The sequence below is a fragment of the Capricornis sumatraensis genome, chromosome 1, assembly GCF_032405125.1.
Source record: "Capricornis sumatraensis isolate serow.1 chromosome 1, serow.2, whole genome shotgun sequence".
Lineage (NCBI taxonomy): Eukaryota > Metazoa > Chordata > Mammalia > Artiodactyla > Bovidae > Capricornis > Capricornis sumatraensis.
Genome location: NC_091069.1, coordinates 238088170 through 238160258, shown reverse-complemented (window position 1 = coordinate 238160258; position 72089 = coordinate 238088170).

Below are 72089 nucleotides of genomic sequence, written 5' to 3'. Positions count from 1 at the left end.
CCCAGGCTGATGGATGGGGCATAAGGAGGTCATTGCAAAAGAGAAATTGTGTGTGTGTGTGTGTGTGTCCCTGTGCGTGCGTGTGTTTCACAAGAATTCCACCCCCCCCATCTCCCTCTTGATCCAGCAAACTCTAATCTTTCATATTGCATTGAGACAAATGTTGCTCCATTTCTCTCCCTCTCTCTGTTTTTCCCTTGAAGGGATATTTGATAGAACCCAGTCCAGGTTTTAATAAAGTGTGGGGGCAAAGGAGAAATTAAAGCAGTGTCATGGTTTGTTAGCAGCCCAGGATCTTCCAGGATGGGCCCAGGCTACAAATTATACTCTGGAATTAATTGGCAGAAGGTAGTTCTCCTGTCCATCATGCTTAATCCAAAGGTGTGGGTGGAATGGGGCTGTGGGGCATCAACAGGAATGTATATACTCTTATCTACTTCCCCTTTGCTTTGTCTAAGTCACTGGTGCCATTAGGTAGCTGTTTCCTGGACCCTCACCCCATGCCTCGTTTAGGTAGGAGTTGTACCATCTCCTGTTACCTCTAAAGTATAGGTGCCATACAATGTTGTGTTAGTTTCTACTGTACAGCAAAATGAAGCAGCCATACATATACATTTATCCCCTCCCTTTTGACTTCCCTCCCATCCAGTCCATCACAGTGCATTAAGTAGAGTTTCCTGTGAGAAACACTAAAACAGAACATTATTATATTTTAAAAAAAGAAATAGATGAATCCATCATAGAAAATTCTTTTCTTTATTTTCCATTAGAGAAATTCAGTTGTGTCACCGAGCAGATGTCAGCAAGAGTTCTGAAGCCCTTTGTCTTCTGAACTGATCCAGAAGGGTCTCATTTTTTTTTCTGGCTATGTCTTTCTCCAAGGCTGCCATAACAGGTGAATGCAGAACATTTAAAGGGTCCAATTATAGTCCTATACTTTTGGGTAGAACTATGATTTGACCTTTTTATCTCACTAACCTCTAAGAGTGGGGCCAAGGGCCTGTAGAAAAGTGGTACTGGAGGGAAAATGGAATGAGGAAGAAGGCAGAGGAAGAACAAGGACAAGCGGGTAAGGAGTAGGAGGGAGGCAAGTGAGAATGAGCATGAAGAGAAAGGGACAGAAGAGGGAGACCAGAAATGAGAAGAGAGGGTGAGCTGGAGATTCAGTTCAGTTCATTTCAGTCGCTCAGTCGTGTTCGACTCTTTATGACCCCATGAACCGCAGCACGCCAGGCTTTCCTGTCCATCACCAACTCCCGGAGTTCACCCAAACCCATGTCCACTGAGTTGGTGATGCCATCTAACCATCTCATCCTCTGTCGTCCCCTTTTCCTCCTGCCCTCAATCTTTCCCGGCATCAGGGTCTTTTCCAATGAGTCAGCTCTTTGCATCAGGTGGCCAAAGTATTGGAGTTTCAGCTTCAACATCAGTCCTTCCAATGAACACCCAGGACTGATTTCCTTTAGGATGGATTGGTTGGATCTCCTTGCAGTCCAAGGGACTCTCAAGAGTCTTCTCCAACACCACAGTTCAAAAGCATCAACTCTTCGTTGCTCAGCTTTCTTTATGGTCCAAATCCCACATCCCTACATGACCACTGGAAAAACCATAGGCTTGACTAGATGGAGCTTTGTTGGCAAAGTAATGTCTCTGCTTTTGAATATGCTATCTAGGTTGGTCATAACTTTCCTTCCAAGGAGTAAGCGTCTTTTAATTTCATGGCTGCAATCACCATCTGCAGTGATTTTGGAGCCCAGAAAAATAAAGTCTGACACTGTTTCCACTGTTTCCCCATCTATTTCCCATGAAGTGATGGGACCGGATGCCATGATCTTCGTTTTCTGGATGTTGATCTTTAAGCCAACTTTTTCACTCTCCTCTTTCACTTTCATCAAGAAGCTCTTTAGTTCCTCTTTACTTTCTGCCATAAGGGTGGTGTCATCTGCATGTCTGAGGTTATTGATATTTCTCCCGGGACCTCCTAAACCCCAATCTGAGGATAGAGGCTGCGTGCCTCCTCTCTTGGTCCTGCCAGGGAGCTTCCATGGTTCCAGGACAGTGCTGCTGTGCCACCTGCAGGCCTGGGGGTTGAACAGAGGCAGGCAATGTCTCTGCTAACATTCCTCTGAACTCTGTGCAGCCCCTACTTAATGTCCAGCCTCTACTGTGGAGGAAAGACCTCCCTCCCTTTTGCCAAGTGTGCCAGAGGGTCTTTTATTGGCTGCTGATGTAGGTGGTACTCTCTGTTTCTCTCAAACACATCAGTATCTCTGAGTTTTTGTTTCACAGAGAATTTTTTTTGGTGACAGGAGAGTGTAAAAAGGAAGAGGAGGGAGTCAGTGGTATGGTGACTGTTCCTGATTCAGCTTGGTGGATGGGGAACCAGACCTGTGGGCTGAATCCCTGGAGGATATGGGTGTCTCTGCTGGCTCCCAGGTTTTGCCAGGTTGCCCAGGCCCAGGGATGAGCTCGGGGTGTTCTAGGAATTGACAGGGCCCTTTGCTGAGACTCTGGGTGCTGACAGTGCTGATTTGGGACCCAGGCGATGAGGAGAGGCACAGAGCTGGGGAGACCATCTCCCCCTTCTGCATGGGGACCAGCACAGTGAGGGCACCTGAGGACGGTGGCTTTGGGAGTGTCTGTCACAGCACCCACTGCACAGCTGGAGGCATTTCCCCATGGGCTGGTGGAGCTGAGGCTCAGGGGATATAGACAAATAAAATGTGGGATCCCGGGGAAGGGAAGGCTGATGCCTGGTTGCAGCTCATAGGCCAGTGGTAAGTCCATGGCAGGCTCCCCTTTGAAGACTTCCAGAATAGCTGGGTGTGCTCTAGGTCTATCGGGGGGCTCTGGAGTCCTTCTGTTTTGTACGGGGAGTTATCAAGCCCATCTGAGGTCATAGTTGACTTTCTAAGTCCTAACTTTATAATTTAGGCCACCTTCCCAAAAGATAGAGAAAAGAAAAGGCTGCTGCTGTGGAGAGCAGGTCACTTGTCAAATTATGGGTCTCCTAACAAGGTCTTCCAGCAGGGGTACTGACACCCTAGCCTTGCCTCAGGACAGGGAGCCTCCTTCTTAAAAGTCCCTTCTCCTTGTGTTCTTGGAATGTTAAAAACCTCACACAAAGCTCTTGAGCACTCAGGTGGGCCTCATTTTATTCTCTGTTGATATTTCTTCCTGCTTCCCCATTCTCTTGCCTGCCATGGGTTTTGGCAACTCTGGACAGGGCCAAGGCCAGCCAATGAGAATTAGAGAAACCTTTGTGTAAACTTTGGACAAGTTATAAAAAAGTGTCCTTTCCTCGGGAGACTAGCCTCATGCAGGGTGCAGAGTGTGATGACTGAATCACAGGCTGAATTTGAGCCCCCACTCACCTCCTTGTCCAGGCGCCCTGTATAAACTGCAAGGGGTCTGGCCTCTTCTATCTTTCTACTTGTCAAGGATACCATTGTCATGTAACCACACTCTTCATATTCAGCATCATTTTCTTATTCCCAGCTGTGAATTTTGTTGATTTCTACCAAAAATTATCTTCCTGTTCTCCTTAAGCACTATCCACTTTTGAAGCATTGCTCCATGAGGATAGGAGTTTGTTACTGGGTTAGCCATGTGGCCTCGGGTTATAATTGAGAAAACAAAGTCACTCTAGTTATTACAACAGGAGGATTTTAATGCAGGAAATTGTTTAAGCAGGTGGTAGAGATGCTGAGAAGGCAAACAGTGGATTGGTAAAACAACCTAGAAATTAGCAGTAGCAGGGAGCTGCTCCCACCCCAGGAGGAAAGCGAGGTGATGGTGTTACTGGGGCAGCCAGTTTACAAGTGAGGCTGCACGCATAAGGCTCAAAAGCCCATAAGCCAAAGATGGGAGCACGGACAGATATACACTCTTGGTTCCTCAGTGGCATCATTAGGCTGCCAAACCATCCCTAGGATCACCCTTTTCCATTTTCTTGTTAGTGTTGCAGCAGTCAATCTGTCGAGAAACCAAGCATCGCACTCCAGACTCAGAGTTGGAGAATTCAGGTTTATTACGCCAGCAGGCCCAGAGGAATTAACACTTCCAGCTATGAGCTCTGAACAAAGGAATTACAGAGTTTTTACAGACAGTGCATGACACCAGACTTTAGCGTGCAGTGGGGACTGAATAGGCTAGTTCAAACTAAGGGTCTCCTATACTCCAGAACAGTGATTAGGATGCAGCCAGGGGTGCCTGACCTTTAGGCAAACAAACATGGTTAAGCAGGATTACAGGGGCTGGGTAAATTGACAAGGGTGAGTAAAGTAAATTTCAGCTCTTAGAATTGTTGCAAGTTTCTGTTTTCCCAGAACTATGTAACTTATGTGATTTTGCAAGGAGCCGGCTGAGTTGCAGAAGCAGGAGCATGAGGTTATTTCTAGCTGGGTGCAAGTTTTTAAATTTTCCTCTTCATTAGCAAATAATAAAGGTCTATATTTGTTTGAATCTGTTAGATTTTCTGTTACTTATAGCTAAACATGTCTGATGTAATCATTGTCCAATGTGAAATAGTCTACTTATGTTAACAAGTGTGTTACATTTTATCACCCTTTGAAGCAACAGTTGGCTGTTTGAGGCCACAGTGAACCCCAGGCCTGTGGGTGCAGTGCCCCTCTACGCCCCACAGTGGCAAACTGTGGGTGCCGATCAGTGATGGAAGCAGAGCCTGGGTTGAAGCATGCTGGGATTCACTTCCAGGGTCTCCCACCGGACACCACCATTGTGTGATTCATTCAACACACCCAGCCACCTGTGTGCCTGCTAGGAGTCCTGGAAGAAGTGTTTTCTACTTCCTTCTGGCCAGCTAAGACTCAGGGCTTCCTGATTGCCCCACATAATATAAACACACAATTATAGTATTTATCCTGGAAGCGCCCCTGAGCCTGGTACTCAACAATGCATGCAAAGATCTCCTCTTCTTTCTCCTGGGTACTCTGATCTCAGGGCAGTGAGTTAATGAAAAAAAAAAAAAATTGCTTGAGGCAAGGCTTCCTTTTCTGTTCCTTTACTGTTATTTTTCAGTCTGAGGTCAGTTTTGCTTCTTTATTGGGAGCGGCAGTGGTCAAGTGTATCTTGTAACTGGGAGAGTACAAACATTTGTCATAAGAATTGTCTACCAGTGGGTTAGTTTTTGCCCAACTGGTGTGCTCAGTTTTGTGGCACACAAGCCAGGCTCAACTACTCCATATGATGGTAGAAATTGGTCTCTGAACAACCAGAGAGTAAACATTTTTGGACGGATTTGCCTTTTCTTTCATCTTTTCGGAGTTATAAAGCTTTTTCTATTTTGTGTTAGAACCACTTTGCAACCACATTTATGTCTTGCTATTACATGGTATAGAAATTCTGAAGTTGATTTAATTCATCATCATCATTCTTGCCTTGATAATCCCATAGACAGAGAAGGCTGGCAGGCCATGGTCCATAGGGTCGTAGAGAGTTAGACATGACTGAAGTGACTAAGCACGCATACACGCATCATTATAGCATAATGCATCAATATATAGGGCTTCCTCTAACCTAAGCATTTTACAAAACCTAACTCATTTTAATCCTCATGACAGCTCTATAAGGTAAGCGTTCAGGGTCATATTGTGTCCTCAGTTCAATCCCAGTGCCTAGAATGTGCCCTTATTTGGAGACAGTGTCTTCACAGAAGATAATCAAGTTAATTGAGGTCATTGTGTGTGTTCAGTAGTTTCCAACTCTCTGTGACTCCATAGGCTGTGGCCTGCCAGCCTCCTCTGTCCAGGGGAGAGTACTAGAGTGGGTTGCCTTTTCTTTCTCCAGGGGATCTTCCCAACCCAGGAACTGAACCCATCTTGCATTTCCTGCAGATGGATTCTATACCACTGCACTGTTTGGGAAGCCCAGTTGAGATCATTAGGGTGGGCACTAATCCACTATGACTAGTGACCTGATAAAATAGGAAAATTTGGACACACAGACATACATCACATAGAGAAGACTATGTGAGACACAGGGCCATCTACAAGCTAAAGAGAGAAGCTTCAAAAGGCACTAGAATTGCCACCACCTTGACTGCAGACTTCCAGTCTTCAGAACTCTGAGATAATATGTTTCTTTTGTTTAAGCCACCTAATTTGAGGTGCATTGTCCTGAGTCCAGGATCTGCACTGTGCCCACAGCAAACACCATATCTACTGGATGCTCATGTCCCTGTGTAAACTGGGGTAGTGCTTTTGGATGCAGAACCAGTGGACATGGGGAGTCCACTCTAGTAAGTATTCTATTATTGTCTAATATCTTCATTGTCTATTGTTGTCTAATATGATTCATTATTATCTTTTATCTTCATTTTCAGAAGAGGAAGCTGAGGCAGAGAGATGTTGCGAACTTCGCTAAGTTCATAAAACTATGTGAAAGGTTGTAGGCCAAGGCCTTTAAGACGAAGGTAGGGGTGGTTCTAGCTTCGCAGGCACCCAAATGTGTTGAAAGTGGTCAAGTGCGGTGGGTGTCTTCAGTCTTGGTGGCCCAGGTATCATTTTGAACAGGACTTCCCTTTTCCCTAAGTCTCATTTATAGTCAGTGGACTTTGTGTGAAAGTGGATCTGATGTTTGCTTAGCAGAGAAATGAGGCTATGTTCATGAACACTTCACAAAAGCTGGGGATATAGCTGTTTGCTGGACTTCAGAAGAAGGTGGGCTCTTCTGGCTGTAGAGATATTCAAGTGCTTTGAGTTACTTCTGCCCTTGGCCCCCCTCAGTAGGAGAGCTAGACACAAGCATGTGTGCCCATGTACACACACCCATCACTTCTTGTATACACACATATTAACTTGCACACATCCTTCACTTATATCCACATTTACAAATAGAAACACACAGACACATATCTGAACACATGTACAGGCAAACACACTTGTCCCTCAGAATGCACATGTGCTCATTCTCCTGTATGCTTACACTGTTGTGCACCAACATGCCTGTCCTCACACTCCCTTCCACATGCATGTGTGCGTGCACACACACACACCTGAGGACATAGATGGTGAAGCAGGCTCAGACCAGTAGCCCTGCGAATCATCAGAGTGTGTGACAAGCTAGTGTTTATTTTAGGTCAAGTTACCTAGAAGCAGATCCTGAGATCAGAGGGAGTGTGCAAGTGACTAATTAGGGGGGTGCTCTGGGGGAGTTCAACATGGGAGTCAGGCAGGCAGGATAGGGGTGGGTGAAGTGATTGTTTGTGAAGTTAGACGTTGCCCTGATCCTCGGTGGTGCTCTGGAGCACCAGTCATCCCTCATGGTGTCTCTCAGAAGGCCAGGAATCTGGCTGTCCTCTTGCACCGGTGAGCCATGCACTGGCTTCAGACAACTTAGTCGGGGCGAGTGGCCGTAAACTCCCGGGCACTTGTGTCTGTAGCTGTGTCTGGGTAAAGGTTCCAGCCACTCAGGGGTCATTTCCTGAAAACTGCAGAGTGAGAGCTCTTGGAAGCAAAGCACAGGGGTAAGGAAGGTAGGGGCGCCTGGCATGGGTACACGGGGTCTCATTGTCTCTGGGCAGGGTACAGTGTATGCATGTGTAAGTGTCTGTGTATATTGAGGGGAGTTCCTGGGGCTCTGAGTGTTCTTTCAAGGAGCAGAAGGATGATCTGGGGGCCTACAGAGCGGGGAGGCCTGTGGATGTTGGTCCTGATCCAGGAAGGCCCCCTGAGCAGAGGCTGGATCAGGTAGCTCAGTGAGGTGGCCCATGGGTAGAGGCTATTTGTCCCTCTAGGGGTCTTTGTGCGTTCTTGGCCAGGATGTGAAAAAGACCAAGGTCAGCCTTGGGGCCAGTTGCAATTCTGTGTCCCCGGGGCAGAGGCAGATCGTAGGGTAAATCTCCCACATTGTCTGTGAGAAGATAGATAACCCGAGATCCTGGGAGAATTCCTACGCCCTCCACATACTTAGCAGCGCTCAGGGGGCTGCTGCAGAGATCTGGTTCTGCTGGTCTATACAGTGGGCTGAAGGAGGGGGGTAAGAGGTTGTCTCTCTTGCTTACCAGCTCCTTTGGCTGATTGGATGTCACTTCCTATATACAGGGTGGCAAAGCCCACCCACCCCCCCGCCACCCTAGGGTGGGGGCTGGGGGCAAAACTAACCTTTTTCTTGGCATCCCCCTGGTAAGTTAATCTCTCCCCATTTTGCAAATAAGGAAAATGAATCAAAAGAGGTAAAGTGAGTTGCTCAAGGTCATATAAGGATATAGTGGTCAAATTGGGGTTCAAACTTATGCTCCTAGCAACTAGATTGGGGCCACTGGGCTAAGGCAGTGATGGCAGCAGGGGCAGAAGCTCAAGTGCAGCGTCCCAACTGGCCAGGCCAGGGAGCACCAGCCAAGCCCATGCAAGCCCTCTTTCCTCAGTGTGAGACCACCAGGCCTGATGTTGCTCCTGGCATGGGCTAGTCTGGCAATTTACTGGGAATAAACACTAAGAGGTAGAGAAAATAGAAATATCTCTCCTAAGCAAGCAATGATTTTCAGAGACTGAACAGTTTAAATTCATATTTTAAAATAATTTATTCGCAAGGCACAGTCCTGCTAAAATATAAACAAAATTTTCATTATTGAACAGAATACTTAACATCCAAAGCCCTGACTGGTTCAGGGATGTATGAAAAAAAAGGGGGTAAGAAATTGCTTTATCTTTGTCTGCATGACTAAAAAGGTCACCGTAAAGGCCCTTCCAAAGGAGAAGGAAGGCCAATCTGAGGACAAATTCCAGCTTAATCTCTAGGATGTAAAATTTAGTAGAGTATCAAAATGAGTTTCCCACTTTCAAATATTAAGCCTCACCTGTAGCAACGGGAAGAAAATGTTGGCAATTTAAAAATATTGATTTTCTCTGCTACAGGTTGTTTACTTGGCAGCTGGTACCCCACTTTCAAGCAAGATTGCTTATGGCTCTTAATAAATATTTGGTAATTTGGTTAAAAACCAGTATTTCTAAACCTGCCTTTGGCCTTAATATAGCAGTGTTTGAAAACTGATTCCTCAAATAATGGGAGGTTGAGGATGAAGATGTCATCTCTTAGCAGCCTGCTGATTCTGAAGAATAGCCACGCTTGAGCTTCTAGAATTCTGTTGAGAGTCAGGGTGTAAATATGGATATTTGTATACTTCAAAGAAAATATCTTACTAAATTTCCATGCACTTTGAAAGTATTTTTTCCAATTAATAATAGATTTTTGTTTTGTTTTGAGATAGTTGTAGATGCACATGCAGTTGTAAGTAATAATACAGAGAAACAGGCATTAAAATATATGTTTTGCAAACAGCAAAGCAGAAATAGAGACACAGATGTAGAGAACGCAAGTATGGACACCAAGGGAAAAGGAGGGGTGGAATGATTTGGGAAATTGTTAGTGATGTATATATACACACTACTATGAATAAAGTAGATAACTAATGAGTTCCCCAGAGGGAACTCTACTTAATGCTCTGTGGTGACCTAAGTAGGAAGGAAATCCCAAAAGGAGGGGATGTATGTATACATATAGCTGTTTCACTTTGCTGTACAGCAGAAACGAACACAACATTAAAAAGCAACTATACTCCAATAAAAATTTAAAATGTGTGTGTGTGTGTGTGTTCATTCCCTTCATCTCACGATGCTTACGGACATCCTTCTACTTGCTCTGTCTGGTGATGAAGGAACCCTGCAGGAGGGTGAGGCATATGGTGGCCTGAACTCTGAGCTGATCTGTACCAACCTACCACACACAGATCTAAAAGACTGTGCATGTTTATCCTCTGTTAAAGTTACAAGGGAAGAATTTAGCTACATATGTCAGAAGTCCAGGCAATAATGAAATGTGCCTCAAGTTTGCACCTTGCAAATGATCATGAAACAGCCATAGAAAAGTCAAAAGAGAAAGAAATAGCATATTTATTTATACAATGGAAGATAAATATGTGATATTTAAAGCAATAGAAGATATCATCAGAAACAAGGTTAGTCGAATCAATTATAAAATAATTTCAACTTTTGGTAGACAAAAAACACTAAATGAAATGAAAAATTAGAAAATTATTTAAATTATTACAAATGAGGCTTAAGGTCCAAAATAGATACAGTTATGCAAATTTTATGGTGAAGACCTGTATTCTGCTTGAGGATTTATCAAAAGATATGAAGATATTGTTTACATATAAAGAATGACAGGTAACATCTTTCATTCATATCACTTTTACCATTTATAATGTTGCAACATCATTGTAGGGAATAGATTTTCTCTAACAAAAATGTCTTGTTTTTGTGTCTTACAGATAATAAACTAACATGAAAAGATGTTCAACGTGAGTAATAATTAAAGAAATACGAGTTTGAACAGCTAAGGAATGCCAACATGAAATTAATAAAAATAAATAAGATCAAGAAAACCAGTTAAATTAGGTTCTGCATGGAAAACCCACACTGTTGTTGGCCACTCTGTAATTTGTTCCTATTTTTCTCAAGTGCGATCTGGGAATTTATAATAAAAACTATGGAGCATTCATATCCTTTGACTTGGTAATCCTACTTTTGGGAAAATACCCTAAGGTAACAATCCAGATGGAAAAAAAGCCATTTATATGAAGATATTTATGGCAGCATGTTCATAATAGGGGAAAATAGAAAGTGACCTAAATGCTCAGTGAGTGGGAATAACTAAGAGAACTATGGTGAATCAGAATTCCCTGTGACCATGAAAACTGAGAAGTATATGAGCTGTGAAAATGTGCACACATCACAAAGCTAAGTGCAAGCAAAACAGAACGCAGAATAGACTAGCCACTCTTACGACTTCACGTAAATGGTGTTTGTGCTCTGATGAGTTTGGGAAAAAAATGTAGGTAGATGTAAATAGCTAGGAGTGTTCAATTCCTCCTTATTTTCCCTATAAAAGTATTTATTTAAATATTTGTCAAAGATTTACTATTTGACAAAACAATGAGATGGTAGTTAAAACTTCATTAGATGTGCAATCCACGCAGACAACTGTTTCCTAATGTGTAGGGTATTTCTAAGTTTCCTTTGGAGGACTGACCTCACTATTTCTGTACTATTACTCCTACTGTAGTCGGGTGATCACCTGAGCCTTCTGCCTGCAGAAAGCCATCACAAGGTTGCTGTGGGTGGCCTGGAGGAAGTGGAGTCCCTTTTCCCTCCTCATTCCAGATACCATCTTCTTACTTGTCCCTGAAGTTAATACGTCCTCTGAGTTTTGGCCAGTGGACCACCAGGGAAGTCTCTGAGTTCCTCTTCCCTCCCATGTTCCTCTTCATCCTGGCAACCGCTAATCTGCTCTCTGTCTTTATAAACTTTGTCTTTTCTCTATATTTCTATAAATTAAACCATAGATTAGAAAACAGTACATCCTCTGAACCTTGAGGAGGAATTAAGTAATGCTCTGCCCCAGGGATCTAAACACAGAGTAAGAGCAGCATTGGGTGGGTGAGGTCTGACCTTTGTCCATGGTCTAGCAATCTTTTCGCCTTTGTCTAGCAATCTTGCCTAGTGGTAAAGAAGTCGCCTGCAAGATAGGAGACCCAGGAGACGTGGGTTTGATCCCAGGGTCGGGAAGATCCTTTGGAGTAGGAAAAGGCAACCCACTCCAGTATTCTTGCCTGGAGAATTCCATGGACAGAGGAGCCTGGAGGGCTACAGTCCATGGGGTCGCAAAGAGTTGGACACGACTGAGCGACTAACACTTTCACTTTTCATTGATTGGATGACACATTCTTACAGAGACATAGGAGGGAGAGAACATCACAGATCATTATTTCCAGCCTTCAGCCTTCAATTAGAGCTGGCTGAAATAGGGGGTCTATAGTACAGTGCATGTTAGGGATACACAAACCTCACAATGTAAGCTTGGCAGACTAAGAGAAAAGACTTAAAGACACTGACATGGGAGTCCCTGGACAAACAGCTCAGTCAGATCACCTGGTTGTGAAGATGATGGTTCATGAACTCTACCACATACTAGGGATTTCTGGTCACTTTTCATTTTTTAAAGTCTTTATTGAATTTGTTTTAATATAATTTCTGGTTTATATTCTGGATTTTTGGCTGAGAGGCATGTGGGATCTTAAGCTTCCTGACTACGGATTGAACCCACACATCCTGCACTGGAAGGCGAAGTCTTAACCACTGGACTGCCAGGAAAGTCTCTGCTGCTGCTGCTGCTGCTGCTGAGTCGCTTCAGTCGTGTCTGACTCTGTGCAACCCCAGAGATGGCAGCCCATCAGGCTCCCTGGTCCCTGGGATTCTCCAGGCAAGAACACTGGAGTGGGTTGCCATTGCCTTCTCTGAGGAAAGTCTCTAGTCACCTTTTAAAAGTCATATTCTTAGGAGACAAAAACAAATAGGTATAAGCATTTTCAAGTAAATAGTTGCTGTAGGAAAAAGTGAAAAACAACTATCCTTAATATTCTCAGAAAGCTTAAAGAAGATATTTCACAAGAAAAGTAAGAAAAACTACTATTGGACCAAGAACTATTAGAAATTAAAAATATGAAAGGGTGAAATGATAAACTCAAGAGAAGAGCTAAAAAATTTGTATGACATCTCTCCAAAGGTAGAAGAAAAAGTCTAGCGATAGAAAATAAGAGGGACACAATTAAAATAAATTAATTTAAAAAAAGAAAATAGGAGGGACAATGTGAGAGAGTTAGAGGACCATGATGTTCACCAACATCCAAATAATGGAAGTCCCTTAAAGAGAGAAGAGAGAGAGCAGAAAAGAATACATCATCAAAGAAGCAGCTCAAAAGGATAAAATTAAAAATGTGAATATTCAGATTGACAGGCATCCCTGAGTGTCAAACACAATGAGAGAAAATCAACCGACTCTAAGATCAATCAAAAAATTGCAGAATACTGGGGCTGAAGTAGATTTTGAAAACCTTCAGAAAGAAAAGTCAGTGAAAAGTCAGTCATTATATAGTGATGATCAGGAATCAAGTCGTCTTGGACTTCTAAACACTGGGAACTCGCCTAAGGTGATAAAGTAACACCATAAAATATCAGATGGAGTGACTCTGATGCTCAGCGGTGTTAGTCAGAATTCTCCAGAGAAACAGAACCAATAGGTCACATATATCCTATTGGTTATATAAATGTTTAATGGAACATATTTGTATAAATATATATAAGGAATATTTCAAGGAATTGGCTCATGTAACTGGGGAAACTAGTGAGTCTGAAATCTGTAGAGCAGGCTGGAGATGCAGGCAGGAGTTAATGTTACTGTCTTGAGGCAGAATTTCTTTTTCCGGAAGCCTCAGTTTTTGCTCTTAATTTCTTTCAACTGATTGGTTGAGAGTCACCTACATTATTGAGGGTAACTCCTTTTATTTAAAATCAACTGATTGTAGATGTTAACCACAGCTATAAAATCCTCTCACAGCAACATCTAGACTAATGTTTAGTTAAGTAATTGGGTACTATGGCCTAGCCAAGCTGATGCATAAAGCTAACCATCACACCACCAAACTATCAATTAAGGATGCCAGGAGAATAAGACATTTTCATGCACAGAACATCTTAAAATGTTTATATTCCATACTTTCTCAGGAAGCTACTGAAGAATGTACTCCAACAAACTGAAGGATTAAACCAAGCAAAAGGAAGACTTGGGTCTCATGGTGGGCTCCCTTGAAGCTGAGACAGGGATTCTTGTGCAAATGATTTACTGAGGACATCTGTAAGGGAGTGGAGGAAGCAGGTCTAGGAAATAGAGAAAGCTCAACAAGGGGTGAGTCTAGGCAGAGTTCAGTCTGATCCTCCAGGAATATGCTGGAGGGCAAGTTACTTTACAGTTGTCCCAACCTGAAACAAAGGAACTGGCTTGGATACTCCCCTCTAGTCCATCAAGAGATACTCCGGGGGATGGCAGATGAGGGGTGAAAATTCCAAGACCCTTGGATCTCCAGGTTCAGGCTGAGTGCCCTCAGTTGTCCAAGGACAGTCCTCCTAAGATGAACTGAAAGTACTGGCTGTTGGAAACAAAAGCACACTGAAGCCAGGAAGTGTGTGTGTGTGTGTGAACATGAAACATGGTGAAATAGGGACAGAGGAAACAGAGACGCCAACTCAGGAGAGAAGAAAAGAAATCCCCAGGATAACGGTGAAGGGCAACCCCAAGAAGACAGCCATGCAAACTGTTCAGACTGCTGGAGTGGATCAGGAGACTGGGAGAAAACTATTCAAAAAATAAAAATGGCAAAATTCCTAACGAGCTTGAATATATCGAGAAGAGACTTACATGCACGAGGAAGAGTTCACAGCTGGATTAATGATAAGAATATAGAAAACTCAGCAAAGGAAATAAAGTAATCATAAACTCCAGGGAAAACAACATGCAGTAGAAATTAACGCCAGTTCATAAGCTTCATGACTCAGTTGTGAATAGCATTTACACGATCACAATAATGTAAACAGTGAGGGTATCGAGTTTAACCAAAATTATAAAGAAATTCCATTGGGAGAATGAGGATAAGGAGAAGGTATGTGGTGGGGCTGGTGACAGTGACAAAAAGTCTTATCTTCTGTACTGGGAGGCCAGAGAATAGTGCAACTGAAAAATCAAGAAGTATCAGTATCAGCATGTTTCTTAGAGATAGGGAGGAAAACATTTAGAATAATCATCTAAAAGGTGAGAGTGGTTTCCTCTGAGTGGTGGTGGAATGGAGCAGTGTGTGCAATTGCCATTTTTCATACAAGGCTTATAAAACAATTTGACTCTTGAAACTGTGTGCACAAGAAATTTTCACTAGAAGTAAAAGAGTAAATTAAAAAAGGAGGAAATGCCTTCAGGCAGAGATGACAGAGATGTGGGAAATGATGAGGAATACGATTCTGATTCAGATATATTTCAGATGGTTTGTGGTCTCCCTGCCCCTGAGTAGGGGCCCAGTATATAGCAGTGCTAGTAGGGAGCCTTTGATCTGTAGACTTGAGAAAAAAAGGCATCTTAGAACCTTGAAAACGTAAATGCATGGAACCATGAAAGTTTGTAATCCTTTTTAAAAGTTAATATTTTATTTATTTATTTATTGGCTGCACTGGGTCTTAGTTGGGGCATGCAGGATCTTCGATCTCTGTTAGGGCATGTGGGCCCTTATGGTTAGGGCACGAGAACTCTTAGCTGTGGCATGAGGGATCTTAGTTCCCTGATCAGGGATCGAACCCAGGCCCCTGCATTGGGAGTGTGGAGTCTTAGCTACTGGACCACCAGAGAAGTCCCAACGTTTGGAATCTTATATTCATAGAATCTCTTTTTAATTCGTTCTCTAAAATGCAACTCAGCTGTCATCTCCTCCAGGAAGCCTTTACAGATTGATCCTCTTTCCATACCCCCAAGATCCCTGCCTTGTCCTGATACCCTAGTATTCATCAGCCTGTAGCATCATGCTGCTTACCTCCCTCCCTCCTCCACTGATGGTAGAACACGAACCCTTAATTATTTCCAAATAGACTCAGTCATTTCTACTTTGAACACAATTGTTCAGGATTCCCACCCCAGCTCCCATCCTCTCCCTGGAGGGACATCCAGTCTGGGGACCTGGAGAGGCCTTGGCTTCATGGAGGCTCCTGGTCTCTGGCTGTGGCAAGAGTCCATGTTGACACCTGGGATGTGTCACTCACCCCTCTGGTTTGGTTTGTGCCATCCTGAACCATGGACACCTCCTGAGGTATCTATGTCACAGGTCTGTGTCTTCCTGGTCTTGCCCACCGCACCCCTTCTTGTCTGCTGTCCCTCCTCAATCATATCCTTGAGTCCCTTGAATGAAACTCTGGAGCTTCTACAATATGCCAGAGGCTCAGGGAAGGCTCTGCACGTCCTGTTTGCTCAGACGTGCCCCGCCTGCCACCGTTTTACCCCACCACGTTTTTACTGAGATGGGGTTGTGAAACTCTCATGGGTCCTGGCAGGACCTCTCTTACCTGGCTGGCCCTTTCCTGGGAGTGACACGCATCCCTTCTCCCACAGATCCCTTAACTAACTTAGACTCATTTTCTGTTGTTGCAAAACAATGTTACCACTAATGCTGAGATTTAAAACAAGACACACATGTCATCTCATGGTTTCTGTGGGTTGGGAGTCTGGCCATGGCTTAGCGGTGACTTTACAGTCAAGGGGCTGCCAGGGCTGAGTGCTTCCCTGAGGCTCAATTGGGGAAAGATCTGCTCCAGGTTCGCATGGTGGTCGGCAGCGTTCTGTTTCTCAGCTGTAGGCCTGGGCCTTGGTTTCTTGCTGGTGTTAGTTGGAGAGCGCTCTCAGCTCCTTGTCATGTGGTCCTCACAGGGGGCTCCCAGCATGGCAGCTGGCTTCTTAGAGTCAGCAAAGGAGGGTGTCTCCACATACGGCAGACACAGAAACTGTGTGTCGTGTGATCATGTACCTATAATCATGGACATGCTGTCACCTGTGCCACGTCTGATGGTTGGAAGCAAGTCACAGGTTCTGCCCACACTGTGGGCAGGGGAGGGGATTAGCAGGGGCGTGAGTACCCAGAGGTAGCGGTAGATCCATCACTGAGGGCCAGCTCAGAGTCTGCTCCCCACAGGGTCTGGCTCCCGGGTCTCGAACAACCAACTAGGGCAGCGGGGCCCCCAATCCTGCATTAATCTCTGATTCCCCCGGTACCTCTCTGTCTCCTCCTGGCCTGTGGAGCCTTGGTTGGGGGAACTGACCCAACTCAAGCATGTCTTCTTAATTTTACTTTTGCAGCATGCTGCCTTTGTGTGCCCAGAAGCCTGGATTTTGATATCTCAAGCAGTTTGCAGTCAGAAATTCCAAAATTCTATTTTAAACTAAAAAGCCAAATTCTAACATACATTAGGTGCAGCCAGATACTGCTTGATTCCACTTATATGAGATACCTAAAGTAGTTGAATTCATAGAGTCAGAAAGTACACTGGTAGGTGCCAGGGGCTGGGGATGGGGGGTGGTGGAGTGGGGAGTTAGTGTCTCATGGGGACAGAGTTTCAGTTTAGGAAGGTGAAAAATTCAGGTGATGGGTGATGGTGAGATTTGTACAATGTGAGTGTACTTAGAGCCACTGAACTGTCCAGCTAAATATGGTTAAAACAGTATGTTTTATATCATGTGACTTCTACCACAAAAAAAAAAAAAAAAACTCTCCCAACCCCCCTCAAAAGCTGAAAACTTATGTCTTTTTTTTCCTCCTTCCTTTTCAATGTAACAAACCCAAACTACCCAAACTCCCCAAACTGCTGCCTCAAAAGTACAGAAAAATGATGGGCAAGAGTGAATGGTAGGGAGTCCCGTCCCTGTGCCCTGCTCCCACATGTGCGAGCTACAGGAGTGCAGACCACACAATGTCAGGGCCTGGGTGCAAACTCCGGCTCTGCCACCTACCTGATTTGTGGCCTCGGGCAAGTCACTTATTTTATGAGCCTCAACTTCCTCCCCTATAAGATCATAGGGCTAATCCTTATGCTGCGAGGATTAATTGGAATAAATCTGGCCAAAACTCCTTTGTAAACTATAAAGCACCATATATGTGTGCATTCTCATTATAGTCACACAAGTGCACAAGAGGCACACAAGTGCACTGATTGTAGGCAACGCCCAATTGTGATACGGTTTCTTTGTTGTTCTGGAGATAGAATTGCAGCCTTTGATTAGATGTGTAAGAGCAGATGCTGACTGCAAGCTTGTAGCTGTGTCTTGGGCAAGGCCTGCTTTGTCTTGAGGTTTTACCAAATCAGTGTCCAATAACCAGAGCATAATATTAAGTGTGTGGATGTTCCTGGTAAATGCCAGATGTGGAATGAAACAACAGTCAGATTCCTAAGCTGGAAGTGTGATTCTAAAATGCCACTTGAGGGACTTCCCTGGTGGTCCAGTGGTTAAGACTTCATCTTTCAATGCAGAGGGTGTGGGTTTGATCCTTGGTTGGGGAGCTAAGATCTCACATGCCTTGTGGCCAAAGAGCCAAAACATAAAGCAGAAGCAATATTGTAACAAATTTAATAAAGACTTTAAAATGATTCTTATCAAAAAATCTTTAAAAAACAACCAAACAAACAAATGCAACACACAAAAAAACAAAACCAAAAAACCAAAATGCCATTCAGACAGAGTTTATTCATTCCTTGCATGGCGTTCTTTCCATCACAGCGGCGTTATGACTCATTGTGTTACGAGGTTGCTATGGTCCCAGGCTGTGTGACGGCAGAGTTATATTATGCAAAGACTTGCAGAAGTGCTTTCTCCTTTTTGGACTTGCTCAAACAATATTAATTTTAATAAGTATTTATGGAGGCTGGCTGCCATCGGATGGTATGGACGACACAAACAGGCCATAAAATTCCTTTAACTTTCTCGAGAAAATCTCATCTTCTGCTGCCTCATAGCTCATCTTTTACTAGAAGAAAGAAATTGATACATCAAACTGCAGACCCAGCTGGAGGTCCATAAAATGAGAAAAGCAACCTGTTACCTGGGTATGAAATGAGGGCCCTTCTGATGGCAGAAGGAACTTCACGAGACTGTCTCATTCTGTCCACAGATGTTTTGCATTTATCTTTCTGCAGTTGATCTGAAGATCTCTACTCTAGTTGGGGCTTTCCACAACATTTCTCTTTAAAGGGACCTTCTTGCTGCTCCAGTGGTTACGAATCTGCCTGCCAATGCAGGGGACACAGGTTCGTCCCTGGTCTGGGAAGATCCTGCATGCCACGGAGCAACTATCCCCATGCATCACAACTACCAAGCCTGTGTACTGCAGCTGCTGATTTCCAAGTGCTTAGAGCCCATGCTCTGCAGCAAGAGAAGCCACAGCAATAAGAAGGCTGCACGCTACAATGAAGAGTAGCCCCTGCTTGCCACAACTAGAGAAAGCCTGAGTGCAGCAACGAAGACCCAGAGCAGTCAAAAGTAAATAAATAAATAAACAAAGATAAGAAAAAAAACAAAGCCAGTTGACTCAAACATGCAATATATAGGCAAACCGCATTATTTATCTAACATTCTTATCAGGGTGATGGTGGGTATACCTCTGGTTTCACATTGACATGGAGAAAAGAGAGGGTGAGTTAATCATCCTAATGGTGGTGTTTTGGGCAGAGAACTCAGAAGTCGGCAAAGGGAAAGCATTAATCCACAGGGGTCAGAGCCGGAAGCCTAGTTTAGCCTGCTCTGCAGAAGAGAGACACAGGGACAGGGAACCACTCAGTGTCTTGGAGGCAGTTCCCGCCTGCAGGATACAGCAAGCAGGGTTAGGCACTGCTCCAGGGTGGAGAGGGTTTGCTCCTTGTGTTATTTCTTTAGGCCCAATGGTGCTAACTCTGGAGGGGTAAAGGCAGACGGATGTTACTAACAGTTTTGTGTCTTATGTGCTGAGCCCAGTGTTAAGGCCTTTATGGATAGGGCCTTATTTAATCACAATAAAAAGTCTATAAAGCAAGTACAATGACCATGACTTTTATACTCACAATAGCCTCAAAGACTCAGATGAGAAGAAATGAAATTTTTAAAATTTCTCTAACATTGAACTTAGAGGCAAATCTTACTGATAGAAGATCTGTAACCTAGCAATAGTTCAAGCCTTTTCAACACAAAATATTAATTTATTTGTCCCTTCTGGTTGAAAAGATATCCATTTCAAGGTCTGTGGCCCCATCTCCCCCAGCTCCGCTCACATTTCATATGTCCTGCATTTTCTCGGTGGGTTTCAGGTCTGCTTTGCCTCATTGATGAGGTATCTCCTGCAGATGCTCTCCTTGCCTCCTTGCATCTTGGTCTGTGCTTAGGCCAGGAGCAGGGTATCTTCCTCTGTTTCCTTGGCCCCACTTCTACCCTTCTGCTGTTGTTGTCACCCTGAGCTCAGCTGCAAAGAGCTTCCTCTGATCCGTCTGGGCCCTCCTACCTAGCCTCAGTGGTGGGGTACACTTGCCTTGTGCTGTGCTTACTTCTAGACTGACTCATGGTGTTCATTCTCAATTAATTTCTGTTTTCCATTCGTGCTCATGGACACCCCTAGGGCTCCTGCAGCCGGCCCATCACCTCTCACTGTCAGCTCTGCAAGGCTGCTGGCTGACTCTCAGAGCTCTCAGAAGGGCAGAGTACAGCCCTGTCCACTCTCAGATGTCCTCTGGCTTGCCTGAGCCTGCCCTGGGATGAGAGGCAGGGATCTGGGTTCTTATGAGGTGTCACCTTCCTCTTTCTCTCAAAACTTTCTTCCTTCTCTTGCATCTTGGAGCTCTTCCGTTTGCTTTGGAGTACAAGACAAGTGTACTTTCTCTGTTGGCATCCCCATTTAAAAATCTTCATGCTTCTCATCCAAAAAGTGACCTCTTTTGATCTCAAAAGATAAAGCATGCAGCCATTTGTTCCCAACAGTGATTGTTGCTAGCTCGATGGATGTCCTTCCTTTCCTTTAATTACAGAGTATGAGTAGGATGGTGACAATACACTAGCATAACTAATGCTTTGAAACACAATTTCACTATATTAGTGAAGGGCTTCCCAGGTGGCGCCCTGCCAATGTAGGAGACATAAGAGACACAGGTTCAATCCCTGGGTCCAGAAGATCCCCTGGAGTAGGAAATGGAAACCTACTCCAGTATTCTTGCCTGGAGAATGCCACAGACAGAGGAGCCTGGTAGGCTATAGTCCATATGGTTGCAAAGAGTTGGACATGACTGAAGCAACTTAGCATGCATACTAATGTTATCTCCATTTCACAATGAGGAAATTGTCTCAAAGAGGTTGAGTATCTGACCAAGCTGGTACAAACCCCAGAGCTGTCTTAAAAAAGATGTTCCCCCTATCCACCTCTTGCACCAATCATGCTACTTTCCAAAGGAAGCCCACGCTCCTTGCCAGTTGCTGAGTGGGTACAAAGAAAACCCTTTCAAAGCAGGAATTGTTGGTCTTAAGGTATAACAGAAGCTAGAGTCCTCATGGGAAGACTGGCTGTGCTAGGTGGGGTTGTAAGAACCATGCCAAGTACACAGACAGATGTTAGCAAACAGGTCCCTGTTGCTTCAGCTAAAGCAGGAAAAAGGAAGAGAGGGTGAGTAAATTCCCACATATGAAAACTGTTCTCTGTGTTCAAGAGGTCAGAAAAACCAGTGAAAACCTCCAAGTGGGTTCTATCCAGTGAGATGACTGAAGAAACAAAGGAGGAAAAGGTAAGGGGATGCACTTGACTTCTGAGAGCTGGTTCACCAGCTGATAGGAACACAGGTTCCAGGGCACACAGGAGGTATATGAACTCCCAGTTCTCCAGAAAGAAACATTGACTGTCACAAATGTAATAGAGTACTCTCAGCTCAATGATTTCTTTTCCCTGCTCAAATCTCACTGAAAAGGCAGAGGACTAAAAAAAGGAATAAACCCACAAGAACAAAGAATACAACAGAGAATGAATCTCCAGACACTGATATTTGGAAACCCCCACACAAATGGCTGGGTTACCACGTGATCTCCTGTTGCAAAGTCTAGAAGCCAACAAGCTCTGCCAAAGCACACAGAGCTTCTGGTCAGCCTTTCAGAACTTCACTTTTAGATGGGCAACCATCGACCATCAGACATTTGTAACAAGCCTTGCATGAGATCAAAAAGGCAAACAGGAAAAGGTAACTGAAGAAACCCAAATGAGAAAGAAAGAAAAATCTTTAAAAAAGCTCCCTATAATTGAATATCCTCAGAGTGATAAGAGGTAATATAATATTAGGTATCCTTAGAGAGATGAGGTGAGGTAATGTGGAAGAGTTCATGGGAATTTAAAATGTGATAAAAGTGATATATTTACTAACTGAGTTGGAAGATAAATTGAGTAAGATAGTGTGGAAGGTAATCCCTCAGAAATAGAATAACAAAATAAAAGAGATGGAAGCTAGAAAAGAAAAGAGAAAGGTGGAGAATCAGGTCAAGATGTCAATATTTGATGAAAAAGAGCCCTAAAGAAAGAATGAAGGAAGTGCATGAGAAGAAACTATCCAGGAAATAATGCAAGAGAAATTTATAGAAATAATATCATTTCCAAGACAAGAACTTCTGGATTTAAACTTTCAGCAAAATGAATGACCAGAGTTTGAATATGAGGTACATCTTCATGTAATTTCAGAACACCTGGGATACAGAGACAAGTCTAAAATCAGGAATTGGAATGGTATGGGATTTATCATGGAAACTCCAGAAGATGGAAGACAATGAGTCATGCTTTCAAAATTCTAGGAAAGATATATTTCAGTCTGGAATGCCATATTCTGCCAAATCATCAGTCAAGATTCACGGCAGAATATTTGCATCTCCTTTGTTCAGATGTTCAGAAAGCTACTGGGTGTGTGTTCCACAGAACGAAACAGCAAACCAAAAAAGAGGAGAATGTCAACTTAAACTGGGAAGAGCCAACACAGGACCGCAGCAAAGGGAATCCTCAGGACAATGGGAGGATAATTTCCAGGACTGCAGCTAGTCTAGGTCCAGAGAGCACCTGTTGAGGTTTGAGAAGGATGGAAATCTCCAGAAGGAATGGCCTCAAGAAATTCCCTAGAGGACTTCCCTGGTCCAGTGATTAGGAATCTGCCTTCCAATACAGGGAACACAGGTTTAATCCCTGGTTGGGTAACTAGAACCCACGCAATGCAGGACAACTAAACCGACACTCCTGCAACTGCTGAGCCCACACTCTAGGGCCCAGGCACAACTGGCGAGAAGCCCATGGACTTCAACGAAGAGCCTGCATGTAACTAAGACCTGACAAATAAACACATATTTAAAAAATCCCCTGGAATTGGTAGCTTATGATGGGTTTGATGCCATTGAGGTTGTCCATATCTTCCACAAGATGAAGTGACATATATAATATAAAATAAAAAGATCATGAGGTAAAGATATATTAATATTATTTAGAAATAAGCAATCAAGAGTAATAGTTTAGAAAGCTAAAAATGGTTGCCTCTGGGTAGTAGGAATCAGGGATGGAGTGGGAGTTATCCTGAGGAATAATGTTTTCATTTAAGTCTGTAGTTCTGTTTAAAAGGATGCATATATATTATTTTGAAATTGGTGATATTTGTCATTTTTGACCTATAAAAATGGTAGTTTCCATGGTCCTACTTAATAAAAATTAAATTATAGCATAAGCGTGAAAGAATCATTAAAACAGTGTTATACACATCAAGATGCATTAGTTCCATAGTATTATAAAAGTAATTTTTCATCAAGATAGAAAAAGGAAAACAAATTATGAGCACTTTGGCATAACTCAGTGGATGAGATAACACTTCGGTTATATCATCTCTGCCCTTCTAGCGTTCTTCATGTCTGTGTATGACTTATGTTTTCATGACAATGTTACATCTGTCTGGTTTCTTTCTTGATAAATGATTATTTGAAGACCATGGCGAAACATTTGTATTTCTTGTTCATCTCTTGGCTTCTCTTGATGCCTATACTAAGTATCTATCTCTTTTTCTGTATCTGTAACTCTCTATTTAATCCCCTTCTCCAAAAGCTTTCTCTTTCCTGACTTGGTTCAGATTTCCTGGCAGAGACTGGACAGACCTCAGACTGTCTAGGGTCAGGAGAGACACAGTGGCCCATTGTCCAATGCTGGTTCTAGACCCTGGAGAGAACACAACACCTCTACCCTGGGAACTGCTCCCAGGAGCTCTGTATGTGAGACAGGCCTGGGACTTGGGACTCTGCTGCAGTGCTTGCACCTGGACACAGCTCTCCTCAAGCTACAAAATACAAAGTAACTATTTGGGGTTAAAAATAACAACATACGTGGGCAGTGAGGGCAAATTCTGGACAAAAGACACAAAGAGACCAAAAGGCCCAACTGCCAGTTCTGAAGAGCCTGGAGCAAAAGCAGGGCAATGTGTCTGCCTTCTGCACACAATCCCTCCTGGAGGTGGTCGGATTACCTAGGCCATCCCTCAGGGACCCTCACCCCAGGTAAAGAACCAGTTTGCCCTCCTCCGGGTGTAAGCAAGGGAACCTGTTACTTGTTTTGGCTCCCTCCTGTGGCAGCAGGGGCCCAAGTAAGGCCTTGCCTGAGTTTCTTGTCTGGTCTCTGATCAATTTCTATTGATGAAGGAGGTAAAACACCCTGATCAGTAACATATGCACTGTAGGCTATCTCCTTAGAGCTAAATGGGACAGAGATGATAATTTACCTGATCAGATTCCCTTCTCCAAGAATCTGGATTTGAACTGGAGAGACAGCCAGATATTTTGTTTCTTTGTGGAGTGGCAGAAGCTGTGGGTCTCTCAGGAGGCGTGGATTATGCAGTTTGTCCTGTGAGCTGAGGATCAGGAAATGCCAGGCTGCAGACACAGGGCAGTGAAGCACATGCTCAGACAGAATCAGAAATGAGAGGTGGAATAGAAATCAGGATGACTCCTAGTTCTAGTTCTTTCCTGAGAAAGCCTTTATTCTTCTCAGATTCTGAAAGAGAGCTTAATGATCTTAAACAAAATCCTCCCCCCTTTCTCTGTTGAAATTAGATCGTGTGTGATTCAGTGATCTGCCACCATAATACTAGTGGTGACATGTTAATTTCGAGAACTCTGTAATGCAGTGAGACACTGGACCGCTTATGTGTTTGAGGATGGGGAGAACTGAAATGTGGGTCCTGGGCAGTGGGGAATTGAGGATAGGGACTGGGAGGGGTTCTGTGTGAGTGAAATTTACTGGGCTTTGTGAATAGGATAAGAAACTCCCCGCTCGGCAGGCATACCTCAGAGAGCACCCGACTAGACTAGCTAAATATTATTTTCCTTCAAGTTTTGGTATTAGTCTTTGAAGCGCAGTGGATAGTTTAAACCTAAATGAGTCCAGCTGTGGTAAGGGGAGACACCCTTTCTGATGAAGATGTTCTCCCTGGCCTTCAGTGTGTGTAGTGTGGAAGTCAGTGTAGAAAGCGCCTGTCTGGATTAATTTCGTCTCACGCTCAGTGTTTTTCTTCCTTCCGCTCTGTCTGACCTGATGTGATGTCATTTGGGCTGTATTAAACATTTTTTTTTTTTTGAAAAAGAGTGAACATTATACATTTCATCCAAAAATTGCTATTTCTGGGTCTACAATTCATCTCTGCCACGGCATTTTCTTGGTTCCTAAAGGACTCTGGTACAGAAGTATCCTCTCCCCCTCCTCCCTTTCACCTTGGATTCAGCACTAAAAAATGTAAAAGACGTTAATAAGGCAGGAGGTGCTTTATGCCACAGGGTATAGATGATACTATTGGAAATGAGGAATCTTCTTCCTGAATGTTGTCAATTTGTTACTTTTCTGAGTCCGCTGGTGGCGGCTCAGCATGGGACCCCCTTATCTCTCGGCCCAAGCAGCTGGCTTTGGGCACAAGTCTGGACTAGGAGAGATTGCTTCGCGGCCCCAGTGGGGCATTTCACAATTTCCTTTTCCTTGAGAAACTTTAAAAAGCCATCTAGGCCTCACTACCTGTGCACTTAATTTAGAGCAACTGTCACGTGACTTGGTTCAGCAAAGGCAGCAGCAGAGTCCCTGCTGTGGAGAAAGCAAAGCATGTCACCCCACAGGGGGCTGGCGCCTGGGACACAGGGCACAGGGGGTCTCGGAGTCAGCCAGTTTGGCTCAACAAGCACTTATTCAATACCTACTGTGTGTAAGCACTGTGCTAAGTCTGGGGGACACAGGTGAGTAAGGGGTGGTCTATGCCGTTGAAGGGACTTCTGAGGTGGTGCGGTGGTAAAGCATCTGCCTATCGTTGCAGGCGACTCAAGAGATGCAGGTTGAATCCCTGGGTCGGAAAGATCTGCTGGAGGAGGAAATGGCCACCCGCTCCAGTATTCTTGCCTAGAGAATCCCACGGACAGAGGAGCCTCGTCTGTCCATGGGGTTGCAAAGAGTTGGGCACAACTGAGTGACTGAGCACATGCCTTCAAAGAACTCACAGTTCAGTGATGGTGATGGAAAAACAAACAAATAATTAATATATAGCAGGTAAAGTGCAGAATGGGAAGGAAATTCAGGGGCAGGCACTGAGAAGTGGTAGATGTGGAAGGGTGAGGGGTGGAATGTGGAAGGAGATGTTCTTCTGATCTGATACTCAACGAGCAGGAGCAGTCAGGAGTGAATTGAGGGAAAAGCATTTGAGGCAGAGGGGACAGCATGAACAAAATATGGAAGCGTGAAACCGAGGGACCCATTTGGGAGATAAATAGAAGGCTAGAGTGTTCAAGAGAAGAGAGGGAGTATATAAAACAGGGCTGGAAAGGGAAGCAGGGCCTGGGCAGTTGTGTACCTTGTTGTGGGAGAGGGGACTGGCCTTCTCCGGTACGGGCTGGGGAGCCATCAAAATAAGGGTGTGTCTTGCATGGATGGGGGGCTGAGTCTGAGGAGCAGCCCAGGGGGTGAGGCTCAGGCCCAGAAGCCCTGGGGATAATCTGGTGGTAGAGTGAAAACTGCAGGGCTGGCAGCAGCAGTGCTGGACACCTTCAAGTGCTGAGTCTGAGCGGGACCGGGACAGTTGGAGACAGACCGGTGCGTAGACAGGCAAGGAAGGATCGATGGATGCACTGGCCTTGAAGGCTGGGATCTGAAGTCTGCACGGTGAGGTTAATCCTGAGGGTCAGAATAAGTCTGAACAGATCAAACTAGACCTCCTGCAGAAGCTGGAGGCTCACCCAGCTGCTGACATAGGATGGGTCAGGAGTTGTGATCCCCACTTCTTCCCCACCCCAACCCTGCTGAGTTAGCTTTAGGTGATCAAAGATTTCCACCCAAGAGTCTGTTTCAATGCTGGAGGTGACAGATCAGAACCAGACCTAGTTATCAGGTTGCTGGTGGGGTACCTGTCAATAGCTGTGGTGGCTTGGGCCAGGTGGTAGCCCTGGAGATAGAGAGAAATGGGCTGATTGAGACATATTTTGTAGGTTGACACAGGACTTGGTGATAGGTTGGATTTAAGGGTGAGGAAGAAGGCATTTCAGGACTGACTCCCAGATTTCTGGCTTTTAGCTACTAGAGGTTGGTGGCAACAAATATTTATGTGGTGTGCTCGGTTGCTAGGGCTGCTCTGACCAAATACCACAGACTGGATGGCTTACACATAGAAATTTATTCTCTCGCAGGTCTAGAGTCTGCATGTCCAAGATCAAGGAGTCGGCCTAGTTGGTTTCTACTGAGGGATGAATTTGTTCTAAGCCTTTCTTTGCTTTACACTGATAGATGGTGGTATTATTCCTATATCTTCACGTTGTTTTTCCTACGTATGTGTTGGTGTCTGAATGATACCAGTCATTAGATTAGTGCCTACTCCAATAACCTCACTTTAACTTAGTTATCTCTTTAAAGACCCCTTACTTCCAAATATAGTCATTTGTGGAAGTACAAGGAGTTAGGATTTTGTGAGGGGGGGCATAGTTCAAGGGCTTAGAATTTTGAGGGGGGCATAGTTCAGTCCATAACAATGGGGAGGAACAGTTTTCTGAAGAATTTAAATAATTTACTCTTGAATATATTAATTTTGAGAGGTCTATCATAAATACAAGTGAAAATATCAGGAAAGCAGTTGTATATATAGGATCTGGGGCTCTAAGGTGAGTTCTGAGCTGAAGATACAAATTTAGGAATTATTGGCAAATATAAATTTTGTTGAAAGCAATGGGAAGTGGCTCTCTGTGTAGGGAGCAAGGGCACTTGTATGTTCTGTGACATACAAGGAACAAAGAGTCCGAGTTGAATCCCATGGATTCACAGAAGTTCTTCCCTCCTGTAAGGCTATGGCCCATGACTTCAGGCCTGCCACAGGTCAGTTCTCAAGGCCAAGTTCAATGTAGAAAGTGAAAAGTGAAAGTGAAACACTCACAGTCGTGTCCGACTCTTGCGATCCCATGGATTATACAGTCCATAGAATTCTCCAGGCCAGAATACTGGAGTGAGTATCATTTCCTTCTCGAGGGGATCTTCCCAACCCAGGGATCAAACCCAGGTCTCCCACATTGCAGGAGGATTCTTTACCAGCTGAGCCATCAGGCCAAGTTCAATGTAGATACTAGCTTGAAAGAAATGTGGAGTACTTTGGAGTACCTGGGACTTTTCCATTGCAAATAGAGACTAATTTTTAAAAAGAATCCTAATTATACCATCACTATAAACATAACACATGTTTATTTTTCAAAACATTTATTTATTTATTTATGTTGGCTGTACCGGGTCTTAGTTGCGGTACACAGGATCTTTAGTTGTGGCATGTGGCTTCTAGTTCCCTGACCAGGGATAGAACCCACCTCCCATGCTCCATTGGGAGCCCAGAGTCTTAGCCACTGGACCAGCAGGGAAGTCCCATCCTCCTCATTTATAAAATGGAGGTAACAGGTATAACTACCATTAAAAGTTATGATGAAGGAAAACGAGAAAACATCACGTCATCTTTTGTTGTTGTGCTTCATCTTCGTCTAGTCTCAGTCCTTTATTGCAGGATCGGCTATGGCAATGGTTTCATGCGGGCTTAACTTCCTTCCTTCGATAGCGCCTTGGCTCCCGCGTGAGTGTCTCTTGCACTTACTCTGGGGCTGCTGTGATACCACGGCAGGGGATATCAGTGCTGGACACTCAGCCATGCACAGCCTTGAAGTGTGACAACCCTCAGCTGATTGGGATGGAAACCAGTGGATAAATACTTCTCCATGTTGATCTTTGGAGGGCACAATTCTAAGACACCTTTTGTGTATTTCCTCAAGAGAACCTGGACAGATGGGTTGTCAGTTGCCCATGGTGATGCTCAATTTGACAGCATCCTTATATTAGCAATTCCTCCTTGCCTGCTTCACTGTCCTTGGTTGCTAGAAATCACTGCCCAAATAAACCAGCTGCTCATCACTCTTTTCTCTGGGAATTTAGGCTAAGATATACCTCTAAACACTCAACCCTGGCATAGTCATTCTCAATGCAAATCCATTCTAGAATATCTCTATGTATATAAGACTGTCAGAAAGTAGAAACAAGTTTATAGAAATAAGATAATGGTTTCCAGCTTTACTGAGGTATAGTTGACATATAACATTGTGGAAGTTTAAGATGTATAATATGATGATCTCACGAACTTGTGTACTGTGAAGTGATGACTATAGTAGGGTTAGTTAATACCTCCACCGCTTCACATAATTACCACTTTTTTTTGTGGTGAGAATATTTCAAATCTACTCTGTTAGCAGATTTCAAGTATATAAAATACAGTCCTGTTAACTATGGTCATCATGCTTCACACTAGACCCTCAGAACTTATTTATCTTATAACTGGAAATCTGTGCCCTTTGACCAGTCTCACTATTTTCCCCACCCTCCGGCCCCTGCTAACCACCGTTCCATTCTGTTTCTGTGAGTTTGGCTTTTTCAGATTCTACATATAAGTGATGTCATGTGGTATTTGTCATTGTCTCTCTGACTTATTTCACTTAGCGTAATGTCCTCAAAGTCCATCCACGTTGTAATAATTGTAATAAATGGAAAGATATCCATGGTCAAATAATATTCATGTATTACAAATGTATGAATACATTTGTTGTTGTTGTTCAGTTGCTCAGTAGTGTTTGACTCTTTGTGATTCCATAGACTGCAGCACACCAGGCTTCCCTGTCCTTCACCATCTCCTGGGGCTTGCTCAAACTCATGTCCATCAGGTTGGTGATGCCATCCAACCATCTCGTCCTGTGTTGTCCCTCTCGCCTCCTGCCTGTTTTCTTTCCTTGCATCAGTGTCTTTTCTAATGAGTCGGCTCTTTGCATCAGATGGCCAAAGTCTTGGAGCTTCAGCTTCAGCATCAGTCTTTCCATTGAATATTCAAGTCTGCTTTACTTTAGGATTGACTGGTTGGATCTCCTTGCAGTCCTTGGGACTCTCAAGAGTCTTCTCCAACACCGCAGTTCAAAAACATCAGTTTTTTGGCGCTCAGCCTTCTTTATGGTCCAACTCTCACATCCATACATAATTACTGGAAAAACCATATCTTTGACTAGACGGATTTTTGTCGGCAAAGTAATGTCTCTGCTTTTTAATATGCTGTTTAGGGTTGTCATAGCTTTTCTTCTAAGGAGCAAGTGTCTTTTAATTTCATAGCTGCAGTCACCACCTGCAGTGATTTGGGAGCCAAGGAAAATAGTCTGTCACTGTTTCCATTGTTTCCCCATCTATTTGCCACGAAGTGAACGGGACTGGATGCCATGATCTTAGTTTTTTGAATATTGAGTTTTAAGCCAGCTTTTTCATTTTCATCAAGAGGCTTTTTAGTTCCTCTTCACTTTCTGCCGTAAGGGTGGTGTCATCTGCATATCTGAGGTTATTGATATTTCTCCCAGCAGTCTTGATTCCAGCTTGTGCTTCATCTAGCCTGGCATTTTGCATGATGTACTCTGCATACAAGTTAAATAAGCAGGGCGACAATATACAGCCTCGACTTACCCCTTTCCCAATTTTGAACCAGTCCGTTGTTCCATGTCTGATTCTAACTGTTGCTTCTTGACCTTGAGCTCACCTTGAGAGCTGACTGCTGGGTGGGGTTATGTGTGGGTGAGGTGCACGGAACATTGCCTGTGGACCAGTTAGGGGGATCTGTGGGCCAGGTGTCCCTAGCAGGTGTGGGTGGGCTGGATGGACTTCTTGATGTAGCAATTGGTCTGCATCCTTTTAATGTTCTCCAAGATTCTTATATGCTGCTTTTCCACTCTCTTCCTGCCTTCCAGTCACATAGTTCTTGAATCAATGACTCTGGATGGAGTAAGAGAGAAATGGGCCTTCTTGGCAGCATCCTGCATGTAGGGAAGTCAGGTGTCCACCCAAACACTCTCTTTCCCCTGTGGGACAAGTCACAGGTCACGAAGAGACAATGTCTCTTGACCCTGAGCTGGGCTGCTGTGGGAAGGGGTGATGCAGGTGAAATCAAATTGTTCCTCTTATCCCTGCCTCCAATGCATTCAGATTTGCATTTTTTCCTTCGGTGGCATGCTGGGACTTCTCCACTGGAAACCTGAACTTCCCAAAAAGCTCTTTGTCCATGGGCAATTGTCTAAGACAGCATTTTCCAGGGACTCCCAGACCTTGGCTGAAAGGGGCTGGAGAAGGTTCATGGGCCACCATTGCAGGGACAGAGCTGGGACAGAGGTCTCTATGCCTATTATCTGCCACATGGGTGGCCATGACCCTCAGAGTCCCTTAGTGAATAGTGCTGGACCCCACAGACCCTTTGTCTGTGGATGGATGTCAGACTGTCACTGAAGCATGCGTAAGGATGAATGAGGGATGTCTTGGTCATGCTGGTGACATCACTCCGAAAATGAGATAATTTTATACATCTTCAAATAGTATATTTTTTTAGGATATCAAAGAAGATCCCTAAGAGACTCTATGTCTAGGACTAGGGTAAGATGACTGAGACTCCTATGGTACAAAATTTAAGATCTTCACTCCTTAAAGGAAATGGCAGTCCACTTCACCACTCTTGCCTGGAAAATCCCATGGATGGAGGAGCCTGATAGGCTACAGTCCATGGGGTCGCAAAGAGTCGGACATGACTGAGCGATTTCACTTTCACTTTCACTTCACTCCTGGGTCATGTACATGCAAGGTCAGCCTCTTGCCTTACCCTGGCCCTAGGCCTAGGAAAATCAATAGGGTCTCTTGATGACTAAAGTCTGAAAGCTTGTCTAGGGACAAGGCATAATGCCTGCTGAATAGGGAAAGCCTTTTCAGTTCAGTCAGTTCAGTTCAGTTGCTCAGCTGTGTCCGACTCTTTGCGACCCCATGAATCGCAGCACGCCAGGCCTCCCCGTCCATCACCAACTCCTGGAGATCACTTAGACTCACGTCCATCGAGTCAGTGATGCCATCCAGCCATCTCATCCTCTGTCGTCCCCTTCTGCCCCTAATCACTCCCAGCATCAGAGTCTTTTCCAATGAGTCAACTCTTCGCATGAGGTGGCCAAAGTACTGGAGTTTCAGCTTTAGCATCATTCCTTCCAAAGAAATCCCAGGGCTGATCTCCTTCAGAATGGACTGGTTGGATCTGCTTGCAGTCCAAGGGACTCTCAAGAGTCTTCTCCAACACCACACTTCAAAAGCATCAATTCTTCAGAGCTCAGCCTTCTTCACAGTCCAACTCTCGCATCCATACATGACCACAGGAAAAACCATACCCTTGACTAGACGGACCTTAGTCAGCAAAGTAATGTCTCTGCTTTTCAATATGCTATCTAGGTTGGTCATAACTTTCCTTCCAAGGAGTAAGCGTCTTTTAATTTCATGGCTGCAGTCACCATCTGCAGTGATTTGGGAGCCCCCCAAAAATAATGTCTGACACCTTTTCCAGTGTTTCCCCATCTATTTCCCATGAAGTGATGGGATTGGATACCATGATCTTCGTTTTCTGAATGTTGAGCTTTATGCCAACTTTTCCACTTTCCACTTTCACTTTCATCAAGAAGCTTTTTAGTTCCTCTTCACTTTCTGCCATAAGGGTGGTGTCATCTGCATGTCTGAGGTTATTGATATTTCTCCCGGCAATCTTGATTCCAGCTTGTGTTTCTTCCAGTCCAGCGTTTCTCATGATGTACTCTGCATATAAGTTAAATAAGCAGGGTGACAATATACAGCCTTGATGTACTCCTTTTCCTATTTGGGACCAGTCTGTTGTTCCATGTCCAGTTCTAACTGTTGCTTCCTGACCTGCATACAGATTTCTCAAGAGGCAGGTCAGGTGCTCTGGTATTCCCATCTCTTTCAGAATTTTCCACAGTTTATTGTGATCCACACAGTCAAAAGCTTTGGCATAGTCAATAAAGCAGAAATAGATGTTTTTCTGGAACTCTCTTGCTTTTTCCATGATCCAGCGGATGTTGGCAATTTGATCTGTGGCTCCTCTGCCTTTTCTAAAACCAGCTTGAACATCAGGAAGTTCACAGTTCACATATTGCTGAAGCCTGCTTCTATCACCAGTCACATCCACAGCTGGGTATTGTTTTTGCTTTGTCTCCATCCCTTCATTCTTTCTGGAGTTATTTCTCCACTGATCTCCAGTAGTGTGTTGGGCACCTACTGACCTGGGGAGTTCCTCTTTCAGTATCCTATCATTTTGCCTTTTCATACTGTTCATGGGGTTCTCAAGGCAAGAATACTGAAGTGGTTTGCCCTTCCCTTCACCAAGGGAAAGCCTTTAGGGGCAGAATATTCCCCTCTTTGTATCACAGCTTTGGATAAGTGAAGATGGCACAGTCTCTTAAGTCTTTTTATTTATTTATTTTAAAATTTGATGTATGGTTGATTTACAATGTTGTATTGATTTCTGTTGTACAGCAAAGTAATTCAGTTATACACACACACACACACACACACACACACACACACACAGAAAAATTGAAAATGAAAGCTGCTCAGTCATGTCTGACTCTTTGTGACCCCATGGACTGTAGGCTGCCAGGCTACAGGAGACTGTAGGCTCCTTTGTTCATGGAATTCTCCAGTCAAGAATACTGGAGTGGGTAGTTGTTCACTTCTCTAGGGGATCTTCCTTACCCAGGGATCAAAATGGGGTCTCCTGCATTGCAGGCGATTCTTTACCAGCTGAACTGCCAGGGAAGCCACCCCACCCCACACATATATACTTTTCAAAAAATTCCTTTCCATTATGGTTTCATAGGATATTGAATATAGTTCTCTGTACCACATGGCAGGGCCTTGTTGTTTATCCATTCCATATATAATAGTTTGTACCTGTTAACCTCAAACTCCCAATCCATCCCTCCCTCATCCCCTCTCCTTTGGCAACAACAAGCCTGTTCTCCTTTGGTGTGAGTCTGTTTCTGTTTTGTAGAGATGTTCATTTGTGTCATATTTTAGACTCCACATATAAGTGATATCATATGGTATTTGTCTTATTCTTTCTGACAGTCTCTAAGTCTTAAATAGGACAGGCTTTGGGATCAGATGGGCTTGGACACCTACATGAGAATCCATCTGTTGGAGAGTGGTGGGCAAAGCATGCCAATTTGTTGGGAGAGGAATCTGCTTCACTGAAGTCTAGTTATGGACCTTACTCAGAAGGTAGGTGCCCTGGGAATCCTAGGAAAGTGAGAATCACTTCTGTCTTGGGAAACTGGAGGAAAATATAGCAAAGGAGAGGACCACCAAGTGAATTTCAATTTAACATAATAATCAAGGACCTGTATATATAAAACACTGTGCTGAGCTGGTGGGGACATAAGGATGGAGGTGCAGTTACGGTGACATACACGCTGATGCTCTCCAGATATGAGGTGTGGGGCAGCCTGTGTGTGACAGAGGTGAGGTTGGGGTCTGTGTGACTTGGGAATGTTGGGCCCATGATGGTTTCAGTGACTGTGGTGGGGAGAGGCAAGTGGGTAGATACACCTGCCTGTGTGTGTGTGGGGAATGGGATTCTGTGACGTGGTGCGTTACTGGGTGAAGAGGGCTTAGTAAGTGTTTTTATACTGAATGCAGGTCTTGGAATGTGTGACCTTGGATATGTGTGAAAGGTGGTACGACTCAAACTTTAGTCTGACTGTATCAGTGTGACGAGAGTTGTTCAGAATCTGTGTCAGTTTAAGATAACAACATGGATGTAAGTTTCTGTTTGGTTGCCTGCGGGATTGTGCTAGCTGCTTTCAAGTTTGCTTTCCCAATTTCTATATAGGGTAATAACTCCACATTTCTTCCCGCCCTGAAGTTCTGCAGCAAAGCACAAACAACATAAAACATCATAAAAATATAACTATTACATTAAAGAAACAGAATTACTATGGAGAAAAGTTAAAAATCAGCCTAAAATGTTACAACATGAAGATGGGTTTCAAAACAATTTCTTACTGTGGTGTGGCCCGTCATGGTTCTGTTCCAAACACTACAATTCGTCATTCATTTCCTTTTGCTGATTAGAATGTAGCTGCAGAAATTCAGGAAGCCTTGGGCTGCAGAATTCATTTCACCCATCCTAAAACACTGATCTAGGACATGCCTGACCTGCTCTGCCCATTCTCTGAGCAAGGACGCTTTTCCTAAGAAGGTTTCACAGCTTATGCAAGGCAGCAGTTTGTCCCTGAGCCCAACCCAGAACCCAGAGTTTCTCTCCCTTAATATAGTTTTGTTTTCATCTGGCCTCATGGCTTCTGTGACGTCATAAAGCAAATGTCTATCTTTGATATTGCTTTCTCTAAGGAATTTACCACCTTGATTCCATCTATACAGGAATGGAATAAATACAGGAACATTTCCCTGCAGGTGTTGTAGTTCATAAGAGGAAATTTCAGAATCATATAGCGTGTGTGCGTGCTAAGTCTCTTCAGTCATGCGGAACTCTGCGACCCCATGGACTGTAGCCCCCCAGGTTCCTCTGTCTGTAGGGATTCTCCAGGCAAGGATACTGGGGTGGGTTGCCATTTCCTCTTCCAGGGGATCTTTCCAACCCAGGGATTGAACCCGCATCTCTTATGTCTCCTGCATTGGCAGGCGGGTTCTTTACCACTAGTGGCACCTGGGAAGCCCCTGTGAAGATGTCTATGTCCTAAATCCCAGGAATCTGTGGGTATGTTTTTATATAGCAAGAAAGAATTAAGTTTCAGATAGAACTTAACATTGTTAATCAGCTGACTTTAAGACAAATTTTTGCTTACTTCGTGGCTTAGTGGTAAAGAATCTACCTGAAATACAGGAGACGTGGGTTTGATCCCTGAGTTGGGAAGATCCCCTGGAGGAGGGCATGGCAACCCAATCCAGTATTCTTGCCTGGAAAAGTCCATGGACAGAGGAGCCTAGCAGGCTACAGTCCATAGAGGGGCAAAAAGTCAGACATGACTTAGCAACTAAACAACAACAAGTTCTCTGTCACCCCCTCTCCTGATAGGGGCTGGGCCTGGTCTGGCTGGTGGCGTGTTCTGTGCAGGTGGCAGGCCAAGGAGTTTGGCACTTACCTGGAGATAGTTTGGCTGCTGAACTTATGGATGTTTTCAAAACTGGAGGTACAGTGGATGTAGGAGTGGAGAGATGGACTAAAGAATGGGATCTGAAAGGGTCAACAAAAGCGAGGAAGGTGAGAGGTGGACGCTGGAGACGAGTGAGATTGTGGTGGATGAGGGTGGGAGATGGATCAAGAGAATAAACAGAGTTGTGGTTGAATACTTGGGAAAGAAGCTGTTATCTGGAGCTGGCTTTTGCTTCATGGCATGGTTCCTGGCACAGCAATGTGGCAGACGCCTCTCACCCAACATGGGAGTCGTCTTCCTGCTTCTTCTCCAGGTTTGAGTGTTCTTGATGAGGCAGGACTACATTTTCTGGAGAGAGAGAAACCCTGAGTTTAGAGACAGTACTCTGAGAATTCAAGTGTTTTCATTTTCTTACAGGTCAGCCTCGTCTGAGCTTTAAGTCTCTGTCCCCATTGCCACAAATCTTCTTATTATTCTTGACTTTGCTGTCACTGAGCTCTGTCAGTCACAAAGTGTCAGCAATAAGCACGTATATGAGCTCACTTAGGAGAAATATTGACCGGGGCTGCTGATCCCGCCCCACAATGCATGCATCCGTGCTCAGTCGCTCAGTCGTGTCCGACTCTCTGTGACCCCCATGGACTGTGGCCCGCCAGGCTCCTCTGTCCATGGGATTCTCCAGGCTAGAATACTGGAGTGGGTTGCTATGCCCTTCTCCAGGGGACCTTCTCGACCAAGGGCTAGAACCCATGTCTCTTGCATTGCAGGTGGATTCTTTATTGCTGAGCCACCAGGAATAAATAAGTCCACAATAAATAAGTCCCAGCCCACAATAAGTTGTATCTATTTTTCTTGGATATTAAAAATAATCTTTGACCCATTCTGTCCACATGTCTTCATTCCTATGAAGCTAGTATACTTTACCTCTACTTTCGCATGTCTTGCTTTTCTTCGCATGAGCGCAATCACCTAGTTTTCACCACATTTACCCCATAGATACTTTCTCACTAACAACCCCCTGGGTTGCCACAGCCAATGGGACTCTTTTAGTGTTTACCTGAAGCCCTCACTCTATGGCAGCTACTTTGGACCACATCCCTCTTCTTGATTTTCTTTATGGGGTTCTTTTTCTTAAGTCTCTTTTATTTAAAATTTTTTTACAATTAAACATTTGTTTTTTTAATTGTATAAATTAAAATATGTTATCAGTTGTATGAATTATTTGGCTGCATTGGGTCTTAGTTGTGGCACTTGGGATCTTTGTCCTGTCATGTGGGATCTTTCACTGTGGTATGTTGACTCTGTAGTTGTGGCAGGCTTAGTTACTCGGCAGCATATGGGATCTTAGTTCTCTGACCAGGGATCAAACCTGTGTTCCCTGCATTGCAAAGTGGATTCTTAACCACTGGACCACTAGGGAAGTCCCCTCATTTTTTTCTATGATTTTAAATGTTACTTTCCATTGACAACTACTACAAAATGTTGGCTATATTCCCCATGTTGTACATCCTTTAGCCTATCTTACACACATTAATTTGCACCTTCCACTCATCCACCGTTTTATTACCCCACTTCCTCATCCCCACTGGTAACCACTATGTTTGTTCTCTATATCTGTCAGCCTGTTTTTTTTTGTTATATTCACTAGTTCGTTGCATTTTTTAGATTCCACATCATACTGTATTTGTCTTTCTTTGACTTATTTCACTTAGCATAATGTCCTCCAAGTCCATCCATGTGTTTGCAAATGGGAAAATTTTGTTCTGTTTATGGCTGAATAGTATTCTGTTCTCTACCTATCTAGCTACAAACCACATTTTCTTTATCCATTCATCTGTTGATGAGAACTTAAGTTGCTTCCACATCTTGGTTACTGTAAATAGTGCTGCTGTGAGCATTGGCGTTCTCCTTGGGCTTCTGTGTTATTATTTCTTTGTTATTATTTCATTGTCTTCTCCCATCTCTCTGGCTATCCATGGCTCATTCCTTCTGGTTCATTTGCTGCTCAGAGGCTGCTGTTCTACAGAGTTGTGTCCTGTTCCCTCTCTTTCCTATCTCACTGTATATTTTTTTCCTTTCTATAATTATGGAATAATATTCCATAATATATGTGGGTCACTGACCGCCCCCCCCATCTTTATCTATGGTTCAGATCTTACTCTTGAGATCTCAGATCTGTATATTCAACTGCCCCCAGGATTATCCCAGAAGTATTTCAAACTTAACATGCCCCAAATTGGACTGATTATTTCCTAAAAAACCTGATATTGTTCACCTATTACCTTTATCAATAAATGTAACCTTTTATTCAGAAGTCAGGTCCTTGGGTATCATCCTAGACATGCCTCCACCTTCATCCTTCACATGAAACTAATGATCAAGTCCTGTTCTTTCTACCCTGTTGACATCTCTCTTGTTCATTTCCTCCTCATTCCCTAATCTTATAATTAGTCTCCTTGGCTCCGGTCTCACCATACAAAAGGTATTCTTCAAATTCTTGTCAGTGTGATCTTTGTGAAATACAAGTTTTACCGTTTCACTCTCTGGCTTAAAACTAATCAAGGCTTCCCACCATCCAGGAATAAAGCCTAGACCTGTCAGTCTGCCCTTCCTGTGCCTGCTCACCTCATTGCTTTGTAAAAGGATGAATGAATAAGTGAATGAATCCATCATTGAAGTCACTAATACATAAGGTGTACCAAACAGCTCAAGATCTGCCCCTGAGGAAGCCCACTTATCATGCTGATAAGCCTATAGGACATCCTGAATCAAAAGTTTCAAAATCAGAGGCAAAGTTTAGTCTCTGTGACTCAGGAGGGCAGTATAGGTTTCAGCTGGGTTTCAGCCCAGCATGACTGTCTACCAGTGAGAGCTGGCCACAGAGCAGCGGATTCCCAGAGGACGTAAGCTTCCCACATTTGGAAGTGACCAGACAGGAGCTGAATGATCAAACGAGGAAGATGGAGGAGGGATTCCTGCACTGTGTGGAGTATTGGATCTCTTATCTCCATTCTGTGAGAAGGATACGAGAAACGGAAAAAAAACCTAATATTTGTTGAGCCCTGATTATGTATCCTGTGTTGTGGTTGATGCTTTATATTATTAGATCATTTTTCCTAACAATCACTTTAGTGGGAAAGTGCTATTATTATCTCCGTTTTTTTGATAAGGGCTTTAAAACTCAGAGAGGTGAGATAACTTTCCCAAGGTCACTTGGAAGGTAAATGACAGAGCCAGGCTTATAATCCACTCTGGAGTGGTTCTCAAAGTGAATCCCAATCAGTGGCATCAGCATCACCTGGGATCTTGTTAGAAATGCAAATTTTCAGGCCTCATCCAAGACCTACTACATCAGAAAACCTGGGGGTGAGTGGGACCTAGACATAATATTTTAACAAGCCCCCCAGTTGATCTGATACCTGCTAAGTTTGAGAATGACTGCTCTAAAGAATGTTCCATTATATCTAATTATATTCCTGGGAAAACATTAGGAAGCAAGTTCATCTCAAATTTCTGGAGAACTTTGGGGAAAAAACATGCTCTCAGTCTACATGGCATACACATTTAGTCCACCACCCGCAAGTGTAGGGCAGGCCATGGGGCGTCATGGTAGGTCCAAGCATCCCGCAGCTCCCAGCAGATTACAAGGTAATTCAGAACTACATTTTCCTTGAGAACAGCTTGTAGCTTCTCATGTCATTGTGCACAAGGAACAATATGAATCTGGATTAAAAAAAAAAAACCCAAATATAACCAAAAACAAAGGACACCTTACCATGTAAAATACAAAGAAGATAGCACAAATCCTCTAAACCACTTTTTAGAGAATGAATTCAATAAAAGCAAGGGAAATTTTTTAAAGCCCCCTAGAATTGCTGGTATTATGCTATCATTTATTTTGTGAATTCAGCAACATTTTGAGGGAGACTCAGACACTATAGCATTTAAAAATAATGCAACCTTGCTCTTGATGCAAGTGGCAAAAGCGAGAGGTCTCCGTGGAGCTTTGCTAAAGGGAAAAAAAAAGAAATTAAAAACCGTCCACTAATGTGCCGGCGAGTAATGAAATAAGAATCTGACACTTGGTGCATTGAAATGCAAACAAGATGTCCCTGTGTTACCCTGGCAATTCATCATAAGGCCGGTGCATTGCTGCTTATTATACATGAGGTGCAGTGAATTATTACCAGTCTGGTTCTTCTAACAAACTTTTCAAAGTATGTACATGATAGGGTCAAAAGAGATTTATATATGTGTTTGTGTGTGTGTGCACTCATGCTAGGAAGTGCACAAGAAGTATATTTCTGCCTATGAATACATGGACCTAAATATACTTGCATTATAGATATGAAATTCAGGAGACGACCCAGGTATTTGGAAGCACTCTCTCTCTCTCTCTCTCCCCCTCTTTCTCGCTCTTTCTGTGCAGATAGATCTGCAGATAAAATGGAATTTAGTGTCAGGAAACACTAACCCAAACAGGTTTTATTTGCAAGAGTTTTGATGGGTTAAGACCATCTTGGAAACGTATGGTTGGAGGTACTGGATCATCATACATGAAAGAGTTGGAAAAGAGAGAGATGAAATGAGATTTAAAACCAAACCAAGACAAAACCCGAAAGGTGACCAGCTAGGTACTTGGGATTTTAGAGATAATGTTTGGGACACATATATATCTGTATGAACATGTGTCAACCCATGTTATTCCTCTAATGGAAAGATATCTTTTTTTGTTGAGAAGGGCTGAAGAAAACAACTAATGCTTTGATTTGTTTGACTGTCTTACATTTTAATGCAGTGAAATCTGAAACAACATATTTGTGGTGTGTGTATGTGTGTGTGTAAGGTTCGAGTTGAGGTTTGGCCATGAGTTTGGCGAGAACTCACAGTGAGGCAAGAACATATGGTAAGTAGAGGACTGAGGGTGAGGGGAGCAGAAATTGAGCTTTACAGGCATAAAGTTGAATAATAACCCTGAGCAGTTAGTTTTATTGTTAGTGTCATGAACCGATGGCAACACTGAGGCACAGGGAGATTAAGTATCCAGCCAGAAAGTGATGCAGCTGTGATCTGAACTCAGACTGACCTTTCAAGTTTGCTTTAAAAGCCTCTGATGAGACCAAGGAAGGGAGAATTGGGCTGTGAGGAAAATGTAGTAACATCTCACAGGCGGGTCAATTAGGAATTAAGGCGCCCCCTTCTGTTTGCCATGGGAGTGACATGGGAGATGCTGGGCGTGGGGAAGCAGGAAGGTTGATGAGGGGATTACAAAGATTTTCTCTATGGAAAATTTTCAGGCACATCTCCGAAATCAATCTCATTACAGGATTTGGCACAAGGCTGGCATAGAAGTGGGATAAAAAAATGGACATTCATTTAAAATACAGAAAAATATCTGAGAGAATATAGAATCAACTTCAAGTAACAGCACTTCTGGGGAATGAGATTATGAGAAGGGAGAAGCAGGAGGCTTTACTCATTATTCACATACCTCAGTTTTATTTTTAAAAACTTTTTGTCGTGGGAAGTTTCAAACATATATAAAAGTAGAGAGAATAAAATAGTAAAACAAAATAGAATAACTACTCTGCCCAGGTTCAACAATGATCACCTCATGGCCAATCTTGTTTCATTTTACCCCATTCCCCCAGCCCATTCCTCAACTCCCCAGCTTATTTTGAAGAAAATCCCAGACAGCATAGCTTTTACTATAATGTGTTGACTTTAAAAATCATGTTGTAATATAAAATATAAATGAGAAATTAATTTGGTATCTATAATTATTTAAACAAGGTTGGCGTTTCCATTGTCTAGTTAATTTTTTCTAGAGCAGTGATTCTCATACCTGGCTGATCACTGAAATTTTCTGGGAAGCTTTTGAAACATGTAGATTTCACAGCCCACTAGGACCCATGGAATTGGAATCTCCGTGGCAGACCCAGGGATCTCTGCGATTAAAAAGTTCCACATATGATTCTGATGATGAGTCAGGTTTGGGAACAGTTGGTCTACTTAAGATAAACTGTTTCAAGTACCTTCAAGCACTTTGGAAAGACTTAATTCCATACAAGCCGTTGATACGCTAATTACAAACTTGCCTTATCTAGTCATTAAATTAGGTTCCCTAAGGACTATTCTGAACGACCCCCCCACCCCCGCCTTGGATTAAAGGAGTGGTTGAATCTAGTTAACCTAGTTCTGATTAGTATATAGCTATAAAATAGGAGAACACATTTTCTTAATATATTTTGCAATTCATACATATTACCAATGTAATACTAGTCTTTGCTACAATCGGTGAAACCACATGGTTTATTTTTGCTGGTAGATTATCTAATTTTAAGGTGAGAAAATGGAATCTCAAAGCAATTAAGCAATTTCCCTAAGGATATATAGCTGGTTAATAGCTAATCTAGGACAATACAAAACCTGCAGTAAATTAGGCACTGGTGGGTTACTGACAAATAATACTGAGTTTCCAGTGTTTTAGGAATTTGGAGATTAGTGAGATGGATGGACAGGTCTTGTGAACGTGACTTCCAGTCAGAACACCCGCACCCTAGGTCAGGACAACAAAAGTAGTGGCTTGATCTTATTAAACAAACTCAAGTGCCCCCAATATAAAACCGGTTTTTTTTCCCCAGAACAGAACTTAATTTCCACTTGGAGCTTTTATTCTGACGACAAATGGATACTTTCTTTTGGCCACAGCTCAAGGCTTGCAGAAACTTACTTCCTGACCAGAGATGGAACCCAGACCTCCTGCAGTGGAAGCGCAAAGTCCTAACCACTGGACCAATAGGGAATTCCAACAAATGGACACTTAATTTCCACTGATGTAAGTATCTTGGTCAAGTCAGGATTTTCTGCCTCTTCCATGAGGTTGAAAGGAGTTCTGAGTGTATCAGAATGCTAAGACATTGGGGTATGGAGGATGCTAGTATCACCTTCCACACTGGCATCTCCTGAACATCTTATTTCCATCTGGTCCATAAGGGCTAGTCCATGTAGATCAAAGCTCTCTCTCTATCCTAGCCACAAGGCTTTTTCAGGTCTGGGTCTTACCTGCTCCCACAACCCTCCCCTTGTTCCCAGAGAGTTAGCTGTTTCATGCACTAAACGGGCATAAGAAAACATATATACTTAGTCTTTGTCCCTGGTTCCTGGCACAGAACTCCAAAGATCTTTGGAATTTCCTGAGTGATAAAGATGATAGGAACATTTTTTGTTAATAATAGCAAATCATCTCAACCATACTTGAGTTTGAGCTAATGAAGTGACTCTTGTTGGGCTCGTGGATAGATTTAGAATGGGACTGGTCACCAGAAAGACCAAGTCTTGATTTTCTTAGAATTTTTAGGCCCACCTTTTATCCCAGTCTCCAGGCTGGAGTTTGATTTCAATCACCAAGGCTAATGATCCAAACAATCTTACCTATGTGGGTAAACCTTCATAAAAATTCCTAAATGGCTGGATTCAGAGAGTCCTGATGCTGAGTTTTGGGAAGTTCCATGACTTTTAGCAAGTACTGAGCTCCACCTGGGAAGCACAGATCCTCCTTATTCTTGGATTCTCAAATCTGTCTGGGAATTCTGTTGTGTACACTGCCTCCAAAAGGCTTGGCTTGGTGAGTATGGGTTGGTGGGGGTAGGTGGAAAGAGGTAGGAGAGTAAATGGCTTGGGTACTCCTCTCAGGAACTCACCTGGATCCAGGTTTCTTCCTTCCCATGTAGTGATTGCAGTACTGTTTTTTGATGTCCCATTATTCCCAGAATGTACTTATTTTTCAGTAGCAAATGCCAGTGTGTGTGTGTGTGTGTGTGTGTCTTCTCCTCTCTCTGCCTTAGCCCAGGCCTATCTTAAGGTTCCAGACCAGTTCCTAGAAAAACCAAGGCCAGACTGACTCTATTCTTTCTCAGAATAAACTCAAGGTTTATGTTCCCTAAATGATTTTTAAAGCACTATAAGCTAAGAATCAGTTCAGTTCAGTCGCTCAGTTGTGTCCGACTCTTTGCGAACCCATGAACTGCAGCACGCCAGGCCTCCCTGTCCATCACCAACTCCCAGAGTTCACTCAGACTCATGTCCATCGAGTCGGTGATGCCATCCAACCATCTTATCCTCTGTTGTCCCCTTCTCCTCCTGCCCTCAATCTTTCCCAGCATCAGGGTCTTTTCAAATGAGTCAGCTCTTCGCATCAGGTGGCCAAAGTATTGGAGTTTCAGCTTCAAAATCAGTCCTTCCAATGAACTGGGGGACTGATCTCCCCCAGGATAGACTGGTTGGATCTCCTTTCAGTCCAAGGGATTCTCAAGAGTCTTCTTCCAACACCACAGTTCAAAAGCATCAAGCCATATTTTCCTAGGTTTCCAAAGTCTAGCTTCTCAAAGAGAGAACCTCTAGACATCAGGAAATCTTGGAGAAAATGACATCAATTACAATGTTAAAACTGTTAAAACATCATTTTATCATCTGCACAATGGCATTCATTACAAGATGGAGAGAGCCCTCTGAAGGGGGAAACCTAACACAGCCTCTTCCTGGAAGAAGTGACCCTTGAGATGTCTTTTTCACCAAAACAGGGAGAGGGAAGAAAAGAGAAATGTAGGCAGAAGGAAAAGCACTCATTGGCTGAGCTGGGGGAGAGTGTATATGTACTTAAGAGTAGTCAGTCATGGTGCTTGCTTTGCTCAGAGTCCCTTCTAAATAAAACCAAGAGATTCCACCCCTGTCTACAGCTGATGGGATCAGAAGTGCTTATGGACCCAAGGGGCAGCCATTTTGCAGGCTGGGTAGCAACCTAAGAAGTTGCCCTGTACATGAAGAAGAGTTGGGCCAATCAGATTTTCTCTCTTTCAGGACCATGAACTGGAAGATGCCAAGAGAAAGAGGCTATGAGGAGCCAGAGTTAAAGCTTAAGGGTTGTGTGAAGACAAGTTTTGAGGACGAGTGGGGGCCGAGAGGATGCTGGAGAGTCCAAATGATGAGGAAGGCTGAGAAATGGCAGTTTGAAAGGATGAGCAGTGAGGAGACTGCAGCAGACAAGCCCCAGGGAGACAGTCTGCCTGATGACAGCTGAATCCTATCAGTGCGGGAGCATGGAAGTCTGCTTATCCCAAGGGTCTCCTTTTTCTGCTGCTAGGGGCTAATGTGACCAGGAAGTCCCCTGTTCCTGGAATTTAGGTTCTTTCCTGTCCCTCATTGCTTCACATACATCCTTAAAAGTCTTCACTCCCTCCCGCAACTTATTTGAGATTTTTGCAACTAAAAGTAGTTGAGGGAAGCAGGGACTAGACCAGGTTGTCTATCTTACAGACCCAGGTGTCAGTTTATAGATGCTCCATCAGAGCTTATTCTGTTGTATGTGATAGAAAACCCAACTTAGTTTGGTTTAAGACCAAATAGCATTGCATTGTCTCACATACCTGAAAAGCCCAGTAGTTAGCTCAAGTGTGCTGGACTGGGGGCTTCAGACACTGTCCTTAGGACTCTCTCCATACGTCTTTGCTCCGTTCTTTTCTGTGTTGCCTTCAGGCAGGCTCTCTCTCTAGGTGTACATCCTATGGGCATGGAGGGTCTTCTTCCTGGTTGAGCTGGCAAAAATCCTGGGAATGAAGACTGGACCAACTTGAATTAGATACTTGTGCCTGAACAAATCTCCGTGGCTGTCAGAACTTGGTGGATTGGTGGGACCAGTCCTGTTCAACTTCATGAATTAAATTAATGGCAAATGCTAGACAAATATATTTGGCCGTCTACCAGGGTGTGCTCATGTGTGTGTGTATGTATCTTTAAATGTATTCATTAGTTCCAGCCACCAGGAAATGAGGAGCTTAGACAAGAAGGAAAAAAAAAGGCATAGCCATTATCTGGACACAAATGCATAATTATTTAAATAAAAATTAATTCAAAAGCCAATACACATTTAATCTGTTTTCATTACTATTTTTTCATCTTCTCAAATAACTTTGGAATTTCATATAGATGGTGGCAAACCATGATTAGTGGGTCATAGGACCATCAGAAAATGAGGTTCTCTATGACCCTAGAAGCAAACCAGGATGTGTAGCAGAAAGGTAGGTCCTGGAGTTGAAAGGGTGGAATCTGATTCTGTCACCTACCGGCTTGAGTTATTCAACACTTTAGGCATCAGAATTTGTAATTGGAGATGGTGATAGACATCTTATGTTGTTGTTGAGGGTTAAATGCAAGATAAGATGCCTGGCACATGGGAGGTGCTGACTAATGGTAGCTATTGTTATCAGGAGCTTGTTTCATAGCTACATAGATAAGCCTGCAAGATCCTTCCGTCTTCAGGCAACACACGCAACAAACATCATTTCAGACTTCCTGTCGGGCTGCTCTACCTGAGCCGACACTCAACTGTGTGTATGTGTGTGTGTTAGTGGCTCAGTCGTGTCTGACTCTTTGCAACCCCACAAACTGTAGCCCACCAGGCCGCTCTGTTCATGGAACTCTCCAGGCAAGAATACTGGAGTGGATTGCCATTCCCTTATCCAGGGGATCTTCCTGACCCAGGGATGGAACCTGGGTCTCCCACATTGCAGGCAGATTCTTTACTGTCTGAGCCACTAGGGTCAGGACTCGACCCCCTGTAAAGAAAAACTCTGGTAGAAATCAGTTGGCAATGAGCACTTTGAAAACTATAGGTGGAATGCAGCTGATAGCAAGTTAATAACTAGCTGGTTCCAGAAGAGCCTGATAATGAGTAGAGAAAACATATGTCAAATAAAATTCAATCTTTTTATTTCCCGAACTAGTTTGTTCAGGAAAGATTCCTATTATAAATGATATCCTAACACCTTATACCCAGGAGTCGGTAAAGCAGTCCCCCAAGGGTGTTCATGCATGTTGTGTGTATATATTTGTGTGCGTGTGTGTTTTGTGTGAGTAAGAGGAATAGTGGCATTGCTGAAGGGGCCATTGGTTTGGGAATAGAGGCCAACGAGGCCCCAGGCAGGTGATAGGACCCTTGCCAAACCTGTGCCTAGAACCTGGAAGTGGCTGAAGGGCTTAGGTCCCACTTGAGGCTGTAGAGAGAAGACCCAGAGAAAACATCTAAAGGGAGAATCCAAAAGCTGGTTTTGAATAGAACCTTGCAGCAGCCAGCATCGTAAGAGGCAGAGGGAAACTGGCTCTGTGGCTCATGAGCTAAGTACTGTGCCATCTAAGCAGCCAGGCACCTCCTGCCTCGTGCTTGCAAGCCAGGTGTGGTATTGACACAGTGAACCAGCTCCAAGTCAAAGCCCACATGGACATCATCTTTCACTGACCCTTTCTTCAGTTTAATAGAGGGGAATGGTGTGGCAGCTAGAGTTTTATAAAGGTTAAAATATCCAAGTATAGGGCTTATGGTTAGGGCTGCTGGCTTCCAAGTCTGACATTTCTAGGCTAGAAATAAAGTGCAATGAGAGTTTTGTCGTCCATTCATTCATCTGTTCATTTCACCCTATCTTCTTCTTAAACAGAAGCATGTTTCAATTAAAGGAGAAGCCACTGAGGAACAGGTCTATAGAAGCACTTCCAACTTCAGTTGACATTTTAATATAATTGATGATAAAAATAAGAGTTTTGAGCTTCCTAGAAGAAAGGGAAACACACTGCATCTGGTAAAGGGAGGCATACCAGCACATCTGGAGAAAAATTTTTCTTGTGATAATTTCCCTAGGTAAGCACCAAACAAGTGTGTAAGTTCCTCCAAATTAGCGGCTGAGTGTGGTCCTGAAATCATATACAAAGCCCTGTGTCTTTTGAAGTAAAATGCTGACTCATGAGCTAACAGTTGGGAAATGTGAAGATGTAGAAACAAAGAATAGCTGTTGGGCTGGAGAACTGGTAACAATTTAGACTGTAAATCTGCCACACAGCAGAATCACAGAACTCCCAGTTCCCTGAAAGATATAAAGGCCTGACATGACACACATTCTGAAATTGTTTCTACAGGAAGCAGACTCCCATCAGATGAGGTCTGCTGACCACAAAAACATAGACCCTAGATTGGTGGAAACCAGGTAGTTGATGGTGTTTGAAACTTCACCTTGATGCCAACCAATCTGAAAATTGTCCACGAGCGGATGATGCCCTGCTCCTTGAACATTATAAAACTCCTCACTACTCTTTCCAGTAGGGGGCACAGTTCTTGAGGTGGTAGCCTACTCTGTTCCCTCTTTGCCTGGCAAAATAATAAACCTACTCTTTCTCTTTCCTCCAAAACTCTGTCTCTGTATTTTTATTCAGCAGTAGTGCACAGAGAACCAAAGATTTTGGCAACAGGCCCTGGGCCATCATATGGAACGTGTTAGGCAGATTCTCAGGCTCCATACCATACCTACAAGTCAGATACTCTGAGGGATAAGGCCCAGCAGTCTGAGCTTTAACAAGCCCATGAAGTGTTTCTGATGGATGCAGAAAAATTTAAGAACCATTGTTTTAAATGTCATGTTTAAAAGAGGGGCCAGGTGCTTCTGACTACATTGATACCTGCCTGCCTTGTTTAGCTTGCCCCCAGCAATCTGCAAATACAGACTATTTCTTGGCCCTCCTCATGCCTATGGTTTTTGTATAACACTGGAATAGAGAGACGAGAGCTGTCTGTCAACAGCTCTATTCAACCTTCACTTGTTTTTAGGAAGTCGATGGCTGTATTTGAGAGGCACATTCTATCAGTTTTTTTTTTCACTTGCAGACTTGCAGTGATCTAGCATGACTTCACCTTGCATTTCCTTCAACTTCAAATCTTCGTTAGTATTGCCAGGGAAAAAGCCCCTAAAAAATATAACTAGATAATTTCTTCTCAGTTTCTTCCTTAATATGTGCCTTACTATCTTATTTGAGGTAGAAATTTAATTTACATCCACTAAATCTAATAAAATTTCTAATTTCCCATAATATATCCTTATATTTGTCTTCTTTATCAGTACACTCATTCAACCTGGATTTTGCAGAACAACTAGCTTTTCCCTTTCTATGGAATTTCATGTTTTCTCTTTTTTTCCTAACAGTAACATGACAAATCTAAATAATTCTCTTTCAGTTTTGAAGACAATTGAGAGACTTGATTTTTATTCAGGTACACCATTTATATAGACTCACCCAATATACAATCCACAGTTAAAACATTTTTGAGGATTCTTCATTTAGAGTGTTTCAAACTTTTGGTGTAGGTCAAGTAGAATATCGTATGCATCTGTCTTTTTTGGTCTACCCTGTCTAAGGCAGTGCCACTTACACCATCTCTGTATAAAAGCCCAGCTTTATCATAGCTATATATTGTCTTGAAATTGAGTAGACTAATTCTTTCTAATTTATTCTTATTTCAAAATAGTTTTAATTATTTTAGTGCCTTTGCCTTTCTATGTAAGTTTTAGAATATTCGTAAGACTCTTCAGAGTCCCATGGACTGCAAGGAGATCCAACCAGTCCATTCTGAAGGAGATCAACCCTGGGATTTCTTTGGAAGGAATGATGCTAAAGCTGAAACGCCAGTACTTTGGCCAGCTCATGCAAAGAGTTGACTCATTGGAAAAGACTCCGATGCTGGGAGGGATTGGGGGCAGGAGGAGAAGGGGATGACAGAGGTTGAGATGGCTGGATGGCATCACTGACTCGATGGACGTGAGTCTGAGTGAACTCCAGGAGTTGGTGATGGACAGGGAGGCCTGGCATGCTGCGATTCATGGGTTCGCAAAGAGTCGGACACGACTGAGCGACTGAACTGAACTGTCTATATCTGCAAAAATTTTTGCTGAGATTCTGGTAGGAATTATGATAAACTGTATATCAGTTTGGGGAGACTGACAATATTTACCATGACATCTTTACCATGTTGAGTCTTTCAATTCATGGATATGGTATGTCTCTCCATTTATTTAGATCTCTGATTACTTTCATCAGCATTGTGTAGTTTTCAGTAAGCAAGTCCTGTACATGTTTATAAGATTTATATCTAAGTATTTCATTTTTTGAGAGATTGTGAATGGTATTGTATTTTTAAATTAGATGTCCATGTGTTTATTGCTAGTATATAAAATACAAGAGATATTTTCATGTTTATGTTGAATACTATGACATTTTGGAATTTACTTAATAGTACTTGGAGGGTTTTTTAATATTTTTTAGAATCCTTGGGATTTTCTATGTAGTTGATCATGTCATCTGCAAATAGGGACAATTTTATTTCTTTCTTTTTGCTTTGTATGCCTTTCTTGACTTAGCAAGAAAGAATGGATGGAATGTACAGCATTATGCTGAATAGAAGTGGTGAGGGTGGACATCCTTTCCTTGTTACTGATCTCAGAGGAAAAGCATTTAGCTTTTCACCATTAAGTATGATGAATTAGCTGTAAGTATTTTGGTATATCATCTTTATTGAGTTGAGGAAGTTTTTCTCTATTCCTATTTTTCTGAGGGTTAAAAAAATAATGAATGAATATTGGATTTTATCTAATGCTTTTTCTGCATTGACTGATCTTTTAGCCTGCTAATGTGGTGGATAGCATTGATTGATTTTTGAATATTGGACTAGCCTTGCATCACTAGGGAAAAAGCTTAGTTACTCAAATTTCACTCACTTATAATTATGTTTTATATACTGCTGAGTTCTATTTGCTAAAATTATGTTAAGGACTTTTATGTACTCATATAGGTTGATAATTTTCTTTTTAGATTATTTTTGTCTGGATTTAGCATCAAGGTAATATTAACTTCATAAAATGAATTGGTATCTGTTCCCTTCTCTTCTTTTTCCTAGAAGAGATTATGTGCAGTTGGTGTTAATTCTTCCTTAAACATTTGGTAAAAATCTCCAGTGAAACTACTTGGCCTAAAGGTTTCTTTCTGGTAGTTCCCTGATAACTCAGTTGGTAAAGAATCTGCCTGCAATGCAGGAGATCCCGGTTCGATCCCTGGGTTGGGATGATCCCCTGGAGAAGGGAAAGGCTACCCACTCCAGTATTCTGGCCTGGAGAATTCCATGAACTGTATAGTCTGTGGGGTTGCAAAGAGTTGGACATGACTGAGTGACTTTCACTTTCACACTTTCACTTTCAAAATTTTGAATTAAGTTGTCTTAATAGCTATAAAGCCATTCAAATTACTTTTTTCAGATTGAGTGAGTTGTGGTAGTTTTTGTCTCTTGAGAAAGTGGGTCACTTTATTTATACATGTACAGAGTTCTTCATGGTATTCCTTTATTTTTCTTTTGATGTAGAAGGATTTTTAGTGACATTCTCTATTTAACTTCTGATACTGGTAGCTTGTGTATTCTCCTTTTTTCCTTCTCAGTCTTGCTAGAGATTTGTCAATTTTATTGATCTTTTCAAGAACCAGTTGTTTGTTTCATTGACTTCTCTATTGTTCTTCTGTTTTCAGTGTCATTGTTTTCTGCTCTTTATTAAGTCTTCCTTCTGCTTGCTTTGGGTTTCTGTTTTTGTTATTGAGTGGAGAGCTTAGATAAGTGATTTTAGACAGTTTTTTTCCAGTGTGTACATTTAGTGCTATAAAATTTCCTCTAAGCACTGCCCTAGCTGTGTCCCACACATTTTGATAGGTTGTGCTATCATTTCCATCCAGTTCAATTTATATTTTGATTTCCCTTGAGACTTCTAATTTGACCTATGGATTACAGTAAGTCTCCTACATAAGAACCTTCAAGTTGCAAACTTTCAAAGATGCTAACATGCATTTGCATGTCCACTTGCCTAGGTTAGTTCACGTGCCTGGCATACATTGTCACATGTCTACAAGTGGTTGTGCTTTTGTGTACTTTACTGTACTGTGCTATATAGAGCACAGCAGTGAGTATCTTCATTTCAAGCTAGATCTGCAAGAGGACAACTTCACTGAACTCCTTGCTGTGCAACACAAGGAGCTTATTAATAAAGACCTAATTGGAAAAGACTCTGATGCTGGGAGGGATTGGGGGCAGGAGGAGAAAGGGACAACAGAGGATGAGATGGCTGGATGGCATGACCGACTCAGTGGACGTGAGTTTGAGTGAATTCCAGGAGTTGGTGATGGACAGGGAGGCCTGGCGTGCTGCGATTCATGGGGTCGCAGAGTAGGACATGACTGAGCGACTGAACTGAACTGAATGGAGTTGGAGGTCCAGAGAAAGGATGAAGACAGACAAGAGGAAGAAGACAACCAAAGAGATTCATGATGCAGGAAGTGGAAAGGGGATTGTCTGTATTTGAGCAGGCACTGTTAGTTTTTAAGGCACAGGACCTGAATGTAGAATGGCACATGAAGGGTGCAGCAGCCACTCAGAATGCAATCCAGTGCTATCGTGTCATCTATGATGAGAAAAGAGGAACTACTATCAGACTTCACTGGATTGTTCTTGCAAAAAGGTAGATGGAATTGAACCTAGCAAGGAACCAGAACCTGTGTCACCAATGTCAGACTGTGAGTTAAATTGCAGCTTGCCCTCCACTTCCTATAGCTGATGATCTTTCATCTCTATTATCCCCCACCTCCTCTACCTCCTCCAGATAGAAACAGTTCTTATCTGTTCACTCAATGCCAGCCCCTATATGCCAGCATTATACTGTACTTTTCAAGGTAATGTATTGGAAGATTAAAACTATTTTCTTTATTTTTTGTTTTATATGTATTATTTATGTGAAAATATTATAAACCTATTAAAAGACAGTATTATATATCTGACTGTGTTAGTTAGGTACCTAGGCTGACTCTGTTGGTCTTATGAACAAATCGGACTTACAAACACACTCTTAAAACAGAACTCATTTGTATGTATGCCCTGGTAGCTCAGATAGTAAAGAGTCTGCCTGCAATGCAGGAGACCTGGGTTCGATCCCTGGATCAGGAAGATCTCCTGAAAAAGGGAATGGCAATTCCTTCAGTATTCTTTCCCGGAGAATCCCATAGACAGAGAAGGCTGGTGGGCTGCAGTCCATGAGGTCGCAAAGCGTTGGACATGCCTGAGTGGCTTTCGCTTTACTGTGTTTTTAAGTGTGTTTAGTTTCCAAGTGTTTGGAGATTTCCCCATTATCTTCCTTTTTCTTTCTTTTTAAAAATAATTTCATGTGGTTACTTTAAAAGTTTTAAAAATTTATTTTATTTTTGGTTGCTCTGGTCTTTGTTGCCACACACAGGCTTTCTCTAATTGGGGTGAGCAAGGGCTACTCTCTAGTTGTGGCTCATGGGCTTCTTATTGCAGTGGCTTCTCTTTTTGCTGAGCATAGGCTCTAGAACACAGCAGCTTCAGCAGTTGCAGCTTATGGGCTCAGCATGTGTGGCACGTGGGCTCTAGAGTGCAGGCCCAGTAGTTGGGATTCTTAACCACTGGACAACCAGAAAAGTTTTCCCCTTTATCTTTCTGTCACTGAACTTTAGCTTGATTCCACTGTGGTTTCAGAATACACTCTTAAAATATCAGTTAAGTTTGTTGAGACTTGTTTTATAGCCCAAGATCTAATCTGTCTTGTTATATGTTCCATGAGCACTTAAAAAAGCATGTGTATTTTGCTATTATTGGGTGGAGTGTTCCATAAAGGGCTCTTTGGTGGCTCAGTAAAGAATCTGTCTGCCAGTGCAGGAGATGTGGATTTGAACCCCAGATTGGGAAAATTCCCTGGAGAAGGAAATGGCAACCTACTCCAGTATTCTTACCTGGGAAATCCCATGGATAGAGGAACCTGGTGGGCTATAGTCCATGGAGTCACAGAGTCAGGCATGACTAAACAGCAGCAGTAGCAGTCCTATGAATTGGTTAGATCCTGTTGGTTGAATGTGTTGCTGAGTTCTTTGTCTAGCTTATTTTATGTCTAGTACTGTAAATTGTTGAGTGAGGGGTGTTGAAAGTCTCCAGCCATAACTATGGATTTGCCTATTTCTCCTTTCAGTTTTTGCTTCACAAATCATTCAGTTCTGTTGTTTAGTACATACAGATTTGAGATTGCTATGTCTTCTTGGTAAATTGACCCTTTTGTCATTGCAGACTATCCTTCCCCATCTCTGATAATTTTCTTTCTCTGAAGTCTACTCCTGTTTTCCTTGATTATGTTTGCACAATATATAGGTTTATATTCTTTTACTTTCAACATGCCTTTATCATTACCTTTAAAGCAATTTCTTATAGAAGGCATATAACTGGGTCAGATTTTTAAACCTATTCTACAAATTTTGGTCTTTTAATTGGTGTATTTAAATAATTTACATCTAATCTAATGAAGTTAAAAGACGCTTACTCCTTGGAAGAAAAGTTATGACTAACCTAGATAGCATATTCAAAAGCAGAGACATTACTTTGCTGACTAAGGTCTGTCTAGTCAAGGCTATGGTTTTTCCTGTGATCGTGTATGGATGTGAGAGTTGGACTGTGAAGAAGGCTGAGCACTGAAGAATTGATGCTTTTGAAGTGTGGTGTTGGAGAAGACTCTTGAGAGTCCCTTGGACTGCAAGGAGATCCAACCAGTCCATTCTGAAGGAGATCAGCCCTGCGATTTCTTTGGAAGGAATGATGCTAAAGCTGAAACACCAGTACTTTGGCCACCTCATGCGAAGAGTTAACTCATTGGAAAAGACTCTGATGCTGGGAGGGATTGGGGGCAGGAGGAGAAGGGGATGACAGAGGATGAGATGGCTGGATGGCATCACTGACTCAATGGACGTGAGTTTGAGTGAACTCCGGGAGTTGGTGATGGACAGGGAGGCCTGGCGTGCTGCAGTTCGTGGGGTCACAAAGAGTCAGACATGAGTGACTAACTGAACTGAACTGAACTGAACTGAGTGACTGATCTGAACTGAATTTTGTCTTAGTAAAGAAAAGCTGTTAGTGACTGTTAGCTTTTCATCTATACCAGAAGGAGACTTGGCTCGGGTTGCCCATTTAAGCCAAGATAACCCTCTGGGGCAGAAGATCTCAATTATTAACTTTTATTTATTCATTTGTTTAAAATGTTTCTTTCTGATAATTATTTTATTGATCTACCATTCACTCTCACGTTCAAGGAAACTATCGCCTCTTTTTTCTCCCAGTTTTGACATATAATTGCCATAAAGAACTATATTAATTTAAGATGTATAGCATATGACATTTATTATGAAATGATTCCATCAATAAGCTTAGTTAACATTGGACCTTAATTGTTAATAGGCACAGGAGTCACCCACGGAGTGGATGATGCTCACAAGTATTTTCCAAGCTCCTTGAGAGTTACAATCACATAGGGTATTTGTCAAAAGTACAGATTTCTAAGCTACTCCCCAGGAAATCTGAGTCACTAGATTTAGGGAAGGGTTGGGAAACTGTTCTCAAACAAGTGTCCCAAGCAATTTGTATCATAAGACAAAACTGGGAAACACTGCCTTACTCTCTACTGCAGGAGCTTTTGATGGAGTGGCAGCTAACTGGAGTTTGGAAAGGAAGGTCTCTGGAGTTCAGTAAGAATGGTGTGTGTTCAAGGTACACCTTGCACATAAAAGCAACTTTCATGACCAAATGTTATTTATATAACTGCATATATGCAGACATGTGTGAGTACTCAAATAGTCAGGTTTGACACTTAGGCAGTTCAAATGAGAAAATTTATCTAGAAATTAGTAATAAGGGTGTGCGGAGGGCTGGAAAAACAAAATAGAGGGAAGTGAGGTTATCCAAATAGTAGTAACTTCAGGAAACCACTAGCCTTCCAGGGCTTGGAGGGAATGAAGGGGGAATAGAGTGATCTGGAACTGGGAGGAGACAGAGGCTTAGCCACTGTTGGGGTGGATTACTCAAAGGGGTGGGGTGGGAGAGTGAAAGGAGCAGAGACAGAGAGACCCAAGTTAGAAAGACAGAGAGAGAATGGACAAAGGCTTCTGTCTTCTTCCTGCTCTTGAGTCTCTTTTAGTGCTTCTCATTGGCTGAACAAGACTGGAATTTTGCTGGGAATCCATGTGGGAATTATAGTTTGAGGGTATCTATCCCACTGTGATACTTACAGAGCAGAACATAGATAGAGGGCAGGGAGCTGAGAGAGCTTAGGTTGGTGAACACTGTCTATTTTACTTTCAAGTGTTGGTGAACAATGTATGATATGGTTTATGACTTAATGAAAAAAGAATCTGTTGCCATTGGTTGATACTAGAGGTTGAAACTAACACCCCTGGGGTGAGTCAAGACCACAACCTTATTTTGCAAAACTTACACATAAAAACAAGTTTGAATTGGTTGCTGAATGCAAATTATGACATTTCCATAAACATCAAGAATTTCAATTTCTCTTGAAAAGTTAGAATATTTAGCAAAATTGGAATCTCATTTCAACATAGCAACAATCAGCTGTAAGAAGATAGTGGCTGCCCCAACTTTTACAAACCTAATCTCTTATCAGTCCTTGCTTTGGAATGTGACTTTTTTCCCCCTTCCCACCTATAGATGGCCTCAGGTCATGACCCTTTTCTGACCGGACACTTGGCTGGTTATTTGCCTGTTGACTCTCAGCTCCATGCCCTCCATCTATGTTCTGCTCTGTAAGTGTCACAGTGGGCTAGATACCTGCTAACTACAATTCCAACACTCACTTCCCACCTGAATTCCAGTCATGTTCAGCCAATGAGAAGTGTTGAAAGAGACTCAGATCAAGAAGAGGGCAGAAGCCATTGGTCATTCTCTGACAGACTTAGATGTATGTTCTTCATACGTGCCTTCCTCACATGTACTATGTGACAGGTCTCTGTGGGCATTCAAGTTTACCACTGCCAGTCTTAATCCACCATTGCATTTTTTTATTTACAAAAATATAAAGTTTTAGCTTATAAAAAATGTGAGAGAAGAGGTTTATCTGTGCCTGAAGCAATTTACTACGGTTTGTGCACCATAGTGAGAAGGAATATTAGTGATGATGATGGTGGCGATTGAAGGCCCTCCTAAATATAAGGTAGAAACTTCCAGTGGTGAATATTGCTCTCTTGGCAGATATTACAAATCCTCTGTAGCCCTGAAAAGTCGCTCTTTAATGTAAACAAATGTCACACTGAAAATGAAATTGTGAAAGTGAAAGTTGTTCAGTTGTGTCCAACTATTTGTGACTCCATAGACTTTTCCATGGACTTCTCCATGGAATTCTCCAGGCCAGAATACTTGAGCAGGTAGCCTTTAGGCCAGAATACTGGAGTGGATAACATTTTCCTTCTCCAAGGGGTCTTTTCAACACAGGGATCAAACCCAGGTCTCTCGCATTGTAGGTGGCTTTACCAGCTGAGCCACAAGGGAAGCCCAAGAATACTGGACTGGGTAGCCTATTCCTTCTCCAGTGGATCTTCCCGACCCAGGAATTGAACCGGGGTCTCCTGCATTGCAGGCGGATTCTTTACCAACTGAGCTAGCAGGGAAGCCCTAGTGGAGCTTGTTTGTTTCTAAAAAATTTGGGTCCCTTCTGGGTACTTAATGCCAAAGTCCCTGTACATCTTACAGGGAAGAGAGGGGTCACAGACATATGTAATCCTCTCTGCTGTTTCCTCAGTAAGCAAGTAACTACAGCAATACTTAGCAAATAGCTTGGTGACCATCTTGAACTCAAGGAAACTTCAAAAATTAACTTGCATTTAGACAAGAGCTTTGATTAGGAACTCGTCAAAGATGCTTTTCTTCACATCAGCATAAAGTTATTACCTGCTTTTGCTACTAAGATTTTAAGAACTGTGTGAGCATAGTTCTAGAAAGAACAAGAATTTTTATTCAGCTGACCCTAGGTCAGAATCTTCTCTTTACATTTGCCGGTGAATGTCATAAAGGAGCTGAAAAGATCATTCATTGTATTGCTTATATAAAAATTGATATCAAACCTTGGAATTCCAAAGCTGCATGACTTACCAAAACTAGGAGGAGAGATGGACAATTACAAGGTGCCCTTGGCTAAGGACAGAGGGAAAGGGGGTTCCCAGATAAGACCAGCTTTCCCAAACGTCTTCCCTGCCATTATCTGAAAAAAAATTCAATGGAAGCGAAAAAGCAGCATTTTATTAGAATATGTTTATATGAGAAAAAACATCCAACATGTATTTATTATAAAGTTAATGAGAACACAGTGAGTTGGTTTTTGTGAATCCATACATTTGAGATCAGGGACAGATCCTTACTGTGGCTTTACAATCTCAGAATTCCACTTCATTTCTGTATTTTCTTTGGGTTGCAAATATTGTGAAAATTTCAATTCATATGAATAAGTAGTTGTAAAAGGAAAAGATTTTAGGTAGCTGTTTTTACAACTTGAAATGTGTTTTAATTAAATGGAGGTGAGAGAAGTTTATTCTGAATTTTGCACACAAAGAAATTAGTAGTAGGAGTCTGTGTCTGCTGCCTCCCAAATGTGTTAGAATTTGAGTTACTTAAAAGTTAAACTAAAAAAAATTAGTTTTTAACCATAGTAATATCTTCACAGTTAAAACATTAAATTACAGGAAACTTATAATACAGTTTAGTAATTCCTTCCTCTAACTCTTCCCTCCCAATTCCTTCTCACCAAATTCAACTACTTTCAACCACTTTAATCTGCTTTTCTGAGTGTTTACCTCTACATCTCTAAATAATCTTGTTCTATGGTTTTTCCTGTGGATTGTGAAGAAGGCTGAGCACCGAAGAATTCATGCTTTTGAACTGTGGTGTTGGAGAAGACTCTTGAGAGTCCCTTGGACTGCAAGGAGATCCAACCAGTCCATTCTGAAGGAGATCAACCCTGGGATTTCTTTGGAGGGAATGATGCTAAAGCTGAAACTCCAGTACTTTGGCCACCTCATGCGAAGAGTTGACTCATTGGAAAAGACTCTGATGCTGGGAGGGATTGGGGGCAGGAGGAGAAGGGGACAACAGAGGATGAGATGGCTGGATGGCATCACTGACTCGATGGACATGAGTCTGAGTGAACTCCGGGAGTTGGTGATGGACGGGGAGGCCTGGCGTGCTGCGATTCATGGGGTCTCGAAGAGTCGGACATGGCTGAGTGACTGAACTGAACTGAACTGAACCGTTTCTTGAGTCACCTGTTTTAAATATTATCTGCTATGTAATTTCTTTTATGGTGACTGAGGGTTTTACCCTGTTAATCCTCACCCCTCTTATCTTCTACATTATTGCCGTCCCTATTCTCTCAATGGGACAAAGCTTGGTTAAACTTAGTGTTTACATTATAATGACAATGTAAATATTGTTTGCTGCTGACCGGACAGTTTACTATGATTATTTCTGCTACAAGCTTTACTTTTCCTTGAGTTGATAATTGCTTTGTTTGTTTATTTCATTTACTTAGTTTGCTATGTGATTGTTATGGGCTAAATTATGTCGTCCCCAAATATGTATGTTAAAATCTTGGCCCTCAGTACCTCAGAATGTGACTGTATTTGGAGACAGACTGTATTTAAAGAGGTGATTGAGTGAAAATGAGGCCATTATAGTGGGCCCTAATCCAGTATGACTGGTGCCCATAAAAAGGAAATTAAGAAATGAGGGCACAGATACATACAGGGGAAAGACCACATGAAGACACAGTGGGAAGGTGGTCGTCTGCAAGTCAAGAAGAGAGGCTTCAGAAGAAACCAACCCTGCTGACACCTGGGTCTTGGACGTCTAGCCTCTAGAACTGTGAAAAAATGTATTTCTGTTTTTTAAGCCCCTTAGTTGGTGGTATTTGTTATGGTAGCTCTAGCAAACTAATGCAATGACTAATTTTTTCCCCCAAATGGTCCAACAATTATATCAAGAATCTTCCCAAACCCTAAAGAGCTCCAAACATTCTGTCCACTCCTCCTACCTTCCTACCCCACAGCCTTGTTTCAGGGATGCTACAAGCTATTATGGAACTGTGGGGTACATGGCCCTCCATCAGACTTGGTGAGCCACGTGAGGGCTGGGTTTCAGTCCCCTGGAACTTTTGGATGGCGTGTCTGTGGGTAGGACACAGTCTGGATGACTACACTTAGTGCCCCACCTGCAGTTCCCCTGCTACCATTGGCACGACTTGTTCTCCAGGCTCTGGATGAATGACATCCTCCTCTTCCCCAGTCTCCTTGTCTGCTTCACTTGTTTCCTGAATCCTGTGTTATTCTCTTTTTGGTTTACTCCCTCCTTTTGACAAAGCAAGCTTCCCAGTGATTTTCTAGAAATGATATATGGGAAGCCACATCTTAAATCCTTAAATATCTGAAAATTTTTATATTATACCCTAACTCTTAATCAATAATTTGGTCAAGTGTGAGGGTATAATTCAAGGCTGAGAATAAAATTTCCCTCAGAACTTTGAAGTTATTGGTCTACCGTATTCTGTCAGCCAGTGTTGAAAATTCCCATTATATTCATTTCTTTCTTTTTTCCCTAAGCAAGCAAAGTTTTTTTTTTTTTTTTTAAATATTTATTTACTTGGTTGTGCTGGGTCTTGGGCTTCCCAGGTGGCTCAGTGGTAAAGAATCCACCTATAAATGACAGGATTCTCAGGAGACATGGGTTTGATCCTTGGGTCAGGAAGATCCCCTGGGGGAGGAAACGGCCACCTACCCAGCATTCTTACCTGGGAAATCCCACTGACAGAGGAGCCTGGCAGGCTATAGTTCACAGGGTCACAAAGAGTTGGACACAACTTAGCAACGGAACATGCATGCATGCCAGATCTTAGTTGCAGTACGTGGGATCTTCAGTTGTGGCCTATGGGATCTAGTTCCCTGAGCAGAGACTGAACCTGGCCCCCTGCACTGGGAGCATGGAGTCTTAGCCACTGGCCCACCATTGAAGTCCCAAGGAAAGCTTTTTATTACAAGTGATAGCTTTTGCACAAGGGAGTAGGCAGAGGGGAAAAGAAGTGCCAGGTGGCCAGGGTATTTCTATTGATCTGATTACCTGTATTGGTACACAAGGAACAATTTTGAAACCCTAAGGAAAGCTCACTTACAAACAGTACTTTGCAATTATATACAGAAAATAATGCAAGAATAACGTGATTTTTACATTGAGCAATGATACATGTAAAAGCATTTAAGAACTCTGAAGACATGAAAAAGATTCTTGCCTTAATTTTGACCCCGGTTGGAGGAGTGTTTGGTAATGTGGAAGAGAAAGACTCTGCCAGTGATGTACAATTCAGTTCATTTTAGGTTTGATTCAAATTTGGCACAGAGAAATCAGTTATTTTCAGGAAGCATAGAGAAATGGTTTATTTGGTATGATATCTTAGGAGGCTTCATGCTGGAACAGGCCATAAAATTATTGTTGGGAGAAAAGTGAATATTCTGTGAGTACAAGGAAATTGCCTGATCCAAATTCATTCAACAACAAAACAATTTTTAACAAAGTTTTATTTAGTTATTATTATTTTTTGGCCATGCCATGTGGCTTGTAGGATCTTAGTTCCCCGACTAAGGATCAAACCCATGGCGCCTGCAGTGGAAGCTGAGAGTTCTAACCATTGGCCCTCCAGGGAATTCCCATCATTCAGAAAATGTTCACTGAACACTGCCATGTACCAGTGCTGGTGCCAGGTGTTGGGGATGGAGAGGTGAGCCAGATAGACCTGGCCTCTGCAGTCCTAATGTCTGCCCTGAGTGGGGGAAATGGACATTAACAAATCAGAATACATGAAGCAGTTACTTAATTAAATTGAGATGAGGTTTATAGCAGAGAGTCTGCAGGCAGTAAAGGGAGCCTCTGGTGGGGTCGAGGGGGGTCAGACCCTAGTCCAGGGGCTCATGTGAGTCAGCCTCTGGAGGAGGTGATCTTTATCTGGGAGTAAAGAATGGGTATGGTGAGACATGCGAAGGACATTGGGAAGAGAGCTCCAGCCAGGGGGCATAGTGTCTGCTGGGCAGCGAGAACCTAGCAAGCGTCCATGTGGCTGTACCATGCTGGATGAGAGTTGGGGAGACAAGGATGGAGGGCTCGGCAGAGGGGAGCTCCCCTCAGCTGTGGAGGGGTTTGGTGTTGATTCAAACAGCAAGCAAGAATTACAAGCTTTTGTAAAGGGGAGTGACATGATCAGATTCACCTTTTAAAAAGAATGCTTTGAATGGATATGGGAAAGGATGGAGGCAGGGGATTGGTATTGCCATCAAGGGTCACGATGAAGTAGCCTGAATTTGTGTTGTGGGGTCAAAAGAAGTAGGGGGGATTCTGGAGATACTGGGAGATACAATTGACTAAAAAATAGATTTATTCTCCTCGAAGAGAGAGGTGTTTTCTGCCACGGGGCTGAGTGTTTGTGGCATGTGAATGAGGGTAGGACAGGGGTGGTGAGACCGTGGCAAGGCAGAAGGAATCTGTGGAGACTCATGGAGCCTCTATTGAGACAGACAGAAGAGTCAGGAAATCCTGTGGCGAAGACCCGGGGCTGAACAAGTTTCTGACGTCTGTGTAGACAGCCAGTGGTTGGGGACAGAGCCTTAGGAAGACAGTGGTTGGCAAGAAAGTCAGCTCCTGGCCACCGAGAGATGTGAGGTGGCCTTGGTGAGTCTGACTTAGTGGGGTTCTCAGAGCTCTCAATGAGGGTCAGAGTGTCCCACAGAGGGCTGGCCTCCCAGAAAGGAAAGGTGACCGCAGGAAAATATTCTCATCAGCTCTGCTAATTCTGCCCTCAGTAGACAGAGATATGGCTCCTCAAAGGTGACTCACTTCTGCCAATGTGACAGAAAAGCAGTGTTTCCCCAAACATAGCTCTGTGCATGCCATTCATCAAGGGAATATAGTATGTTCCATTGTTCAGAGGCATTTGTTCACAGAACCCTGTTTTCCATGGAGCATCCTATGGAATAGGAAGTGAATTCTCTAGAACTCATGTTGGAAAATGTACAACTTGTTAATTACTATTATGGAGATGTTTATGAATTATGGAGGGACTGCGAGGCAGCCACACCCATCCCAGGAGGTGAGAGGAGACAGCATTTCAGATGCAGCTTGAAGGGTGGGCGGGGTCTGCTGGGTGGGTCAGTGTGAGACAGGGAGAAGAGGGCTCTAAGGATGGTGCTGGACGCAGTGGGACCAGCACACTTGCTCATTACATAGGATTTGTGTGTTTCACCAGCAAAAGAATCATTGTTGTGAATGCAGAGTCTTTGGGCCCTTGTAGTAGAAGATTTCTGAAACAGGACTGAGTGAGAAATACAGAAAGATGAAGAAGCTAGGATTAGTTGATAACAGCTAGAAACATGGACATTTCTCATCCTGTGCACGGCAGGGGGAAAAGCAGCATCACCCAACGTAGAAGGGGTGTCACTTAGGCCTGCTTGGGTTTGAGGTGGTGTCCTTTCTGGAGGGATGAATGGCTTATTAGCATCCCATACAAAACAATTACAGGGGATTCGCTCATGGCCTTTCAGTCTCAAAACTACAAAGTTCCTTTACAAACATTCCAGGTGCTGTTATAAAAATGAAGTGACCATAAGAGGGCGCCAAAGACAAAATTATGCTGTTACTTTCCTACGGCACGAGTACTCTTTGTAAACAGGGTATAAAAGGGAAGGAGAGAGATCTGAAGAGGGCAAGGTTTCAAGAATTGGAGAAAGAACGAACTCACCCACAGAGGGTTACAGATTCATTTATAGTTCTAGTAGCAAAGTATGAAAATTACAGACAGAACAAAACAAAATCTATCCGCTGTTCAACTAGAGCCCGTGTTACAAGATTTTCAAAAGGGACTTAAAATTTTTACCCTAAAGGACAGTTTTGTGTTTTGCCTCCAGACCCCTAAAACTCTGTAGGTGAATAGGCCCTTCTCTTTGAAGACAATGTCTGTCTTTCTGCAGGCTCTAAATGAATATAATCCCTACAGTTTCTACTCCTCAGAGAGCAGGTCAGGAAGGACTGAACATTTCTTTCTGCTGTCTCATCCTTGGGTGCTTCTAGGGAAAAGATGAAATTCTATTTCAACATGCTTAAATTGTTCAAGAGCCACTTAAACAGTAATTCGTAGTTTTTGTTTTTCAGATGATTGAAGCATGTTTAGCTTCTCTGATTTTATTTCTGTGATGCTAACATATGCACTTGTATAAATAATATTCATGAGTTGAAAGAGCTTTAATAGAGTCATGGAATTTCAAGACTCTTTTGAATTGCTTAAAAATGCTTGTTTGGATGGTGAAAAATTAAATCTTTTTGCCTCTCCCTCCTCAATAGTTATTTATGAACGGCTAAAATGCTAACTTTCACTAAAATAAATGGATTTCAAAGAATTCTGTGATCCATGACAGACTATTTGGGATTTTTATTAAATAGCACATAAATTTATACTGAAAATTTCTGTTAACCCAGAAGAATAAAGTAAGAATTGTTCCTTGAAGGAAATGGGTTTTTTCTCTGTGGTGCCAAATTTCCCAGTGAAAACAGAGAAATTCAGCTTATAAAAAATCATGCATCAGAAAGTTCAAAGATCCTGAAAATCTTGGGCTGGCCTGTGGTCCTTGAATACCTAGAAAACTTGAAATAGATTCACCAGAGTGTGTGAAAGAATATGTCAGAGAGGGAGACTGGTTTCTAGAAAGAGAGCTTGTGCCTTGCTTATCATATAAATATACATATTTTCTCTTTCTCTTTCCTTTTTGGTGAGGGTGTCAAGAAGAAGTTCTGTGGTTGTGATGCAGGTAACTGCTTAAGCTTAAAAGAACCCCACGAAACAATAGATCTCTGAAAGCATTTAACATTGAAAGCTGTTTCCATGGAACTGAGGAGGCCGTTTTTATCCAAGAGAAGAACCGGGGGCAGAAACAATCAAGGTTAGGGATAAATGGGCGCCTCGTGGATAGAGAAGCGCTAAAAGTGGGGACCTCTTGGGATTAGTGTTTTGATGCATCCGTAATAAATGACCAGAAAGAGACGAAGGACAAAAACTTCAGGATTGTGGAGGACATCAGATGCACAGAATCACTGCTGGGCTGAAGTCAAACACACTTAGAAGGGAGGAGAGGAGGCAGAAACAAGGGTAGTGTAGTGTGTGTGTGCACGTGTGTGTGTGCATGCGTGTGTGTGCATGTGTATATAGGCCTGTATGGCAGGGTGGGAGATTGTGGACCAGGACTGGGCATGCCAAGTTCAGAGTTATGAATGAGGTGGTGCTGCCTGACGTGATAAAGCCGGGGTGTGGCTCTGTGGGCTGTGAGAGCTCCTCAGGTAGCCATTACTGCCAAGTAGAGGATCTGCTCAGCCTGGGCTCCAGAGGGCTTTTGCGTGCTCAAAGTTCTGAGGAAACCTTGTAAAGTAGATTCTTTGAAATCAAACCAAATTCTCTTCTGCCTTCATAGGCTGTATGAAGAACAAAAGAATATATAGTTGTGTGTATATATATATAAAACATTTTTTCCCCACTAGGTTTACAGCTGTGAGCATCTCTCAATGCCTTGCAGCATTTGTACTTGGAAGGGATGCAACAAACCCTTGTGTTACTGCTGAATGTCAAATGGGTCCTGCTGTCTACAGAGGCAGGGAGAGCAGGACTCCCAGGCCTGTGCTGCCTTGCTCCAGCTATCTCATCTCTTTTTGTTTCTCTTGTGATGCTGTGTCTTCTTTTTGCCTCCCTCCCTCTCTTCTTTTATGAAATATATCAAACGTACAGAAAAGAACTGAGAATAATTTAATGAGAGCACTCGTACCCACCTCTGACATTTCACAATATTAACACTTCATTTGTGCTAGATTATTTTTTGAATACATAAAACATTACACATTCAGTGGAGGACTCCTTGTACCTTTCTCAAAATCCTCTTCTCTCTCTCCTTCCTTTCTTTTCTCCTTTCCCAGAATTAACCACTTTTTTCAAAACTGATGCATATTTCTTCTGACATTAAATGTTTGCTGCATTCCACATGTTTGTTTCAAAAAAGTCATATATGGTTTTTTTTGAGGGGGTATTGCTAAAACTTTACTTATATGGTACAGGGTAGATGTGATTTTGCTGATTGCTTTTGTCATTCAGTACTGTCTTGGAGGGATATCCTAGTGGTATACTTAGATTCAATTTATTCATTTTCATTACTGTTTTGTATTTCATTATTTAATATAGTAAAATTAAATAATCGAGTCACCTTTGGATGAACATTTAAGTTATAAGTTTATGATTTTTCACCACTTATAACCAATGTCCTTGTAACACTCTTTGTGATTCCCTTGAGCTTATACAACTAAGAATTTTCTATTCATTCATTGGCCACTAGTCACATTTGGCTGTTGAGCACTTGAAGTGTGGCTAGCCCAAACTGGGCTGTGTTGTAAGTGTAAAAAACATACTGGATTTTGAAGACTTAGTACAAAAAGTAGATTGTAAAAATCTCAGTATTGAAAACATATGGGTTATGATTTGAAATGGTATCTTAGCTATGTTAAGTAAAATGATTCACTGATATTAGTTTAACCTGTTCCTTTTTATTTGCAGTGTGGGTCCTAGGAAATTTAAAATTACACATGTGGCTTGCATTTGTGGCTCATGTATTTCTATCGGACAGAGCTAGTATTAGTATGATTCTCTAGGATTTGGGTTTTGTGTGTTTTTCTCATTTTCTCTTCACTCCTTCTTTATCTTCTTTAATGGCATTTGATTTTTAGAGCCAGTTGCTTACCTATGAAGGAGCTCCTTTCACTGCAAACCCACCAATCATGTCAATCTTCTTGTAATAGGCCCTCTTAGGCTATCCCTGGCTGTTTAATTTCTGCCTGTGCAGGGTAACTGCTGGGGATACTTGTGTGTTTTCAGATGCTCTGGATGGCTGAAGGTGTTTGATGCTTGACTCCCGGATAAGGGGAGTGTGTGACTCATTATTTATGGAGTTTTGGGTTATCACAGCACTCCATTACGCCTTCTCAAAATTATTGGTTTGAAATTCTGCTTAAGGACACAGATTTAGCTCTAAGCTATCACACCCAAACTTATAGTATCTGTGAGTCAGCTTCTCTACCCAAGAAACTGAATAAATCTCTGAAATGCTAATCCATCTTTAAGGAGCCCAGTAGTCAGAGTTTCAAGAGAGAGGTTCCCCTCCCTTTCTCCCCCACGAACCTTGGCCATTATTCTCGCTAAGAAGGCAGGGATTTGAGACACCCTCAATCCTGCTTGAGACAGGGATCCTGTATGCACCATTCTTGCTGCTCTCACGGCAGCCTAAAAGATGGCAGCTAAGTCAAGCTGGAAGGCGCTTCTGTTCCCTATAGTGGTGGCTCCCCCATGTGTGACACGGCTCTGCTCTCTCGGCATCACCATTTCCAATGAGAAAATAAATTGCCTCTGTGCAGTCGCATGCAAAGCAGAGAGCCCTGTGAGCCGGCTGAAGCCGGGAGGTTGATGGAGAGCGGGAGTTCCGCGCACCGATTGTCAGAGGGAAGAGCGACGGATGATTTTTCATTGTCTGCTGAGCTCTGAGCACACCCTCTCGGAGTGGGTCTCAAATTCGAAAACAAATCTTCACAGTGGCTTTTCCAAGGTGCTTGGTTTTAGAAGAATGGCGCTCTGGTCTAAATTCTTCAAAACCCCACAAAGTTGAGCGACACAGCTTCTATTTTAGCCGAACTTAATACTTCTCTCTACCAACGCTTTGTCTACACAAATGGAGGGCCTGTGCGGTGGTTAAAATGTGGGCTTTGGGGTCAGGCAGTGCTACGTTTGAATTGCTGCTCCACCACTTTCATTAGTCTTGTGAGCTTGGGCAAGGAATGGGTCTCATTTTCCATAAGCCTCATTTTCCACAGCTGGATAATGGGAACAACCAGCAACACTCACTTCTGGGTTACTGGAATGATGGTAACTATGACGACAGCTGTTGTTATACCGTAAACCAGTCTGGAAAGATTTGATTGACTCAAGCAAGTGGATGGACGCTTTGGAACCAACGGGCTGTTTGGTTGACTTTAATCAATTGTTTTCAAGCTTACTCTGAAATGTTTACCTGACGATCATTAAGTCAATTTTTCCAGGAGAGTGGTTTTCCAATGGATACTCTGCCCCCATCTCTAGGATGCTAGATTGAGACAATGTGGCCCCTCGAAAATACATACATTAAATTTTATATTACAGTTTGAATTTGGAGAATTTTTTAAAAGCAAAAACTTCATTTTTTTCTACCCATTTATTGCTACCAACCCATCTCCCTCCACCCTCATGCACACATGCTCAGTCATGTGACCTCATGCACTACAGCCTGCCAGGCTCCTCTGTCCATGGCCTTTTCCAGACAAGAATACTGGAGTGGGTTGCCATTTCCTTCTCCAAAACTTATTTTTTATTCCACATGACCGTGGCTCAGAAAGTATGACACAGCCTTCTTGGCTGATAAGGCTACATGGAATATAGATTCTAGGAATGATCTTCAAGATGGGGAGAAGGACTTTCCTCGTGGGGAAGTGGATAAGACTCCACGATCCCAAGGCAGGCAGCTGGGATTCAGTCCCTGGTCAGGGAACTAGATCCTACATACTGCAACTAAGAGTTTGCCTGCTGCAACTGAAAAAAATCCCGCATGCCACAACAGGGATTGTAGAAGAACCAGTGTGCTGCAACTAACCCGGTGCAAACACACAAACAAAAAGGCGAGGAGAGACTTGCATGTGTGATATTTTTGTGATAAACACAAAACCGCTTTAGGGCTGCTTCTAAATAATTTTACTTGTGTTCCTGCAGTTCTGTTACTTGCCACTAGATGTACGTGAATGCCATTATAGACTGTCATCATTAGATCAGGATAATACATTTATTCCTGGCTAATTTACCTGTTGTCCTTGTTCTTTAAAAATAGAATTTAATTTAGACTATGGATTGTGGTTACAAGAAGCCATCTGAGGCAAGCTGGGGGAGAAGTGTTAATGGGCCTAGGCTGAGCATCCTTGATGAGCACATCACTCCTAAGGGATTGAAAAATGTTATTGGGAGGGAACAAAAATGCTGACTCTTTTAACGTAGGCAGCCCAGAGATACGTGCGTTATACAAACAGATATACAGCATATCTGTGGCACTGAAATCCAGCAAGGGACAATTAGGGAAAAATACATAAAATGACACCTTAGGGGGATGGTAACAGAAAGAGGGCAAGAAACACCACCTGGCTTCACCCGGGTCATCTGGGCTTATTCTGGTTTGGGGGAAAGTGATGGACCAGTGAGGCCCCAACAGTCACTCTCAGCTCCCCCAGGGGTATGGAGCCCCCAGAATGTGCTAACCGCCACCAACCACCCCCAGGCCTTCTGCTTACAGGGGCATGGAATGAAAACCCTCCAACAGCTTTTATGCTCCTATACACACATTACCTTAATGCGCTTGCTTACAATAGCTACCTTACCTCATTTTCTTCCTGCTCTTCAGTTTGGCCTTCAAAACCTGTCCCTTTTGTATTTTTTCTGCTGTTTCTATTTACTCCTAAAAGAAGAGCTTGAGAGAGTCCCACTGATGGGTGCATCTTAGTTTTGCCCCTGACCCCATGACCCTAAACATTCAAGCAAGATATAATTAGTTCAGTGGGTGAGTTACTGTGTTAATCCCCATTGTGGGCTGTTCTTTCCATTCTTATAACCAACTCCACGCAAGATTGGGCTCTGCAGGCAAAGGAGGCCTTCTCTTCCTCTAGGGGTTGGGGCTGGCTTTTCTTTGGCTCCCTGCAGCCAGGCTGAGCCAATCCTCCTGTTCTTTCTTCCACCTGAGGATTTTATTTAGGCCTCTAATGTTTTTGCTCTTATCTCACTGCAGTCCATGGGGTCACCAAGAGTCAGACATGACTGAGCGTCTTCACTGCATTGGAGAAGGAAATGGCAACCAACTCCAGTGTTCTTCGGAGAAGGCAATGGCACCCCACTCCAGTACTCTTGCCTGGAAAATCCCATGGACGGAGGAGCCTGGAAGGCTGCATTCCATGGGGTTGCTGAGGGTTGGACACAACTGAGCGACTTCACTTTCACTTTTCACTTTTATGCACTGGAGAAGGAAATGGCAACCCACTCCAGTGTTCTTGCCTGGAGAATCCCAGGGACGGGGGAGCCTGGTGGGCTGCCGTCTTTGGGGTCGCGCAGAGTTGGACACGACTGAAGTAGCAGCAGCAGCAGCGCTATATGATACACTATATGTTAAGTGATGCCCTGAGTCATACATTGTACACTCCCGTCTCCACTTTCTGAGGTGAGACATTTTCATTTCCATGATTATCTGCATTTCTTTTTTTTTAACTAGGAAAATTTCACTGAATTTAAAAATGCTGTATTTATCAAATAGATTGAGACAGTAATATAATATAATTATATACAATAATTATATTATATACATAATTTAAATATATTTAAATATATATAAATATTAGAACTGGAAATGGAACAACAGACTGGTTCCAAATAGGAAAAGGAGTACGTCAAGGCTGTATATTGTCACCCTGCTTATTTAACTTCTGTGCAGAGTACATCATGAGAAATGCTGGGCTGGAAGAAGCACAAGCTGGAATCAAGATTGCTGGGAGAAATATCAATAACCTCAGATACGCAGATGACACCACCCTTATGGCAGAAAGTGAAGAGGAACTAAAAAGCCTCTTGATGAAAGTGAAAGAGGAGAGTGAAAAGGTTGGCTTAAAGCTCAACATTCAGAAAACGAAGATCATGGCATCCGGTCCCATCACTTCATGGGAAATAGATGGGGAAACAGTGGAAACAGTGTCCGACTTTATTTTTCTGGGCTCCAAAATCACTGCAGATGGTGATTGCAGCCATGAAATTAAAAGATGCTTACTCCTTGGAAGAAAAGTTATGACCAACCTAGATAGTATATTCAAAAGCAGAGACATTACTTTGCCGACTAAGGTCCGTCTAGTCAAGGCTATGGTCTTTCCTGTGGTCATGTATGGATGTGAGAGTTGGACTGTGAAGAAGGCTGAGCTCTGAAGAAGTGATGCTTTTGAAGTGTGGTGTTGGAGAAGACTCTTGAGAGTCCCTTGGACTGCAAGGAGATCCAACTAGTCCATTCTGAAGGAGATCAGCCCTGGGATTTCTTTGGAAGGAATGATGCTAAAGCTGAAACTCCAGTACTTTGGCCACCTCATGAGAAGAGTTGACTCATTGGAAAAGACTCTGATGCTGGGAGGGATTGGGGGCAGGGGGAGAAGGGGATGACAGAGGATGAGATGGCTGGATGGCATCACTGACTCAATGAACTCCGGGAGATGGTGATGGAAAGGGAGGCCTGGCGTGCTGAGATTCATGGGGTCGCAAAGAGTCAGACACGACTGAGCGACTGAACTGAACTGAACTGAACTGAATATGTTTTAAATATATATAATGATAATATATAATATAATGATAAAAGAAAGACAATAGAAGAATATTTTGCTCTTTGAGAACACACTGAACTGTATAATGACTTTGCTTTCTCTTTGCTGCTCTCTACTTTTTATTAATACAAATTATTTTTTGACTTCGCTTTGGATTTCTGAGGTAATGTAGTCCTAGCTACAATCTGCTACTATGTCAGAAAATGTCAGCACGGAGGACTTGGCACAGAATCCTCCAAAGGTCGGATGCTCCCGAAACCAGTTGGTAGTGGGAACCTTTGCAAGAGAAAGGCAGGAAGTAATCCTAACCACTGGTTTTGTCTAAGGGAGTCTTGTCATCCCACAGGACAAATGGATGAGAAGGTTGGGACTCACTTGATTTTGTTGGAGGAGATAATCATACCCCAGGAGAAACAGCCACCAGAATCCTGGGAGTGCCTGGGACTGGAGAACCTTTATTTGCCGAGTCACTGGACTCTCATGTGGGTTTGTGCCAATGGGTACAGAGGAAAAGCATCTCAGTGTCCAGATTTATTCACTTGCATGTAAAATTTTTGCTGCTCTCTTCAGATAGATACACAGAAAGGGGTATAAATATTCTCATAGTATTTGATGTACCTGCACATGCTGTTTTTTCCACCTGGAATGGCTTTATCCCTACTTGTTTGACAGCTTGATAACTTGGTGAGTTTTTGTGTTTTAATTTACACTTTCCTAAACATGAACATGGGCTTCATTTCATATGTTTGTTGGCCATTTGAGTTTCCTCTTTAAGAACTGACTCTCATTGGATTATTCTTGTATTATTTTTTACATATTTTGATGATACTCATTTGTTGGTTATATATACTTCACATGTTCTCTCATATACAGTAGGAGTTAGCAAATTAATATTAAGATT